The sequence below is a fragment of the Dendrobates tinctorius genome, unplaced genomic scaffold (genome assembly GCF_039654945.1).
Source record: "Dendrobates tinctorius isolate UK_male_01 unplaced genomic scaffold, ASM3965494v1 ptg000019l, whole genome shotgun sequence".
NCBI lineage: Eukaryota > Metazoa > Chordata > Amphibia > Anura > Dendrobatidae > Dendrobates > Dendrobates tinctorius.
In genome coordinates, this window is record NW_027361687.1 from 49043597 (window position 1) to 49115685 (window position 72089).

Here is a 72089-nt window from a genome sequence, read left to right on the forward strand (position 1 = left end):
ACAGTGACTCCACCTGCAAAATAGTGAGTGCAGCTCTGGATTATAATACAGGATGTAACTCAGGATCAGTACAGGATCAGTAATGTAATGTATGTACACAGTGACTGCACCAGCAGAATAGTGAGTGCAGCTCTGGAGTATAATACACGATGTAACTCTGGATCAGTAACGTAATGTATTTACACAGTGACTGCACCTGCAGAATAGTGAGTGCAGCTCTGGAGTATAATACAGGATGTAACTCAGGATCAGTAATGTAATGTATGTACAGTCATGGCCAAAAGTTGAGAATGACACAAATATTAATTTTTACAAAGTCTACTGCTTCATTTTTTTCTAATGGCAATTTGCATATACTCCAGAATGTTATAAAGAGTGATCAGGTTAACAGCAATTACTTGCAAAGTCAATATTTGCCTAGAAAATTAACTTTATCCCCCAAAACACATTTCAACATCATTGCAGCCCTGCCTTAAAAGGACCAGCTAACATCGTTTCAGTGATTGCTCCATTAACACAGGTGTGGGTCTTGATGAGGACAGGGCTGGAGATCAATCTGTCATGATTAAGTAAGAATGACACCACTGGACACTTTAACCCCTTAACGACCGCCGATACGCCTTTTAACGGCGGTAATTAAGGGTACTTAAACCACAGCGCCGTTAATTCACGGCGCTGTGATTTAAGTGAATAGCGCCCCCCAGTGTCGGATTTTCTCCGGGGTCTCGGCTGCCAGGGGTAGCCGAGACCCCAGAGAACATGGATCGGTCGGTTTTTACCGACCCCCGCTTTTGCGATCGCCGTTATTAACCCTATAACGGCGACCGCAAAAAAAACAAAAAGCCGCGATTTTACATTTAATTTCTCTTTCCTCTGATGTGATCGCACATCAGAGGATAGAGAAATAGGGTCACCGATCCCCCCGGTCCCCTCCCGGTACCTCTCCCTTGTCCTCCATCCCCTCCTGGTGGTCCCGCGCCCGCCGGCGTCATCCGATGGGCGCCGCCATCTTGAAAATGGCGGGCGCATGCGCAGTGCGCCCGCCGGGAATCTGCTGGCTCCGGCTGGCAGATTCCATTCATTATTTTGATCACTATGATAAACGATCATAGTGATCAAAATAATAAAAATAGTACATAACCCCCCCTTTTATCACCCCCTTATTCTGGCACACATAATGAAATAAAAAAAATATTTTTTTTTCAGTTTTCCATAAGGGTTAGGGTTAGGCTAGGGGTAGGGTTAGGCTAGGGTTAGGGTTAGGCTAGGGTTAGGCTAGGGTTAGGTTAGGGTTAGGCTAGGGTTAGGGTTAGGCTAGGGTTAGGATTAGGCTAGGGTTAGGATTAGGCTAGGGTTGGGCTAGGGTTAAGGGTTGGGCTAGGGTTAAGGGTTGGGCTAGGGTTAAGGGTTGGGCTAGGGTTAAGGGTTGGGCTAGGGTTAAGGGTTGGGCTAGGGTTAAGGGTTAGGGTTGGGCTAGGGTTAGGGCGAACTAGGATTAGGGTTAGGATTAGGGATTAGGGTTGGGATTAGGGTTAGGGGTGTGTTGGGGTTAGGGTTGGAGCAAGAATTGAGGGGTTTCCACTATTTACCAACTTTGGGGGTCTAAAAATTGGGGTCTAAAAAATCACTTTTGTGGAAATAAAAAAGACTTTATTTTCACGGCTCTGCGTTTATAAACTTCTGTGACGCGCTTGGGGGTTCAAAGTGCTCACCACACATCTAGATAAGTTCCTTAGGGGGTCTAATTTCCAAAATGGGGTCACTTGTGGGGGGTTTCCACTGTTTAGGCCCATCAGGGGCTCTGCAAACGCAACATGATGCCCGCAGACCATTCCATCAAAGTCTGCATTCCAAAATGGCACTCCTTCCCTTCCGAGCTCTCCCATGCGCCCAAACAGTGGTTCCCCCCCACATATGGGGTATCAGTGTACTCAGGACAAATTGCATAACAACTGTGGGGGTATGATTTCTCCTGTTACCCTTGTAAAAATAAAAATTTGGGCGCGAAAAGATCATTTTTGTGGAAAAAAAATGGATTTCTTATTTTCACGGCTCTGCGTTTATAAACTTCTGTGAAGCACTTGAAGGTTCAAAGTGCTCACCACACATCTAGATAAGTTCCTTCATGGGTCTAGTTTCCAAAATGGAGTCACTTGTTGGGAGTTTCCACTGTTTAGGCCCATCAGGGGCTCTGCAAACGCAACATGATGCCCGCAGACCATTCCATCAAAGTCTGCATTCCAAAATGGCACTCCTTCCCTTCCGAGCTCTCCCATGCGCCCAAACAGTGGTTCCTCCCCACATATGGGGTATCAGCGTACTCAGGACAAATCGCATAATAACTGTGGGGGTATGATTTCTCCTGTTACCCTTGTAAAAATAAAAATTTGGGGGTGAAAAGATCATTTTTGTGGAAAAAAAAATGGATTTCTTATTTTCACGGCTCTACGTTATAAACTTCTGTGAAGCACTTGAAGGTTGAAAGTGCTCACCACACATCTAGATAAGTTCCTTAATGGGTCTAGTTTCCAAAATGGGGTCACTTGTTGGAGTTTTCCACTGTTTAGGCACATTAAGGGCTCTCCGAACGAAACATGGCATCCGATCTTAATTCCAGCCAATTCTGAGTTGAAAAAGTCAAACGGTGCTCCATCCCTTGCGAGCTCTGCCGTGTGCTGAAAAAGGGGTTTACCCCCACATATGGGGTATCGGCGTATTCAGGAGAAATTGTACAACAAATTTTGTGGTTGATTTTCTCTTTTAACACTTGTGAAAATAAAAAAAATTGGTTCTGAAGTAATTTTTTTCCAAAAAAAAGTTAAATGTTAATTTTTTCCATCCACATTGCTTTCGTTCCTGTGAAGCACTTAAAGGGTTAATAAACTTCTTGAATGTGGTTTTGAGCACCTTGAGGGGTCTAGTTTTTAGAATGGTGCCACTTTTGGGTATTTTCTGTCATGTACACCCCTCAAAATGACTTTAAATATGATGTGGTCCCTAAAAAAAATGGCTTTGTAAATTTTGTTGTAAAAATGAGAAATCGCTGGTCAACTTTTAACCCTTATAACTTCCTAACAAAAAAAAATTTTGCATCCAAAATTGTGCTGATGTAAAGTAGACATGTGGGAAATGTTATTTATTAAGAAATTTATGTGACACATCTCTCTGATTTAAGGGCATAAAAATTTAAAGTTTTAAAATTGCAAAATTTTAAATTTTTTTGCCATATTTCTGTTTTTTTCATAAATAAACACAAGACTTATCGAAGAAATTTTACCACTAACATGAAGTACAATATGTCACGAAAAAACAATCTCAGAATCAGCAGGATCCATTAAAGCGTTCCAGAGTTATAACCTCATAAAGGGACAGTGGTCAGAATTGTAAAAATTGGCCTGGTCATTAAGCTGCAAACTGGCTCTGTCGCTAAGGGGTTAAAAGGAGGCTGGTGCTTGGCATCATTGTTTCTCTTCTGTTCTTCTGTTAACCATGGTTATCTCTAAAGAAACACGTGCAGTCATCATTGCACTGCACAAAAATGGCCTAACAGGGAAGAGTATCGCAGCTAGAAAGATTGCACCTCAGTCAACAATCTATCGCATCATCAAGAACTTCAAGGAGAGAGGTTCCCTTGTTGCCAAAAAGGCTCCAGGGCGCCCAAGAAAGACCAGCAAGCGCCAGGACCGTCTCTTAAAAGTGTTTCAGCTGCGGGATTGGGCTCCCAGCAGTGCAGAGCTTGCTCAGGATTGGCAGCAGGCAGGTGTGAATGCATCTGCACGCACTGTGAGGCGGAGACTCTTGGAGCAAGACCTGGTCTCAAGGAAGGCAGCAAAGAAGCCACTTCTCTCCAGAAAAAACATCACGGACAGACTGATATTCTGCAAGAGGTACAGGGAGTGGACTGCTGAGGACTGGGGTAAAGTCATTTTCTCAGATGAATCCCCTTTTCGATTGTTTGGGACATCTGGAAAACGGCTTATTTGGAGAAGACCAGGGGAGCGCTACCACCAGTCTTGTCTCATGCCAACTGTCAAACATCCTGAAACCATTCATGTGTGGGGTGGCTTCTCAGCCAAGGGAATGGGCTCTCTCTCAGTCTTGCCTAAAAACACAGCCATGAATAAAGAATGGTACCAGAATGTCCTCCAAGAGCAACTTCTCCCAACCGTCCAAGAGCAGTTTGGTGATCAACAATGCCTTTTTCAACATGATGGAGCACCTTGCCATAAAGCAAAGGTGATAACTAAATGGCTCAGGGAACAAAACAGAGATTTTGGGACCATGGCCTGGAAACTCCCCAGATCTTAATCCCATTGAGAACTTGTGGTCAATCATCAAGAGACGGGTGGACAAACAAAAACCTTCAAATTCAGACAAAATAAAAGCATTGATTTTGCAAGAATGGACTGCTATCAGTCAGGATTTGATCCAGAAGTTGATTGAGAGCATGCCAGGGAGAATTGCTGAGGTCCTGAAGAAGAAGGGTCAACACTGCAAATATTGACTTGCTGCATTAACTCATTCTAACTGTCAATATAACCTTTTGTTACTCATAATATGATTGCAATTATATTTATGTATGTGATAAAAAATCTGACAAACATAAAAACCAAAGGGCAGCAGATCATGTGAAAATATAATATTTGTGTCATTCTCAAAACTTTTGGCCATGACTGTACACAGTGACTGCACCAGCAGAATAGTGAGTGCAGCTCTGGAAGTATAATACAGGATGTAACTCCGGATCAGTGCAGGATCAGTAATGTATGTACACAGTGACTGCACCAGCAGAATAGTGAGTGCAGCTCTGGGGTATAATACAGGATGTAACTCAGGATCAGTAATGTAATGTATGTACACAGTGACTGCACCAGCAGAATAGTGAGTGCAGCTCTGGGTTATAATACAGGATGTAACTCAGGATCAGTAATGTAATATATGTACACAGTAACTGCACCAGCAGAATAGTGAGTGCAGCTCTGGGGTATAATACAGGATGTAACTCACGATCAGTAATGTATGCGTTAGGAATCTGGTTTCTGACACGTCTATACAGAAACCCAGATTCTCACATGCTGCAGTCTCTTGCCCATCTGCTGCAGCAGAAGGGATTGCTGAGGAGATTGTCTCACAACAACTGTCTCCAGAGGCTAAGTTCTTTATTCCATCTATTGGGCATGCTCACGGGACGAGCTCCTTTTGGACTTCGGGAATCAGGTGCTCAGGTCCCACTTCGGATCCTATTGGCTCTTCCTGGATTCCTGGAGATTTCCGGAAGGTCCCGTGCGCTATAAAAAGTGCGCATGGCCGTTCCGCCATGCGCTAGTGCAGCATTTTATGCTGTGTGTGTATGGTGATGTATGCATGGACTGGTGACTGACTTATTATGAAACCCCTTCCCTCGGTTATTACGAATGGTGACAGTGTGTTGGTCTTAGTCAGTTACAGCGCCAGCGTGCCATTTGCATCCCTGCCTCAGCAGCCTAGCATCCATATTGCGCTTGCCTGACAGCAGCGTTTTCTTAGCAGTTGCGTTCCTGCCGCGCTGCTGTAGCAGCACAGTGTACGTTCGCAGTTGCGACGTCTCTGCCACAGACGTATACGGTAGGTCTAGACGGAGTTGGTGCCGTCAGCTCACGCCTCTCCTGTGACCAGTTACCGCGTCTGTGTAGCTGAGCCTCTGTGAGTTAAACAGACTCAGCACTTTTGCATTTCTGTTTATCCTTGGCAGCTCTGTGAGCTAAACTGAGCTTGCCTAGTGCACCAGGGTGACGTTAACCCCGTGCACTTTACCGCCTTATATTCTGCCATCTCCTAGCAGCGGTCTTACCATCTGCCGCACGGTGGACCCCGGGTGGCGAAGGGACTTTATTCATAATTTTTATTTAGTGCCATCCGCCACTCCTAACAGTATGTACACAGTGACTGCACCAGCAGAATAGTGAGTGCAGCTCTGGGGCATAATACAGGATGTAACTCAGGATCAGTACAAGATCAGTAATGTAATGTATGTACACAGTGACTGCACCAGCAGAATAGTGAGTGCAGCTCTGGGGTATAATACAGGATGTAAATCAGGATCAGTACAGGATCAGTAATGTATGTACACAGTGACTGCACCAGCAGAATAGTGAGTGCAGCTCTGGAGTATAATACAGGATGTAACTCAGGATCAGTAATGTAATGTATGTACACAGTGACTGCACCAGCAGAATAACGAGGGCAGCTCTGGAGTATAATACAGGATGTAACTCAGGATCAGTAATGTAATGTATGTACACAGTGACTGCACCAACAGAATAGTGAGTGCAGCTCTGGGGCATAATACAGGATGTAACTCAGGATCAGTAATGTATGTACACAGTGACTGCACCAGCAGAATAGTGAGTGCAGCTCTGGGGCATAATACAGGATGTAACTCAGGATCAGTAATGTATGTACACAGTGACTGCACCAGCAGAATAGTGAGTGCAGCTCTGGGGCATAATACAGGATGTAACTCAGGATCAGTAATGTATGTACACAGTGACTGCACCAGCAGAATAGTGAGTGCAGCTCTGGGGTATAATACAGGATGTAACTCTGGATCAGTACAGGATCAGTAATGTAATGTACGTATACAAAGACTGCACCAGCAGAATAGTGAGTGCAGTTCTGTGGTATAATATAGGATGTAACTCAGAATCAGTAATGTATGTACACAGTGACTGCACCAGCAGAATAGTGAGTGCAGCTCTGGGGTATAATACAGGATGTAACTCAGGATCAGTAATGTAATGTATGTACACAATGACTGCACCAGCAGAATAGTGAGTGCAGCTCTGGAAGTATAATACAGGATGTAACTCTGGATCAGTACAGGATCAGTAATGTAATGTACGTATACAATGACTGCACCAGCAGAATAGTGAGTGCAGCTCTGGAAGTATAATACAGGATGTAACGCAAGATCAGTACAGGATCAGTAATGTAATGTATGCACACAGTGACTGCACCAGCAGAATAGTGAGTGCAGCTCTGGGGTATAATACAGGATGTAACTCTGGATCAGTAATGTAATGTATGTACACAGTGACTGCACCAGCAGAATAGTGAGTGCAGCTCTGGGGCATAATACAGGATGTAACTCAGGATCAGTAATGTATGTACACAGTGACTGCACCAGCAGAATAGTGAGTGCAGCTCTGGAAGTATAATACAGGATGTAACTCAGGATCAGTAATGTAATGTATGTACACAGTGACTGCACCAGCAGAATAGTGAGTGCAGCTCTGGGTTATAATACAGGATGTAACTCAGGATCAGTAATGTAATATATGTACACAGTAACTGCACCAGCAGAATAGTGAGTGCAGCTCTGGGGTATAATACAGGATGTAACTCACGATCAGTAATGTATGCGTTAGGAATCTGGTTTCTGACACGTCTATACAGAAACCCAGATTCTCACATGCTGCAGTCTCTTGCCCATCTGCTGCAGCAGAAGGGATTGCTGAGGAGATTGTCTCACAACAACTGTCTCCAGAGGCTAAGTTCTTTATTCCATCTATTGGGCATGCTCACGGGACGAGCTCCTTTTGGACTTCGGGAATCAGGTGCTCAGGTCCCACTTCGGATCCTATTGGCTCTTCCTGGATTCCTGGAGATTTCCGGAAGGTCCCGTGCGCTATAAAAAGTGCGCATGGCCGTTCCGCCATGCGCTAGTGCAGCATTTTATGCTGTGTGTGTATGGTGATGTATGCATGGACTGGTGACTGACTTATTATGAAACCCCTTCCCTCGGTTATTACGAATGGTGACAGTGTGTTGGTCTTAGTCAGTTACAGCGCCAGCGTGCCATTTGCATCCCTGCCTCAGCAGCCTAGCATCCATATTGCGCTTGCCTGACAGCAGCGTTTTCTTAGCAGTTGCGTTCCTGCCGCGCTGCTGTAGCAGCACAGTGTACGTTCGCAGTTGCGACGTCTCTGCCACAGACGTATACGGTAGGTCTAGACGGAGTTGGTGCCGTCAGCTCACGCCTCTCCTGTGACCAGTTACCGCGTCTGTGTAGCTGAGCCTCTGTGAGTTAAACAGACTCAGCACTTTTGCATTTCTGTTTATCCTTGGCAGCTCTGTGAGCTAAACTGAGCTTGCCTAGTGCACCAGGGTGACGTTAACCCCGTGCACTTTACCGCCTTATATTCTGCCATCTCCTAGCAGCGGTCTTACCATCTGCCGCACGGTGGACCCCGGGTGGCGAAGGGACTTTATTCATAATTTTTATTTAGTGCCATCCGCCACTCCTAACAGTATGTACACAGTGACTGCACCAGCAGAATAGTGAGTGCAGCTCTGGGGCATAATACAGGATGTAACTCAGGATCAGTACAAGATCAGTAATGTAATGTATGTACACAGTGACTGCACCAGCAGAATAGTGAGTGCAGCTCTGGGGTATAATACAGGATGTAAATCAGGATCAGTACAGGATCAGTAATGTATGTACACAGTGACTGCACCAGCAGAATAGTGAGTGCAGCTCTGGAGTATAATACAGGATGTAACTCAGGATCAGTAATGTAATGTATGTACACAGTGACTGCACCAGCAGAATAACGAGGGCAGCTCTGGAGTATAATACAGGATGTAACTCAGGATCAGTAATGTAATGTATGTACACAGTGACTGCACCAACAGAATAGTGAGTGCAGCTCTGGGGCATAATACAGGATGTAACTCAGGATCAGTAATGTATGTACACAGTGACTGCACCAGCAGAATAGTGAGTGCAGCTCTGGGGCATAATACAGGATGTAACTCAGGATCAGTAATGTATGTACACAGTGACTGCACCAGCAGAATAGTGAGTGCAGCTCTGGGGCATAATACAGGATGTAACTCAGGATCAGTAATGTATGTACACAGTGACTGCACCAGCAGAATAGTGAGTGCAGCTCTGGGGTATAATACAGGATGTAACTCTGGATCAGTACAGGATCAGTAATGTAATGTACGTATACAAAGACTGCACCAGCAGAATAGTGAGTGCAGTTCTGTGGTATAATATAGGATGTAACTCAGAATCAGTAATGTATGTACACAGTGACTGCACCAGCAGAATAGTGAGTGCAGCTCTGGGGTATAATACAGGATGTAACTCAGGATCAGTAATGTAATGTATGTACACAATGACTGCACCAGCAGAATAGTGAGTGCAGCTCTGGAAGTATAATACAGGATGTAACTCTGGATCAGTACAGGATCAGTAATGTAATGTACGTATACAATGACTGCACCAGCAGAATAGTGAGTGCAGCTCTGGAAGTATAATACAGGATGTAACGCAAGATCAGTACAGGATCAGTAATGTAATGTATGCACACAGTGACTGCACCAGCAGAATAGTGAGTGCAGCTCTGGGGTATAATACAGGATGTAACTCTGGATCAGTAATGTAATGTATGTACACAGTGACTGCACCAGCAGAATAGTGAGTGCAGCTCTGGGGCATAATACAGGATGTAACTCAGGATCAGTAATGTATGTACACAGTGACTGCACCAGCAGAATAGTGAGTGCAGCTCTGGAAGTATAATACAGGATGTAACTCAGGATCAGTAATGTAATGTATGTACACAGTGACTGCACCAGCAAAATAGTGAGTGCAGCTCTGGGGTATAATACAGGATGTAACTCAGGACCAGTTCAGGATAAATAATGCATGAATGCAGTGACTCCACCAGCAGTACAATGGATAATTACTTTGTGAATATTACCTTTAAGAATAATATAGTTAAACACCTACATATATGGACCAAGAAGGCTTACGTTTATAAACATAGATTGGTCTTTAATTGGTTCAGAAATATATATATATATAACAGTATTGGATGCTGAGAGCAGAGCCGCAAAAAAACCTCAGGTCCCACCCCAGTCACTAGGAATAGACTACTAAGAACAGCTTGAAAGTTGTATTCCCTTTTGCATTATTGGTTCAATTACAATGAAGCTTGGTGAAGGTTACTGTACTCTACAGAAGATCTCAACAAACCACAGGATTAAAAGAACCAAGATTAGAAATAAACAATCCACTTAACTTTGGTCACAAATATAACAAAAACATTGTAGCAGGTGGTGTGGAATGTTAAGGCATGGCGGTGCACTCTCAAAGAAGACATTAAAAACTTTTTAATTCCTAGACAATCAAAAATTAAATACTTATCGACGTTCCCTAAAAATGGATGGGGGGGTTGGGTATATGGAACCGACCATGTTTGGAGCTTGATATTAAGGACTAGAGGATAATATCCCAAAAAAGGGAGAAAGAGAAGACCTAAGAGATGAGTGGATGATCTGCTTGGTAATCTGTTCAGATGTTTCCAAGTTTTGTTCGGTCAGAGGATTTGCCTTGGCATGCCATAGCCAGTCATTCCAGACTGGGAGGCTCCTTTGTTGGTGCCCATCTGTAGACCAATGACGCTTTGCCCTTCTTTTAATTTGTCTTTGGAAAATTCACGTTTGTTTTCCATGGATTTCCTAAAAGAATGTAAAGAATTTATTAGACAGGGAAAAAAGTATTGGTCCTGCTATATGACAAAATAATGTCCCCGGATTTACTTAAAAATGTTGAGAATGCTTGTGAATACATTAATTTATTATGGTGTCTATAGACCTTAGATAGCTGTTGGCCAATTGCTCGCTCCTACGGCCATCTCTCCCACCTCCCCTATCACATGAACAATCCACTTAACTAACAGCTATCTTCCCCTACTCCCTCATACCCATGATGACTTAGCCAACATCCATCTCTCCCGACATCCCAATACTTAGGACTCATCTCAGCCAACAACTTTTTCTCCCAATTCCCCCATAAGCATGGAAGCTCAACTTAGCCAAGTGTTTGTGTGTTCTCTATGAGGAGTGTGGAACAAGCTGTTAGATTTCTCTAGCAGTCGCCTTTGTAGCTGAAGGAAAGAAGTGTTGGGAGTTCAGAGGAGAGTCTGCAGGATCACATTGACATCAGATGGACTTTAATGTCAAGAAGGGGACTTTATATTGTGTTATATCAAGAGCACCATTGAGATCTTCTGCAATATTATGCCTCATGTGTAGAGCGAAAAATATGGTTCTTTTCTAGTTTTGTTTTCCCAGTAAAGATCATTTGGTATTGAAATGGATTGGAAACTGCTTTTTCTTGTAGAATCAATATAAAGTAATGGATGCCTGTGATTGAGCCTGATGAATAGCCACCACTACGCCAAGTTCCTGTCTATGAACTAGTGTACAAAAATGTAAACTCTGCTCGATTTTGACTTAAAATACTAACTTAGGGAACCAGTTGGGATCTCCACGGAACTGGCCGTCACTCTTTGTAACCGCCACACCACCCAAGTTCATCAGGGTCCGTTGCACACTGGCCATGTCCTTGCCTATGTTAAAAAGAGTAACAAAAGCATTATTTCAAGGGATTTATTTTAAATATAGGCTGATCTTGCCTCCATTATTTTCTGCCACGTCAGCAAATCAGTTGAGTCTTTTTAGCATAAAGCTCATGGTGCAAGCAGTTCAAAGAAGTACATCAATAAGCTACTCCTTAAGCACAAGATGATATAAGATAAGATGGTTTTAACTATTGGGGTGACATTTGGTATCCATACCTTCCCATAAGTCAACTGTCTGGAACAAGTCAGTAGCTGCAATGCCATATCGCTCACAGGCCTTCAGGAACTGAGACACTTGCTCCATCTGTTTGAAGGCCATTGCAGATGTTTGGATTTTGGCCACAGAACCCGGGGCAAGGGAATTAATCAGGTGGGAAAGTACCTAAAATAATGAGAAAAAATATATGTGCAGGTTTGGTCAAAGACATTTTGTGATATATCGTCTGACCCATCATTCACAAGATTTCATATCGTGTATACAGGGATTGTAGACTCTAGTCCTTATCATAGACAGTTCTGGAAGAAAATCTTAAAATCTTTACAGGAGTTTAAGCCTAGGTTACATCTCTGAAGATTTCATATTAAACAATTAATGCAAGTGCAGCAGCAAAATCCACTCACAGTGCCGTCCTTCAGCCACTTCTGAAAACCAGACTTTCCCTCTTCTTCCGGGCTCCCACATTCGGCAGGGCACTGGGTGGTTATCCATTGCACCAAGATGTTCTCCAACTCTGGGTCATACTTCTGATCAATCTTCATCTGTACTTCCCTGCTCAGTCCATATGAAGGTCCTTTGTTTGCCATTTTAGTGGTTGGTGGTTTGGGTTTCTGTAAGAAAGAAACAATAAGCTACATAAGGGACATGGAGAACAACCCATACACTTATATTTATGAATTTGACTTAATGGACCACAAATGGGACAAGTTGGACTTGAAACCAGAATCAAAATGGAAAAAGGTTCCTGCCTAGCATGAACTTTGTGCCTGAGGTTGTAGGAGAGAAATAAAAAGCACTTCTGTTGGTGTCATAGAAAAAGGGCTCCATACCATGTGTTGACATTTGGCTGTTGATCAGTGGTGATGTCAGGTGTTAAACCCCACTGACCTGATATTTATGTGATCTCGGCTAATGAGCTGCTGCCAGACTCCTCTGTCAGTGGCTTATCTCCCTGATAACCAAAGGGGGCGTCCATTGAAAATCCGACAAGCCGGACCTTTCTATTCTCCAACATCATCTGTTGGGAGGGCTCAGTACACATTAGACTGTTAACTGACTCTGCTGATATCTGCCGATTTTAGCAACCTCAATCTAATGTGTACGGGAAGCCATCATAAGAAAATGACTTTGTCTTTTTTTTTTTTCCATATCACTCTGAATTTAAAAAATATAAATATTACAGGCTTCACACTGGCCACTGAGGCTTTTTAGGCTCCAACTTCTTGTTGTTTCTGGAAATCCTCATGTGGCACAAAACCCTGATTTAAGCAATAGGTATTTTTTCCATGAGACATTCACTTTAAGACTTTTGGTTCAGAATAACTGATAAGATTCTTAGCACAAGCCACATGTCCCAAAACTATAACTACTTTCTGAGAACCTTGATAAACTTTCATACCGAGACTTGCAATTCATAAAACTTTAGGAGATTTTAGCTAAGCCATAGTCAACTGAACTCTTCACCTTACAAAGCACCCGGAAATTCTCAGCCCACAGGAAACTCCCTCACCATGTCCTGTTTGTGTTACACGGAAGCCATAACAGTAAGCTGATATATATGCCGGGTCTGATGAATATGATGTTAAACATTATATTTCATTTTTCCATAAAAATTCACCCATTTTTTGTTCCTTGGTTCTTCTCATTGTGAATCAAATTCCCAATCTTTCATTTTTTAATATCACATTGCTTGTAGAGAAAGCCTTTCACGGGTTTTCACCACGAATTATGGGTGGATCTAACCCCTACAGCGACCCTTCTCCAGGGATCCCATTGCATCTGCATCCTCATACACCCTTACTTACAATCAAAACAATAGGTAGGAGCGCTGTCAAATGCCTGTATTGGTCTCACACATCTAGAAATTACAGTGGCTGTACATTATCCTATGTAAGAGAGGTCACGAACCTAATATATTCAAGGCCAAATGATTGGATTTTATTCTGGTTATTTAGGATTATTATGGCTGAGAGGTCAGTTTCCATTGGCAGAAGCTCTATAACAAAATATAAAGTTCTCTGGATAACCCCGCTGACTGAGCACTCCTTTATTACTGTAATTACTGATAATAAGCCAGAGCCCTGTATAAATACGCAGGCTGCAGCAATCACATAATTTGGGGGATATGTTCCAAGTTTACTGCAGAGAGATGAAAATGTAGCTATCGCCGGCGCGCCACAGAGTCAAAACTGTTTTTCCCTAGATAAGAAAACTGCATATCTATCCACTACAAGACTGGAAACCTTTGAGGTACACTGTGCCCTAGCTTTACCACTGTCAGTAGTCTCATGTACAAGGGGTGTGAGCCAGAAAATCTCATGTAAGCGAAATTATCTCCTATAGAAGCGTTAACTGCAGTGTACAAGTCTTCCACAGAGATCCACTTCCTTTGGTTGATCCATCTTAGACTATTGTGTTTAGCCACCGAAAGGGCAGTTGACTGAGAGCCATTTCTCCAAATTTCCCCATCCGATTGATCAAGCAAGCAAAGATTTTAAATGGGGGGGGGGGAGAGTGTAGCAAGAGTCTGCCCGATATCTATGACAGCCGAAAGCAAAATGATTAGTAATTTGTAAATCAATATGCCAGAGTCCTCTCTACCCCAACATTGGATGGTCAGCGCGTTCTTCACAATTTCGATGTGTAACAGCAGTGGGTGATCTTCCTGAAAACAAAGATTGGGCAACTAAAATATTAAATTCCAATCCTTATTTTCCCCCCATTAAATGGACAGTGTTATGATAGCTGTCAGCCAAACTATCTCTTCCAAATCCCCCATATATAGGAGGGCTCAGCCTGGCCAAGAGAACTGGTGCTAGAGTAGTCAGGCCTCATCGACATACTAAACACAAGTGCAATGGGTATGGAAAGTATTCAGACCCCTGTAAATTTTTCACTATTTGTTTCAATGCAGCCATTTGGTAAATTCAAAAAAGTTCATTTTTTTCTCATTAATGTACACTCTGCACCCATCTGGACTGAAAAAAAAACAAATGTAGAAATTTTTTCAAATTTATTAAAGAAAAACTGAAATATCACATGGTCATAAATATTCGGAAGTCACATGCTGTCCATTTCCTTGGGAACCTCCTTGAGTTCTACTCCTTCATTGGAGTCCAGCTGTGTTTAATTAAACTGATAGGACTTGATTTGTAAAAGGCACACACCTATCTATATAAGACCTCACAGCTCACAGTGCATGTCAGACCAAATGAGAATCATGAGGTCAAAGGAACTGGCCAAGGAGCTCAGAGAGAATTGTGGCAAGGTACCGATCTGGCCAAGGTTACAAAAGAATTTCGGCAGTATTCAAGGTTCCTAAGAGGACAGTGGCCTCCATAATCCTTAAATGAAAGAAGTTTGGGACCACCAGAAGTCTTCCTAGACCTGGCTGTCCAGCCAAACTGAGCAATCATGGATAAAGAGCTTTGGTGAGAGAGGTAAAGAAGAACCCCAAGATCACTGTGGCTGAGCTCCACAGATGGAGTAGCGAGATAGGAGAAAGTGCCACAAAGTCAACTATCACTGCAGCCCTCCACCAGTCGGAAGCCTCTCCTCAGTGCAAGACATATGAAAGCCCGCATAGAGTTTGCTAAAAAAAAAAAACACATGAAGGACTCCCAGACTATGAGAAATAAGATTCTCTGGTCTGATGAGACGAAGATAGAACTTTGTGGTGATAAATTCTAAGTGGTATGTGTTGAGAAAACCAGGCACTGCTCATCACCTGCCCAATACAATCCCAACAGTGAAACATGGTGGTGGCAGCATTAAGCTATCGGTGTGTTTTTCAGCTGCAGAGACAGGATGACTGTTTGCAATTGAAGAAAACATGAATGTGACCAAGTACAGAGATATCCTGGATGAAAACCTCTCCCAGAGTGTTCTGGACCTCAGATTTGACTGAAGGTTCACCTTCCAAGAAGACAGTGACCCTAATCTCACAGCTAAAATAACCACTCTGTGACCATTCTTGACTGGCATCTCTGGAGAGACCTGAAAATGGCTGTCCACCAACGTTCACCATCCAACCTGACGGAACTGGAGAGGATCTGCAAGGAAAGAATGGCAGGGGATACCCGAATCCAGGTGTGAAAAACTTGCATCATTCCCAAGAAGACTCATGGCCGTAATAGCTCAAAAGGGTGCTTCTACTCAATACTGAGCAAAGGGTCTGAATACTTAAGACCATGTGATATTTCAGTTTTTCTTTTTTAATAAATTTGCAAAAACTTCTACATTTCTGTTTTTTTCAGTCAAGATGGGGTGCAGAGTGTACATTAATGAGAAAAATTGAACTTTTTTGAACACAATTAGGTATGTGTATAAAATCACTAACATTTTCAGAAAAATAGCTGGAAAGTGAACTTGTTGCATGTGAATGTGCCCCTATAAGGTTTGAGCGTCTGCAGGAACAGTCGCATGCAGTCTTTCCCATGCAGAATCCTTCACTCGCTCACATTCCAGCTCCTCTTGCTGCAGCAAAGCAAACAGTGTACAGTGTAGTGTAGGAACCAAGGTTCTTCCACAACTCCACAGTACTTTTCCACCACTTGTTTGGAATCCTGCCAAGATGCTGTCATGGGGAAGAGAGCCAGGCAGTTGCTAAGAGACAAAACCGCAGCCTGTCCACGCTTGCCCCAAAACTATGGCGATGATGCAATGGCAACAAGATTTATTAAACATAATCAAGCTCTTTACAGAAGAACACACAACAGAGCAGTATGTGATACATTGTCCTAAAAGTAACGGAGCAATGAAAAAAAGTAACAGTAAGCAACAATTGGTAATTATTCACTGCAGTGCTGACTGCCATATATATGTAGCAGCACTCCTGTGTAAACCAAAACAGTTTCAGTAAAGTTAATGATTAGCATTTTACACATTATCTGGATAAGGAATCCACATACAGAGTTCAGTTTTTTTTACATAAATTACAATAATTAAAAACTATGTACTGATCCTAAGTTACATCCTGTATTATACCCCAGAGCTGCTCTCACTATTCTGCTGGTGCAGTCACTGTGTACATACATTACTGATCCTGTACTGATCCTGAGTTACATCCTGTATTATACCCCAGAGCTGCTCTCACTATTCTGCTGGTGCAGTCACTGTGTACATACATTACTGGTCCTGAGTTACATCCTGTATTATACCCCAGAGCTGCGCTCATTATTCTGCTGGTGCAGTCACTGTGTACATACATTACATTACTGATCCTGAGTTACATCCTGTATTATACTCCAGAGCTGCACTCACTATTCTGCTGGTGTAGTCACTGTGTACATACATTACATTACTGATCCTGAGTTACATCCTGTATTATACCCCAGAGCTGCTCTCACTATTCTGCTGGTGCAGTCACTGTGTACATACATTACTGATCCTGTACTGATCCTGAGTTACATCCTGTATTATACCCCAGAGCTGCACTCACTATTCTGCTGGTGCAGTCACTGTGTACATACATTACTGATCCTGAGTTACATCCTGTATTATACCCCAGAGCTGCTCTCACTATTCTGCTGGTGCAGTCACTGTGTACATACATTATTGATCCTATAATGATCCTGAGTTACATCTTGTATTATACCCCAGAGCTGCACTCACTATTCTGCTGGTGCAGTCACTGTGTACATACATTACTGATCCTGTACTGATCCTGAGTTACATCCTGTATTATACCCCAGAGCTGCTCTCACTATTCTGCTGGTGCAGTCACTGTGTACATACATTACTGGTCCTGAGTTACATCCTGTATTATACCCCAGAGCTGCGCTCATTATTCTGCTGGTGCAGTCACTGTGTACATACATTACATTACTGATCCTGAGTTACATCCTGTATTATACTCCAGAGCTGCACTCACTATTCTGCTGGTGTAGTCACTGTGTACATACATTACATTACTGATCCTGAGTTACATCCTGTATTATACCCCAGAGCTGCTCTCACTATTCTGCTGGTGCAGTCACTGTGTACATACATTACTGATCCTGAGTTACATCCTGTATTATACCCCAGAGCTGCTCTCACTATTCTGCTGGTGCAGTCACTGTGTACATACATTATTGATCCTATAATGATCCTGAGTTACATCTTGTATTATACCCCAGAGCTGCACTCACTATTCTGCTGGTGCAGTCACTGTGTACATACATTACTGATCCTGTACTGATCCTGAGTTACATCCTGTATTATACCCCAGAGCTGCACTCACTATTCTACTGGTGTAGTCACTGTGTACATACATTATATTACTGATCCTGTACTGATCCTGAGTTACATCCTGTATTATACTCCAGAGCTGTACTCACTATTCTGCTGGTGCAGTCACTGTGTACATACATTACTGATCCTGAGTTACATCCTGTATTATACTCCAGAGCTGCACTCACTATTCTGCTGGTGCAGTCACTGTGTACATACATTACTGATCCTGAGTTACATCCTGTATTATACTTCAGAGCTGCACTCAGTATTCTGCTGGTGCAGTCACTGTGTACATACATTACTGATCCTGTACTGATCCTGAGTTACATCCTGTATTATACTCCAGAGCTGTACTCACTATTCTGCTGGTGCAGTCACTGTGTACATACATTACATTACTGATCCTGTACTGATCCTGAGTTACATCCTGTATTATACACCTCTGTTTCCTTTTCTCTCTCTCCTATGGAAGCTTAGATTACAGTTCTACGTCTCTCTCCTCCCCTTCCCGTGCCAGCTGGCTCAGGTCACTGAGGCAGCTGCAGCACTCCTTCCTCCATCCCTCTTCTAGGGATCTCTCCTCTCTCAGACCAGTCCTGTCTCTCCTGACTGACTGTCTTCCTCGCCCGACCTCCTGTCAGACTGACCTGTAATTCTACACTTTCCCCCTCTTTTATATCTAACTCCACCCACCTCCCAACACATCCAGTGTTCCAAGCAGGGAACCACCAGGGGTGCTCCCAGAGAATCTGGGGGCAAGCAAGGACCCAATGCGTGGTGTGCTGAACTACCCTGTTGTGTGGGATGCAGGTGTGGAGTGTGGTCAGGAGTTCCTACCTTACCTGGATGGTGGGGCACTACACCTTAGGAGAAGGTGCAGTACCTCTGTGGCGACTGAGCCTCAGGGGCGCCATACTACATGCCTGGTTCCCACCGTGAAGCATGGAGGAGGAGGTGTGATGGTGTGGGGGTGCTTTGCTGGTGACACTGTTGGGGATTTATTTAAAATTGAAGGCATACTGAACCAACATGGCTACCACAGCATCTTGCAGCGGCATGCTATTCCATCCGGTTTGCGTTTAGTTGGACCATCATTTATTTTTCAACAGGACAATGGCCTCAAACACACCTCCAGGCTGTGTAAGGGCTATTTGACCAAGAAGGAGTGTGATGGGGTGCTACGCCAGATGACCTGGCCTCCACAGTCACCAGACCTGAACCCAATCGAGATGGTTTGGGGTGAGCTGGACCGCAGAGTGAAGGCAAAAGGGCCAACAAGTGCTAAGCATCTCTGGGAACTCCTGGAAGACCATTTCCGGTGACTACCTCTTGAAGCTCATCAAGAGAATGTCAAGAGAGTGCAAAGCAGTAATCAAAGCAAAAGGTGGCTACTTTGAAGAACCTAGAATATAAGACATATTTTAAGTCGTCTCACACTTTTTTGTTAATTATATAATTCCACATGTGTTAATTCATAGTTTTGATGCCTTCAGAGTGAATCTACCGTTTTCATAGTCATGAAAATAAAGAAAACTCTTTGAATGAGATGTGTCCAATCTTTTGGTCTGTACTGTACATCTGATGAGTTTACAGTACCTGGTGTAAAGTAAATGGTCCCAAAATGCAGATCACTATAGTAAGCAACTATGCAGACACTGAAAACAGGATATGCTAGGAATGCTGGCAGTTCAATGTATTTTCAAAGTAATTACATTTTTATGTAGATAATTCCATAAGTAAGCTATAGTATAGTGTTCACTGGTTGATATAGGTTTTAAAAGTTATTTTCAACCCCTTTTGAGAGCATCTGTTAGCGTGACATCCAACAAGGTGATATGTACAGCGCCATACAGGCAGTGGAGGACTTGGAATCCATTGATTTTCAAGCCATGATGTATTAAAGTGATGAATACGGATATGATGAGAACCTGCGAGATTGTTTCATTCCTATCTGGGCAAACAATCACTTTGCCCAAAGATTAGAACCTACCAAATCAGAGCCTCCACCCTGGTGTCCCCGCACCTATAGCCCTGCTGGGTGTGAATGTGATCATGGAGTCTGTGAATGTCAAACACCGCCATGCCCTGAAGGCACACAGTGAGCCAGTGCCAGACCCACCCGTCCCATAAATTAGCGATGACCAGTCATCTGATTGATAACAGGAATTCATACGTGCCTATGAAGATTTTCATTTGGGTAGTGAAACTTTACAGAGCAAGGTGAAGAGTTAACACGCTGAAGAAGTGGGGAAACAGAGGCCTGTAGTAAGAGGATGTGAAACGTGGACTGCGGGCCAACGTGTTATAAGAAGCAGATCCCAGCTCTTGGTATCATCATCGAGACAGCGATATACAATCAAAGCTGTGGCTTGCGTGAGCCGAGACTCCTCCAACCTGGAGGTCAGCCTCAGCTCATCATTTACCTTTACAGATGACTTACGTAGAACGTGATTTCCTGATTTCCTTTGGACTATTTTCACACGTTTAGTTTTTGCTGCTTTTTTATTGCAGTTTTTATGCTGCGTTTTACAGTACCAGCAAAGTCTATGAGCTTTCAGAAATCTCATGCACACACATTGGTTTTATTTTCCTGACTGATTTGGAAAACTGCAGCATGTCACTTCTTTCAGCATATTTGCAGGCTTTTTTCACCCACCCGAAACAATGGGTAAGTGAAAAAACGCAGATATCAGTTTTTGCTGCGTTTTTGGTGCAAAAACCTAAGGGAGTTAAATCAGGCTTTTTGCAAGCCGCTTCTTTACAACCAAGAGAGCAGGTTTTGCCTGCGGAAAAAGATGCAGCAAATACGCAACGTGTGAACATAGCCTTAAAGCTGCAACTAGACAATCAGATTTCTGGTCATATACAAGCACTGATCAGCTATATACAAGACTATCAATGCTCTTTTAAAGGGAATTTGTCACCCTTTTTTTTGACTATCAGCTGCCGGCATTGACATCAGGGGCTTATCTACAGCATTCTGAAATCCTGTAGATAAGCCCCCAATGTAACCTGAAAGATAAGAAAAACATGTTAAATTATACTCACCTGGGGGGCGGTCCGGTGGGTGTCGTGGTCCGGTCCGGCTCCTCCCATCTTCATACGATGCCGTCCTCTTCTTCCCTTCCTGTAGTGGCTCCTGCGCAGGCGCATTGCTCTGCCCTGTTGAGGGCAGAGCAGAGTCCTGCAGTGCGCAGGCGTGGAGATACGTCAGAGAGGTCCGGCACCTGCACACTGCAGTATTCTGCTCTGCCCTCAACAGGGCAGAGCAGTGCGCCTGCGCCAGAGCTACTACAGGAAGGGAAGAAGAGGACGGCATTGTATGAAGATGGGAGGTACCGGACCGGACCGTGACATCCATCAGACCGGATCGCCCCCTCCGGTGAGTATAATCTAACGTGTTTTTCTTACCTTTCAGGTTACATCGGGGGCTTATCTACAGCAATACAGAATGCTGCAGATAAGCCCCTGATGTCAATGCCAACAGCTGATAAGAACTTTTTTCTTTTTTTTGACTATGAACACATGTTCACCAAAATTGGCCTTTAGGAGGTAGACATTGATGCAGATTTGGATTCACTTAGGCTAGTTTCACACTAGCGTTACCAGGCGCAGCGCACGGCCGCCGCTAAGCTCCGCCCCTGGCCGCACCCCCTCCGGTCAGCTCCTCCTCTGATCGCATGACGCTGCATGCGATCAGCGTACCCTATATTTAGCATTGGGTACGCTGGTCGTGCACTGGCACACTTGCCAACGCATCTGCCCTTTTAGCGCTGCGCCGACGTGCGCCAAACACACTGTATTGCATTTGTGCGCTCGGTGCAGCGCCAAAAGTGTGCCACCGCACGACCAGCGTACCCAATGCTAAATATAGGGTACGCTGATCGCATGCAGCGTCATAGGAGGAGCTGACCGAAGGGGGCTCTGCCGGAGGCAGAGCTTAGCGGCGGCCGTGCGCTGCGCCCGGTAACGCTAGTGTGAAACTAGCCTAAGTGCCACTATGACCAAGCGACAAGGTCATGAAAACAATGTGAAGAGTTGTCAGGAGGACATCATAGTTGAGTTGATCATATGGCAAAGGATGGTATTTTACCTCCAATACATTCCTGCTGACCCAGCATGACATAATATTAAACTTAGAATATGTGGCATTAATGGATAGATCTGGACACAATCATCTTGTTTATCAGGAAATTTCATTTTGGGCGAACTTCAATTTTCACATTTGTTATAGATTTAATATCAGATTAAACTATTTAGCATGAAATTACTAAACAGATGGTGCATGCTCTACTGTCCAGCCAGTTTTCTCCCTAAAATTAAAAGAAAATTCCAGAATTGCTGTCAAATAAAGCTTTACAACTAATGTGGCTGCCATCTTTAGGATGGTGACCGCTTTTATAGCAATACATCCAGGCTCTGTATCGCTGCATGGGCAAGATAGGGAGCTTCATTTTGTGGTCTGATTAGGTATTCATAATGAAAACTGCTGACAGGTCACTGATCCCTCACTGACCTGCACCCTAGTCTACATAATATATGTATAATGTTCATTTAAAAAAAAAAAAAAAAATCACGCACTGCAGATTGATCGCATGTGTAATGTGCAGTTAATTATTTTTTATGGTATACATTAAAATCATAAAAAAATTTTAAAAAAAACTTAGTTAAAATAGCCGCTACTGTGCAGGCGCCATCTATATATATATTATCAGTGACCTGTCAGAAGCCATACAGATGAATATATAAGCAGAGCACCACGTGAAGACCACCCACAGCCCCACTCTGGGGCACGAGCATATCATTAACTCAAAACTGAAAATAAAGATTGAACAAACAACACGGATTTCATCACCAGGTATCACTGTAATCAGTATAACAGCGCCGACCTGACACTGTCTGTAGGTTACTGTGCACAATCCTGCCGACAGGTTCCCTTTAATGCTAAACTCCATCAGACGCCTTGTAGAGACCATGCCTTGATAGGTTGGAGCTGTTTTGGTGTAATGTGTGGTTCCTACACAAGGAGATGGTTTTAAATTTGTGTGGCTGATCTTTGTATATTTACAGAGATATTTTCTGACTTCAGAGGAAAATGTCAGATGAATTTTGGGAAGAAAAAAAAAAAAAAAAAAAAAACGCATTGCCTTCTCCTTGACCCTATAGACCAAGGATGTCAAACTAAAATACACACAGGGCCAAGATTAAAAGCTTGGATAATGTCACTTGTCAACCTTGATATTTATTAAAGAAGTGTCTACAAATGAGGAAGTTTTTCCTTATCAAATATAATTAACTTTTTTCATATGGAAACTTAATGGGATTGTCCCACGAAGAAATTACATTTGAATTAATAGATCTTAGAATGTTAAAATAATATGTTATGTAAGAGCAGTAAAAAGCATATCGTCTAAAGGCCTAATTTAAATAAGGATAAAAACCTTAAATAATACAGATAAAGTATGATGCCAACAAAAGTGCCCCCAAACACAGTATGATAATCCCACAGTGAATTTCTCCACAGTACCCTACACAAACACACAGTATGATGACCCTCCTTTACCCCCTCAATTCTCCCTACAAAGAATGGTGACCCCCATCACAATGTGATTCTCCAACTGTAATCCCCAGACGGCGCTCCATACAGCACAGTGGGCCTCACACGGCATTCCATACAGCGCAGTGGGCCCGACACGGCGCTCCATACAGCGCAGTGGGCCCCACACGGCGCTCCATACAGCGCAGTGGGCCCCACACGGCGCTCCATACAGCGCAGTGGGCCCCACACGGCATTCCATACAGCGCAGTGGGCCCCACACGGCATTCCATACAGCGCAGTGGGCCCCACACGGCGCTCCATACAGCACAGTGGGCCCCACACGGCATTCCATACAGCGCAGTGGGCCCGACACGGCGCTCCATACAGCGCAGTGGGCCCCACACGGCGCTCCATACAGCGCAGTGGGCCCCACACGGCGCTCCATACAGCGCAGTGGGCCCCACACGGCGCTCCATACAGCGCAGTGGGCCCCACACGGCGCTCCATACAGCGCAGTGGGCCCCACACGGCATTCCATACAGCGCAGTGGGCCCCACACGGCGCTCCATACAGCGCAGTGGGCCCCACACGGCGCTCCATACAGTGTAATAGGCCCCCCACCAAAAAAAAAACCCCTGTCCGTTCCCGTGCTGCGCTGGTCTCTTCATGCTGTCTTCAGATCATCTGCACTTCTTAGTACAGTGGGTGCGTTGTAACGATGTCACCGCGCCCGCTGCGCTGAGCTGTCAGATGCAGAGGGAGGAATGATGGGAGAGGGAACATCAGCTGACGCTTTTTCCTCCATTAGTGCTTTCAAGTGTATCAGCATCTAGGATAGTTGAAAGTGCGAAGCCTGGCGTCACAGGCCAAACATATTCGGGAAATTCTCCCAGCGTCGCAGGTCAGATATACTCACCCAGTGGGCCAGAGTTTGACAAACGTGCCATAGACAGATATTTCATTCCTTATTGAAGTAGAGTAAGACACACCGGGAGAATTCTCGGCAATTCTCTCTCAGTGTCTTGGGTATAGAACAGATACTTAAGCTGTCTGGGTCTTGGCAGAGCCAAGCCTCAGGAAGTCTGGGAATTTTCAAAATAGGGGGATATGGTTACCAAGTTTATGAATTATGAGTTGTACGAGTGCCAGGACAGCAGGAGGGATGGAGGGCATCGAAGTGAGTGAATGCACATGACTAAGATATGAAGGATAGTGATAAAAAAATATCCAATCCATGTCTCAATTCTGATGCAGACAGAAGAACTGACCGACACATCCAAACCAGTGTGTACAGGTGCAAGCTAGGATGAGGTCAATAAAAGTAAGAAAAAATAGCTGCATTTTGAAATGCAAAACATTGATTCTAGAAAATTGGAACTACATTACTGCCATAGAAAATAGGTGAATGCTATAATATGTACATACAGTAGTGTAGAAAACTGGGGAGCAAATACACGTGCAATAGGGTCAAAACGGTGATAAACCAATGGGGTGCCAACTCACCAGAAAGTAGCAACATGGACAACAACTTACATCAGCTGCAGCAGAGCACGGGTTTGTGGACTGAGGAAGAGATTCAACAAATGGAGGAAATACGTGTCAAACCTGCACTGCTTAAAGATCCAGGATGTCGGCTTAATTAATTTACCCATTTGTGCGCTAAGTTATCTTCATTATTTCTATAGTAATTCTTCCTGTAGCAATATTGCAGTTCCATCTTTGTATATTTCATATGTACATATTATAGCGTTCACCTATTTTCTATGGCTGTAATGCAGTTCCAATTTTCTAGATTCAATGTTTTGCATGTCAGAGTGCAGCTATTTTTTCTTAGTTCAGTTATGATGCAGTTAGTGGCTTTAGGCTGTGTGCACACGCTGCGGATTAGGTGCGGATTCATCCGCGCGGATTTTGTACAATCCGCAGGTGAAACCGCAGGTCAAAAGACCTGCGGTTTTACCTGCGGATTGCTCTGCGGTTTTGCCCTGCGGTTTTTCATCTCCTCAATGGAGGAGATGGCAAACCGCAGGAGAATCCGCATAAAGAATTCACATGTCAATTCTTTCTGCGGATTGAAAACCGCAGATAATCCGCACGGAAAATTCCGCACCGTCTGCACTGCGGTTTTTGATTCCCATAGGGAATCATTGTACTGTACACCGCAGCAGAAACTGCTGCGGGTCCGCAGCGGCCAAAACCGCTGCGGAACCGCAGCAAAATCCGCAGCGTGTGCACACAGCCTTACATTGAAGCTCAGCTTGTTACATTTTTTTCTGTTAGGACAAAATAAAAAAAAATTTGTGCAGGTGTAAGAAGGTGGCGGAGAACCCCATTGCTTCCCCTCTCTCCTATGTGCTGTGTTTGCAATGTGTAATGTCTGTAATTGTATTAATGTGTTATTAATGCTGTTTCTGTATCCCATGTTCCTATATGGTGTATGCTAGTGTTAGGGATAGCAGGAGTTAACCTGGTCGGTGAGGTTAACAGCCCCAAGAAGGAGCAGGAAGAAGTCTCTATGGTATTTTCTCCAATCACCTCGTTCATCCTACTAAAATAAACGTTATTACTCCTGTGACGCTGGTTGTGATTGCCTGGACTGCAGTGATTGGTAAAAAGAGGTAACTCATGAGGGGAGCTGTGTCCATCCTGTCTATTTCTGTACAAGGTCCCAGGGTGAATACTGACTGTGGCTTAGTTGCCTGGGACTACCACCCCGGGCCACCTTGTTACACAAGTAGAAATATTCAAATGAAACTTGATTTGAGCCCAAAACATAATTTTTGTTAAAGGGACTGTTAATGGAGCATTTTTATATAGGATTACGTCATTGAGGTATGGTGGACAAAACCAAAGGTGAGGGAGAATATTCATGCAATAGACCATGTACCTCATGTCTCATTGTTGTCAATGGTTGAAGCCGTTTAAGACTGGGTTCATACTGCGGTATGACAGTCCGTTTAACAGGCTGGGTAACACCGCAGTATAACGCGGTGGAACGCAGTCCGTTAACGCTGCCATAGCCTCCCATTACCTAGCGCATCGCAACGTATGCTGTAAAGCGGCACACGTTCGCGATGTGCCATTAAGTACCGACAGAGCCTCGGAGCCTCAGACGCTGCAGGCCACGTCCATCACAGCTAGCGCTGATGATTCATCAGCGCTAGCGGTCATAGCTTGTCAGCGCTAGCGTTATGCTATAGTGGTAACGCAGCCCGTCAACGCTATGGGTTGATAGGGCTGGTTAACACTATGTGAACCCAGCCTTAGGGAATCAGCAGAACACAGCGTTAAATAGCTGGTCCAGCCCACTAAATATTTTTTTAAAAACTCAGAATGGTGTAAAGTAATAACAAGTCACACTAACTTTCCCAATTGTCTCTCACTCCTGCTTCTTAGGTCCTTAGACAGTCTATGGATTATGATTCCTGCTCTAACAGAACAGATGTGACCACTGCTGCCAATCAGTAAACACACCAACCCTGCAGCAGTCACATGTCTGACGACGCGCAGCATGACATTAGGAGACTCGTAATGCTTTGTGACTGGAGAGGTTGGGAGCGAAAAACATCCGTAAGTAGGAACAGTGAATCCCACAACTGGTCTGGTCGTCACCATAACAGCAAACAAACAGCACATAAACAAATACCACAACACCCACAGATAAAAAAAAGTAACATTGCAAACTTGTGTCTGTAACAGTGGCAAATTGTGCTCTGGACCTCATCAGACCGCAAAAATAAAACACACATAAGGGTGACTGACCAGACAGCGCCAAAACCAGTTTCTAGTCATGCGTTTTAACCTTAGAAAGAAGAAATCTGCACATTGTCCGAAATACTCTTTAGTTACTCGGCCCATCATTCGGTAGTAGGTTATTACCGGTGACTGCACACTCAGCCGTGGTTGGTGTCTGGTAGCAGCCGGTGTTTTGAGGCCCCTTATCCGGATGGATCCCATATGATGGAACGGTATCTGCTCCAGATGTGACGTCTCTGGGAATGAATGGGCTCTACACAATATTTCCCCAAGGAGACATCCATTCACTATTAATATAGACAGAGGCATTAAAGTAGACTGGCTGAGAATCTGTGGTGATACACGCAGCATACCCTGACCCAAGAGCAGGGCTGTGGATTCAGAGTCATTAGAAATACACATACTCGCGCTTCAATATAAAAACGATAAATGTGTATGCTGGTGATGCTTGGCGTTACCAACCACTTTACTAAGTAGATTTGGTAGTACTAATTATTGTTCATGAGCCATTTAGTCTGAGCTCAATCCGGAGTAAGGCCACGATTAGCAGGTTCGGATTACTTTTATCTACTGTGTATGGTGTCCTTAGGTTAAGCCTCAATCACACAGGCCATTAATGACCGTTCAGAAGAGTATTTCTTCCCCAAATATTGGTCAGTGTAATCATTCCACTAATCAGCCATCAAAACTCTTGTTTGTCTGCCGATTGGCACTTTTACGTGGTCCACGTTGTCGGCAGCCCAGGATTTGCTTTGTACAATATGCATTAACGAGCATAATAGCTTGTGTCAGCCATTGTAAAAAGTGGCCTACTCCAGTGTGGATCGATAGGTGAAAAAACAGAGGACTCGGAAGTGTTGCTGGATCAGGCTTCTCGACGTGGCTTGTTCGTTAGCAGGACGCTACTAGTAAGCAACCAGTCAAGTAACAGTGGAGACGTCAATCCTGACTGAAGTAATCTGTCTCATCACATGCTGGAAATCTACAAAACTCTGGACAACTAAGCAAACACTTTTCTTCACTTATTTTACTCCATTTTTTTTTTTTTTATCAGGTCTTGTACTCCACTCACATCCAAAGTGGCATGAAGCTTTCATTTTGCTGCATTGTGGAAGCCCAGAAGACAATCACCTAGTTAGAAATGAACTATCTCTGGCATTACGGAGTGGAGAAAATTATTCAAAACCACTACAGCTTGATATAATTTGTGAGTGTTACAGGAGCGACGGTGATCTGGTCTTGTTACATCATGTAAACTGTGTACGACATGGGGACTTAGCGCTGGAATGTGCTGCGGATCCCACAGATGAAGGCCTGGCACCGAAAGGGCACCCACAAGGATTCCTTTTTTGGGAGAATCTGGCATACAGTGTTTTTTGCACATAAATGGTATTATTCTAACAAGCACTATGGGCTGATAGGTGACAGCGAGATTATCGCATAACAATACGTAACTTTACAGTGCACAGCCTAATGTGCAAGTGTGGCGGGTGGGAGACTCAGGGACCACTGTACACCCGCCATCCCCAGTGTCCCACAAACTGCAGGCCCCTTCGTTACTCACCACAAAATATGCATGATGGATACCGTTACAGCTCTGGGCTTTATACAGAACCAAGCTCTTGCTTTTCTAGTGATTAGCCTGTACATTTCAGTCTTCAGTTCTGGCATTGTAATTGTGAACCAGGGAGATCAGTTTTAGGTCTGCACCAGAGTACATCACACTCTCATTGTGACCCTCATGTATGCTTGACATTGGTGTATAGGAATATGCCTGTGTAGTCTGTACATTAATATAGACATCCATGTTGTATCCGACTGCTCACAGTTTCAGACTCTGCAGTAATTTATTATTTGGAATAGGGAATGAAGCTTCCATAATATCTCCACATTTCTTATAATCTCCCTCACTGCCCTGGGAACCCCTCGGATGTGCAGCCCTTTACAGATCCTAATCCTCCTACATATCTAGCGTCTCACTGGCGTGGGGCCCATCGGCTCCTCTCACCGACGCCATCAGCAGGATGATACTCCGATTTGAGAAATTCTTGTGTCCAAATTTGGGAGCATTTCCATTGCATTTGGAGAAATTCCAGATGCCGCTTCCTATGCAGTTTTGTCATATTGTGGGAATTGATGGAGGTGGTGGAGGGGCTCGATGATATTGTCAGAAAGGAATACTCACCTTTACATGACCGCCATCAAATATGAATGTTCTATATTTAGTAAGTCTATAAACATTAAAGAGACTAGATTCTATTAAAACTGACAACCAATGTAACCCTCATGACAACTCCTACAGAAGATGTTAATGAAAGTGCACTGTAAGGGTATGTGCCCATGATCAGGAACTGCTGCGGGTTTCACCTGCGTATTTATGCAGCGTCAAACCCGCGCGGCCAGCTGTGGCAGCATAGTGGATGGGATTTCTAGAAATCCCATGTCTACTATGCTTGCTTAGTCGCCTGCGGATCATCCGCGGACACTGACATGATGCGCGTCTTTCAAGACTGCAGTATGTCAATTTCTGTGCAGAGACGCTAATCTCCGCAACAGAAATTACGTAAATAAAATACTGAACGTGGTAAATCTGCATGGTTCAGTGAACTCATGCCGATTTACCAGCGTTCAATAGAAGGCAGCGCTTTGGTTGTAGCGAACATATGCTTTGTCCAAGATTTTCCAAAAAAATGCACACTGGATTGCTCTCAGCTGAATGATGGTTCAAATAATTGTTCACTCGGCAGCTATCTTGTCCAACTCCTCCATACACAGGACAGGAGGAACACTCCTGTGTTCACAAAGAGAGGGGCACTGCCAGACATCTCTGGCAGCGGCTTAACTCCTAGATAGACAGATGTAGTCCGAAATCGGACATGCTGTATCCAGATCTCCTCCAGCAATCATTTGTCAGGGTCTCCCGTACACATTTGACTGTAAGTTGAACTTCAATATCTGCAGGTTAGGGCAGTGCTAATCTAATGTTGTGGGGGGGCTTTGAAGAGAATCTGTCAGCAGATTTTTTTTCTATGTAATCTGAAGGCAGCAGGAGAGTGGCTGAAACAGAGTTCAGGGATTTGTCACTTGTCAAAGTGTGTACTAACTTAAGGATTTATCACTAAGATTAACATTACTGACTAGTCCAGCAACTAAGCACCTCACTGTCTATGGACTTTGTACACAGAGAGCCTGGTGTTAGGTTTCTCAGCTCTGCTTGATTCTAAAGGTACTGTCACACTTAGCGATGTACCAGCGATATGACGCGGTCAGGATCGCTGGTACATCGCTAAGTGGTCGCTAGTGAGCTGCCACACAGGCAGATCTCACCAGCGACATCGCTGGGGACGGGGGTCGCTACTTACCTGTCACACCAGGCGATCCTGCGTCCTCCCGCCCGGCTCCACGCTCGTCTCTCCACAGGAAGCGCCGCAGAAAGCCGACGACGAGAAACAGTCCTGGACGTTCTCGCGCGATCAGCGATAACCAGCGGGGGAGCCGGTCGGAGGTAAGTATCAGACACAGCGATATCGCTAGCAATATCGCTATAACGTCACCAGTTATAGCGATATCGCTTAGTGTGACAGGCCCTTAAAGCTAAAAACTCTGATTGTGTGAGAACATCTCCAGCCAGTAAACTAAGTGATACATCATCAGATTCAGGATCTATTTGACTACATTATGCTGCTCTCTGATGAGGTACCAAAGACCTGCTGACAGAGTACCTTTAAGGCTCCAGTATGGAGCTCCTAAGAGTATTGTGCTCAGGCATGAGAAGGTAGATGCATTAGGAAGGGTCTAGTACATTAAAATCACTGGTAAATCCTCCTACCAGAATAACAGACATGTTTAGTAATGGAAATTACCTTCAAATTATCTCCTGTCAGTTTATATCATGTTGCAATTGTCTGCCATGTCCTCCTTGCCACCAGGACAAGATCCAGCATGGAATTTTTATAGTCTCCAGGCTATCTCCATTGTATGCAGATGGATACTCTAAGCAGCTAGTGGGATAAGTGGTAAAGAACCATCCAAAAGGACCCACAGAAAAAAGCCCATCACAAAGGAAAAATAATCAGCATAGAATTGACAAATTATCAATTGGTAAATCACCAGATTTTACTCTTAGGCTTGGGTCACACTTGCAAGTGTGATGCGAGAAACTCGCGCGAGTCGCTCACATCAATACCCGGCACTCGGGACCGGAGTGTGCGGATGCATGTATTTCTATGCAGCTGCACACTCCGCTTCCGAGTGCTGGCGACAGTGCCGGGTACTGATGCAAGAGATTCACGCAAGTTTCTTGCATCACACTCGCAAGTGTGACCCCGGCCTTACACTTAAGGCCCTGTAGGGGTTTTGCTCACTTGGGTGGAAAATAGCAGGCTTGTTCCTTTAAAAGTTCATGGGGGTTTATTGCTTCATAAACCCCAGAAGCACAAACAGAAAAAAACAGCCTTTAGACCAGGCAAAACAACACCACCAAATGTCCATAATAGGGCTTTGCTCCCCCTCAGGCCTGTGAGCACACAGGTTGGGATAGTGTCCAGTTCTCAGGCTCGGTCTGGAACCAAAACACAGGAGGCCTTCTTCCTTCCAACACACAGACCATGTGCCAAACAACAGACTCCATTATATAGGCTGTAACCACACCCAGATGTGAGGTATGTGGGTAGCCAGACCCACCCATCTCTCATAGCTACCCGCAATCTGGTCACAGCTGCATTAAATGAACAAAATGAACCTCTCAGTGCTTACGTGTATTACAGAAGATACTCCGGGTTACATCAAAGAGAGCAGCCATCTCTTGACACATTCCGCCCATCGACTACGCGGCCATTAGCCTCCCTACAGCCCTCATACACATTATATGGCTGTTGGCGAAATGCTGCTTCAGCTGATCGTTTTGGCCAACAGCCATCTCAGTTGACCCATACACCAAAACACTTGTTTGGCTAAGCGTTCCTGTGTTTATGAAAAAGCCAGCAGCTTATCTCTGGTAGGACAGCACCGTAGATAGCACTGCAGCCTTGCAGCGCTGGAGTCCTGGGTTCAAATCCCACTAAGGACAACATCAGCAAGGAGTTTGTATGTTCTTCCCGTGTTTGCGTGGGTTTCCTCCGGGTACTCCGGTTTCCTCCCACATTCCAAAGACATACTGTTAGGGAATTTAGATTGTGAGCCCCATCCGGGACAGTGATGATAATGTGTGTAAAGCACTGCGGAATATGTTAGCACTATATAAAGATTATTATAGACAATACGATTGACAGTGCAAAAATCAGATATGACTGATCAACATTTTCCCTGACTATCTGTCTGCCGGTGCCCTCACACACATTAGGCTATCGGCTAATGTTTTTGGGAGCCTTTATGGTATATTTAGAAGGCGACATATATACAGTATTTAATGGATGTTAGTAAACCTTTTGCCATCGTGAATTACATCATGACGAAGAGGATCCCATTTCTGACTTTTGGTGACCATAAACTAAGTGAATGCCTCACCATTTGGCTGACCGTTGTCCAGCCGCTTTTTGGCCACCTTTTGGCCTTTTTCTCACTTATGTAGCGCCATTCATTTCTTAATTGCTTTGCATACATCATGACTGTTTTCCTTTAGCGCTCACAATCTAAATTCCCTATCAGTATGTTATTGGAGCAATGATGAACCTGGAGGGAAGCCACACAAACACAGGAAGAGCATACAACATCTGCAAGGATTTTGTACTTGATGGGATTGGAACTCAGGACCCCAACGCTGCAAAGCTACAGTCCTAAGCACCAAGGCACCGTACCTCATCTTATATACTATTGTAGACCTTTCTAGCTTAAATTGTATGGCAGACAATTACCAATGTTCTCCACCTGAAATCCATTGTGTGAACATAATAGAAAAGCGTTCTGACAAGCTCAACAAACAGTCCGCCCTCGCCCTACAGCATGCCCGGTACGGAACAATTAACACAATAGCTCGAGCCAGTGATATTTTCATTACATGATGAGCAAGGGTGTGAGAGACATATGAGGTCACCCCACCGATCACAACATGTCTCATCTTATCGACGTGTAGCGCAGCCAACAAGAGAGTGGTGACAGCTATGATCCCTGGTAATCTCCCAACACTTCACCTTGCTAACGATTTTTTTTATGTGATCACTATGGTCCAGCTGTAATAGAGAGAAAGATAATTATCCCTGTTGGTTTCCATGATCTCAGGAAGTTTTCCATCCAGAAGAAGAGTCCCAAAGCACAAACATAGATCAACATGCTTTACAAAGTATTGTGTGTGTGTGTGTGTGTGTGTGTGTGTCACAAAATTATAATATCAAAAAGTTAATTTCTTTCAATTCTTCAATGCAAATTGAAACTCATTATATGGAGTCATTAAAAACAGAGTGATCTATTTCAAGTGTTTATGCACTGCTGAGGTGTTATGGAAGCCCATGTTGCTTTGATAGCAGCCTTCAGCTCATCTGCATTGTTGGGTCTACTGTCTCATCTTCCTCAGCTGTGGTTACCCCTGTTGCTTGTGCACCTTTTTCTACCACACTTTTTCCTTCCACTCAACTTTCCATTAATATGCTTGTATACAGCACTCTGAACAGCCAGCTTCTTTAGCAATGACCTGTTGTGGCTTACCCTCCTTGTGGAGTGTGTCAATGACTGCCTTCTGGACATCTGTCAAGTCACCAGTCTTTGCCATGATTGTGAAGCCTACTGAAAGACTAAGGAACCTTTTTAAATGCTTAAGAAGCCTTTGCAGGTGTTTTTTCTTCATTCTAATTTACTGAGATAATGACTTTTGAGTTTTCATTGGCTGTAAGCTATAATCAGCAACATTAACAGCAATAAAACACACGAAATAGATCACCGTTTGTAATGACTATATAATATGAGTTTCACTTTTTGTATTGAAGAACTTAAAAATTTACTTTTTGATGATATTCTAATTTTGTAAGAGGCACCTGTATAATCTTCTCACATTACAAAAACCAATTGTGTCCAATGGACTCTGATAATCACAGAGTCATAGAATCATAGAGTTGGAAGGGACCTCCTGGGCCATCTGGTCCAACCCCCTGCTCAAAGTAGGATTCGAGTCCATTGGACACAATTGGTTTCCGTAATTATAATAATTATAATGGGGTCCTTTGAGTTTCCATCAAGTTTCTGTCCAAAATTTGGCTGGGTGCTACACTGTCTTGCCCGACATTTTTGACAGTACCTCCAACACACATATGAATACAACTGTATGTGCTTGACAAAACTAGGCTTTGGCAATTCTGTCCTCCCACGACTGGGAGTGCTGTCAGTCTTTTTAGAAAAATAGTTAAAATTTTAAATGTTAAATAGCCCCAAATCAAGTGACTTATTTTGCTTATTGGTGGTTAAACAAAATACTATGGTGGCCGGGAATCGCGTGGCAAAACCCACGTGGTTTACGGTTTCTCGACAAGTACCTAGTAAGCAGATGGCTTAGGCCTGTTTAACATTTCCGTTATTTTGACGGGAGGCAAATCCGCCAGAGCAGTTAAAAATGGATCCGCCTCCGTCATGGGCTAAACGGATGCTACAGGATCCGTGTTGTGTACGGATCCGCTGGAGGGGAAATTTAACGGAGCCGCGGCCTGGAAGAGAGAGAGAGAGAGAATTTTTTTTTTTCTTTGCACGGCTGTTCCGGAACGCTACTCAGGAGTTAAGAGCCCTGCTCCAGCGAATCTGCCGGGCATGCGCAATATAAATTGGCGGACCGTCGCTCGTAAAAAATGTTGCAGAGTCCGTCTCATCCGCCCAGGAGACGCTAAAAGTTTGACGGATCCGCCGCTAATGTAAGTCTATGGGAGGAAAAAACGGATCCGCCCCTTTTTTGGCGGATCCGTTTTTTTTCGAAAATTGGCTGATTTTGACTAACGTCAAAAAACGGAAGTGTGAAACAGGCCTTATACGTACACTGCCCGAGAGTTGGTGGGGGGAACTTGTATGGAGTGGCTCAAATCTGCCTCAAATTTTATAGTAGCCTAGTAAGAATTGTTACCTCAGCCAAGAGTTAATAACAGCCTCTTTTATTACCCTGTATAAAATAAATGACAGTATTTATGAGTCCATTAAACTTAAGAATATGCTGATAAAAGATTGTAACAGTGGCAGATGTAGAGACCATGGCTTGCGTCCCTCGAAGTCACGGCATTTATTAGCCAGGATCAAGCAATACCCCAGACTGCCGTTCCCATCCACACACACCCACCCACGTACATAAGTAGACTTCCAGCGCCACATGGTAATAATGGTTTTCGCCTGTGGGCATTCTAGCGACTATGAAAGGGGTTCAGTGATCTAGATGCGCCAAGGCTGTCAGAAGTTTTATCCTCCCATCATTGTGATGAAGGGACAATAATCATCGGGAAAAGCATTTGCAATGTAAGGCCTCGATGTCTACAGACGCTGCACACAGTATGACAGGTCCAGACATACACGGGAGGCCCAGTCTAACTATTCACCTGTCACCCAGACTAAAAATGACTCCGTCTGTATCTCACATGGTGGGTTTAGATACACTAGCCCAGAAGACAGCATCACACAGACTTAAATACATTCAATTAATAGACAGTGTTACACATGATACTTAGCTACAGCCCCCAATAGACAGTGGATCAGCAGACAGTATCTCGATAAACTTGGCTCCAGCTACCTAGCAGTCAGTATAACACTTGATAGGGTTAGACACGGCGTCTCAGTATAATATCTGGTGACATTTTCTCCTTAATTTTTGCCTTTTCTGAGCTGGAGGCGCCTCACTACTGTACAGACAATCCCAGTACAGAGCTGGCAGCTGTAGTGCCAAGTCGACGTTTTTCCATCCGTACCTCAGCCTTGGACTGAGCCGGTGCCCAGAGAATCCAGGGCATCCTACTTTCCTCAGACAGAAGAGGGAGAGGCCTTCCAGAAAGGCTCCCTCTTTTATCATCATGTATTTGTGGTAACATTTTCTCTGCCATCAGCGACGTAGACAGCCTGAAAGGGTCTTTATTCCGGCCGTGATGGTAAACAGGCCGCGATCTGGAGGCCTCGGCCCTGAATGCGTCTATTGTTCATTCCTCACACAGGTTATTTATGGAGATTTGTTTTATACAGAACAATAAGACTCCTGATAAATTATTGCTTCTTAGAAGCGATCTAGAGATAGTCACCCTCACCCACAGACACACGGCCATATCATTCCCAGCCAAGAGCCATCACAGTATGAGGAGGTGATTTTTAGTTGCGTGTTCAGGGGGGACATCCCAAGCCTAGGCCTCATTGACCCCTTAAACTAGCTTTACATCTGACATTATTACATAGTTGAATCCCATTTAATGTGGTGTGACATAGCCGCCCAGGTATCATACCCACAAGATTCCTATTTTGTTTCTCTCACTGAGAGCACTTTATATATAGCCGCCCAGTACTGGACAATAGTCATGATGTTGAAACACTCCGTGTTCAAATTAAAAACCCTGATGTATTTCAGACCCAAAAGAATTACAGAAAGAGAAAAAAAAGGGGGGACTTTCCTGTAATGTACACCCGACATTACCTAAGCTGTAATGAAACGTTACATTGCGCTGTTTTTATATTTCACTGTAGATTTATTAAGGGGAAAATGAGACATCACAGGATTGCTGTCTCTTTAACTGGAGACGCATATGATTTCCAGACCGTAGTCCGGTCACAATCGGGCATCATTATCTTGCTATAAACATACGTGAGGCAGTTTCTTGGATCGTGCTCTCTTATGTTATCCCAGCGGGGTCTCCAAATTATATTTCAATAAGCAAATTTCATTTGGTTTATTTTTCATAACTGCTGGAGGGTGAATTATGAGCCTGTCTTTATAGTTTTGCTATATATATTGCATATGGGCTGCGCACTATGTAGCCGCCCAGAAGTCTGTCTTTGTAGCATGACACGTTATCATCATGATATGCGGCAACACAATGCTGTATAATGAAAACCTGCCTATAGCTTGCTTTATTAAAACTAAGAAAATGCCATAGTATCATCTTAATGACAGTCGCCAAAAGCATGTAAAGGCTGTGTTCATCTTTCACATATTTTAACCTATGTTAGTGGTTTCCACTAGTTTATAAAATTGCACTAAGGTTAAGTCTGTAATCTTAATTACATTTTAGACACCCTGATATTCAGTTTGCAGCCAGCTCCAAAGTTGAGATTTCCCCTCCCAGTAATATAGTTTGGATGGTAGGTTTGTGTGTTTCCCAGTAATACATGTTCAATGAGCTCTGTGTTTCCCTCCTACTAAGATGCTGAATGTGAGCTATATTTGTATATGTCTTCAGTAGCGTACGTGAGCACAGCTTTTTTGCTGAACTCATCACCTATCAACGCGTTTTTTCCTACTTATCTACAGACTCATATTCCTGAGATTGATTGCAAATACCAGTTTGGTGACGTTGCAGCGATGTCGAAACGACATCATTGCATGTGACATGTAGCAACGATCAGTTGGCTGATCGTTAATCGTTACACCGCGGTATAACGCTGTCCATTAACGCCGCCATTGAGCCCCATTGTCGGGCACATCGCGACGCATGCCGTAAAGCGGCACGCGTTCGCGATGTGCCGTCATTCGCTGACGGAGCCTCGGACGCGGCCTGCAGCATCTGAGGCTCCGTTACCGCTAGCACAGATGATTCATCTGCGCTAGTGGGTATAGCATAACGCGATCACGTTATGCTATACCGTTAGCAGCCCGTCAGCGCTATGCGTTGAACGGGCTGCTAAAACGTGATGTGAACCCAGCCCAAGTCTCTCACTATGTTTCTAGCTGGCTCTTCAAGCTATGTTTTCTCTGAAACACAGGAGCTTTTTATAGTAAAAACAAATATTTAACTGCCTTTGGCTTGATCTTGGGTCATGGCAACTTGATGGATGAATGATCTGTAGGAAGATCGAACTTGTACAAGACTAGATAGACTAGACTTCTCCACGGTTTTATTGATTGTAACAAGTCTCAGGTTGTGGGTCTCTCTCTTCACCTTTTTCCTTCTATTCATCTCATCTCCAATGCTTGCTCTGTTCGATACCTGGATGCAATTTGCCCTTTGTTTGAGCAGCCTAAGTTGAGGTTCCCTTCAATGGGCCAGTATATGAGCATGTTCTACTTGTATATAGCCAACCAGTGCTCACTAATGGGCTGGGAACAGCCTAACTACATTGATTCCAAGTCTACCCCTTTCTAATACACAATTCAGCTTTAAATTTTTCTTATTTAGGGAATTTCTGGTACAGAGGAGCCCATGAAAAAAAAAGAAAGAAAAACCACGACAAATTATTTACTTTTTCAATTTCAAAAAAAAAAAAAGTATATGTAAAAAGCAACAAAAAATATGTCTAAAGCCTGTTACTTTTGGGGAAAAAAAAAAAAAAAAAAAATTAACCGCCAGACTACCACAAACCAAAAAAAAAAAAAAGGGCTGGTAAAAATGCCAACCAAAACAGTGTAAAAATGATGCAACACTCATACTCAAGCTATGGCAAAAATATGAAAAAATATCAAATGGTCCACCATCTGAGCCTAAACATTGTTTTATTGATATGGTTTAATTTTTTTTTTTTAAGTTAGTAGAGACTCAAGATAGAAGGGAATGTTAAAGAAAATCAACCCCGAGCCTGCCACACCCTATACACACTGGATTGTACGACTCTCCTATTGTAATTTCCTACCGTGGGTAAATGTCACTGCTATCGAAACACAGGAAATAAATGATCATCCAGGGACAAGTCTGGAAAATGTGCAGAGAGGTTTTCCTTGTGTGAGGATATGTCTATTTTATTAGGAAATTAAATTTAAACCATGGGCCCGGAAACTACTGTAGAAAATCTTGTATGCAGATAAGTCGACCACAGAACAACCTCGAATTTCCATAGCATTGATAGAGGACCAGATAACACTGACATACAGCCCCTAGGCTGATAGACTGGTCAGCATGAGAATCCAGCCCTGAAGAGCAAAGAGTAAATTGTAGAAGGAAAACAGAATGCCTGCGGTGATTTTGCAAGTTGTCTAGGCATGCCTGTCCTTCCTAGCTGACTGATAACCTCATTTATTACAGGCAAGAGTGAAGGTGCGCCTACACCTTAAGGCCCTTTTACATTTAGTGATGCACCAGCGATCCGACCAGCGATCCGACCCGGTCAGGATCGCTGGTGCATCGCTAAATGATCGCTAGTGAGCTTTCATACAGAAAGATCTCACAGCGATGCAGCAGCGACGCAGCGCACGATACTCACCTTTCACACACAGCGATCCTGCGTCCTCCCGCCCGCGTCCAGCGTCGCTCGCCGTCACAGCAGGAAGTCTCAGCAGGAAGCGCCCGACGAGAAATGGAGCCGGACATTTTCACGCGATCAGCGATGGACAGCGGGGGAGCCGGTCGGAGGTAAGTATCACACATAGCGATATCGCTAGCAATATCGCTATAACGTCACAAAACCAGTGACGTTTTAGCGATATTGCTAGCGATATCGCTTAGTGTAAAACCCCCTTTATATATCAGACACCTATCTCTCCCAACTCCACCATACACTCAACATGTAAACGACCACAGAGTAATCCACTGCCAGACTTCTCTTGCAACGGCCTGTCTTCGCAGAGAATAAAAGGATCTGGAGTTGAAATTCAACAAGCCCAAAGTTTCCCTTCCCAAGCAACATCGGTCATAGGAGATTCTGGTGGCCATCATATACATTAGATGGTTGACCAGCACCAACAAAGTCCATAGCTTTGGCCGACTTTAATCTGTATAACTTAGCTAATCAGACAGCCATTTTTCCCAACTCTTAATATATACATGTATGCTCTGCTTTTCTAAGTATGCATGTGTACACAACAGGAGGCAGGGTCACCTCTAATGGAAGCTTATCACATCAGGGGGTCACCTCTACTGGAAGCTTATAATATCAGGAACCAAAAGATTGCTTCTCTTCCCCAAGATTTGCAGACGAGGAAGAGTTACAAGGCCCCCATAAACCTTAATATGGCCAGGTAAAGAGGGTCCAGACTGGCATTTATGGTGCTCTTAGTCTTAGGATCCGAGCCCCATTCCAATAGCATCATGGGGTTTGATCCACTTATTGTCCATTACAAAGAGTAAAAGGTCAACTAATTACAAAGAGTTTCTATCACGATGAAGAACGTCTGTCGGCCATATTTATGGTTCATAATTGTTGGAGGTATGTATGATAAGAATGTATGAGCAACCTTACAAACCGCACCTACCAATGATTGAAGGAACCATTGAATTTTGTTTGTACTTCGATCTTACAAATAATCCATTGACTAACATAGATTATTTTCTTGCCTCCTACATCTTGATCTTTATTTTTTTCTTACTGGCTAAGCATCCTGAGCAGCAGAACAACTGCCCTGGTCTATTAGGAATCCCTATAGCATCACGGAGATGGCTCTCCCGACAAGGCATAGACATAGCGCAAGCCATCTGTCATCCAAAAATCACATTATCTCATGACCGCATCTCCATGGATGTCAAATTACAGCTGATGAAGCTCGGATTAGAAGGCTATGCTCTACTACTTTATTTCAGACTTTGCTACCTCCATCTTAATCATTCCTTGGCCTTAATGTATAAAGTCAGACATCCTGTCCAGTATCAAAGAGGAAGGAGCTCTGGTTAACTGCTCTACACTCAACATTCCGAAAATACCTCCTCCAACCCAAAACTATGTCCATGCTCTCACAAGCCGTACCATACGGATAGTCCAGAGCATATTTCAGCCTCCTTTAGAGAAATCTCATTTAACTAGACAGGTATGTATCCAAAATCCCCTATACAGAAATATATAATATCTGTTGATCGCAAGCTCTTGGGGAGCAGCACTAGCATACAATACCCAAGCCATGACTAAACTACAGAGACGTTTACTACAGTGCAAAGAGATAAGAGACAGGACTTTGATCTGTCTCAGCACATTGGATATAGGTATACTCAAGCACTATGCAAGGCCAGGCATGAGGGTTTAAAGGTGCATCTACTACAGGCATAACAATAATAATTTTATTTCTATAGCGCCAACATATTCCACAGCACTTTACATGCTGAAACTTATAGTCCTACAGCTTAAAAAAAAAGCTGTACAGAGAGTATGGAAGACGAAGCAACAGCTTACCTTATTGTAGGGCAGACAGCAGGAAACGACTGGAATGAGCTTCTGTCTCTAGATCTCTACTTTCTCAGCCCTGCCCCAGAAAAAAAAAAACAGCAAGTATGATGTCAGCCCTAATCAAGAAAAAAGGGTGTGTAGAGGGCGTAATCTCATCAGGGCAAAAATTCCTACTTTTCAATGTAGCAACGGCTCCGCTTCATTCATAGATGAGAAGATTTAGGACTTATTCCTTTTCAGAATTCTTCATTAGAACACATTGAAATGGATAAACAAAATAAAAGCTGGAAGTTCTGACTTGGGAGCAATTAAAATATGTATTATTTTACCAATTTTTTAAGTAAAGAAAGACGAGTAGCAAAATGGAAGGAATCTAGTGACATGATATTAACATCAGTCATCACACAAACATTTCTAGGTGGTATAGCATAGACGTGTTATTTATTTTACTCATTTATATAGCGCCATTAATTCCACAGCGCTTCAGGCTATGTGCCCACGCTAGCGTTTTTAAACGCTCAGGAAAAGGATACCCTTTCCCAGAAAACGCGCGGAAAAAGACGCGCGATTTCTGGGATCATTGGGGAAGGCTAAAAACGCTCAGCTATGCGGAAAATAATGAGCATGCTGCGTTTTTAGCCGCTAAGCAATTCCTGAGCGGTTAAAAACGCATGCATTGGCACAAAAAGCCAAAAACACATGCAAATGAATTAGAAGCATCTTGTAAGCGTTTCTGCAGCATCTGAGCCGGCACAAACGCTGCGGAAACGCTTACAAAAACGCAACGTGGGCACACAGCCTAACAGAGATGATTGGTACTGTCACCGATGGGGCTCACAATCTAAATATAAAAATAATTATCGTAATGTCCCTTTCACAATGTCTCAAGGTGGAGCACAGATTTCATATTATCCTAACTCATAAAGGGGCTCTCTTAAGCCACATATAGATAGGAATATAACCATTATAAAACGGCCCCCATGTGCAATAATACAATTACTATAATACTGCCTCCATTGTACAAGAATATAACTACTATAATACTGCCCCCTATGTACAAGAATATAACTACTATAATACTGCCCCTATGTACAAGAATATAACTACTATAATACTGCCCCTATGTACAAGAATATAACTACTATAATACTGCTCCTATCTACAAGAATATAACTACTATAATACTGCTCCTATGTACAAGAATATAACTATAATACTGCTCTTATCTACAAGAATATAACTACTATAATACTGCTCCTATGTACAAGAATATAACTACTATAATACTGCCTCCTATGTACAAGAATATAACTACTATAATACTGTCCCCTATGTACAAGAATATAACTACTATAATACTGCCCCCTATGTACAAGAATATAACTACTATAATACTGCTCCTATGTACAAGAATATAACTACTATAATACTGCCTCTATGTACAAGAATATAACTACTAGAGTACTGCTCCTATGTACAAGAATATAACTACTATAATACTGCTGCTATGTACAAGAATATAACTACTATAATACTGCTCCTATGTACAAGAATATAACTACTATAATACTGCCTCCTATGTACAAGAATATAACTACTATAATACTGCCCCCTATGTACAAGAATATAACTACTATAACACTGCCCCCTATGTACAAGAATATAACTACTATAATACTGCTCCTATGTACAAGAATATAACTACTATAATACTGCCTCTATGTACAAGAATATAACTACTAGAATACTGCTCCTATGTACAAGAATATAACTACTAGAATACTGCTGCTATGTACAAGAATATAACTACTAGAATACTGCTCCTATGTACAAGAATATAACTACTATAATACTGCTCCTATGTACAAGAATATAACTACTATAATACTGCCTCCTATGTACAAGAATATAACTACTATAATACTGCCCCCTATGTACAAGAATATAACTACTATAATACTGCCCCCTATGTACAAGAATATAACTACTATAATACTGCCCCTATTTGCAAGAATATAACTACTATAATACTGCAAAAAAAAAAAGATAGAAGCCAGCGCCGCTTAAGGATAGAATGCATAGCATGAAGTGCATATGCACATAATATCTAACTGTATTCAAAATGAGATATTTGGCAAAAAAATTGATCAATTCAATTGAGCCACCCCGCCGCGCCAAGGCAATCTCATGTGGGGGTCCTACTCTACGTTTTTAATAAACACTGTGCCATATGGCCTCCTAAATACATTAAAAGCAAGACCACATTAAGTGCAATCCGTACCTGAGCATATCTTGATCACTCCCATGAAGCCAGATAAAGCAAGAGCAGATGAAGGCCAACCAGGTCTGAATGTAGACATGTCAGGTTTAGGATACCGTTACACCTAGCGATGCACCGGCGATATGACGCGGTCAGGATCGCTGGTGCATCGCTAGGTGGTCGCTAGTGAGCTGCCACACAGGCAGATCTCTCCAGCAACATCGCTGGGGACGGGGATCGCTACTTACTAGAGTTGAGCGACTTTTGCTTTTTTAGGGTCGAGTTTCGTTTCGTGAAACCCGACTTTTCCAAAAGTCGGGTCGAGCAAGATCGGCCGATTATAGGGAAAAGTCGGGGTCGTCCCGAAACACGAAACCCAATGTAAGTCAATGGGGAATAAAAGTCGGCAGTGAGAGGAGGACAGGAAACACACCTACAGTGCCCATTTGAATGCCAAAAGCATCAATTCTTCTTACTTAAGCTTGTCAACCTTAATTAACTTCATAATACAAGTTACGCACTGAAAAATGGGGGTTATTTGGCTAAAGTTGTGGGGGGTAGGGCTGGCTCCAGGTTTTCATGTGCCCTGGGCGAAAGAGCGCTCCTTTAACACATACCACAACTCATCATGCTCCGATACGGCAGAGAAATAGCGGTATAGTACAATGAAAATTACTTCACTTTTTACATCTCATGACGAGGCCCATCTATTTCTCCATACAGAATCATTGGTCCCATATAATATTTGAAACAGTATATGATGAGCTCCACATAATGCTACAGTATATGTTGGTCCCCATGGATGAAGCTCCACTGTCTTATGGGCCCAAATAATACTCCAAACATAATGGGCCCCATTTCTAATGCTCTAGTGTATAATGGGCCCTGTAAATGCTGCTCCAGTGTCTGATGTCCACCTTTAGAATGTTCCAGTGTATGGTGGGCCCCATCTATCATTCTCCAGAGTATAGTGCTCCCCAAAAATTGCTGTCCCAACATTGAAAACAATCAAATAAGTCTCCTCGCTAGGGAAACCCTGTACTAGTCTGGACTCCTCGTCGTCCCCATCTTCCATCTCACTGCACAGTATTTCAACCTTGCAAGTGCTGCGATCCTGAGCAAGCAGGGGCGGCCCACTCGTTGGCGACGGCACTGGCACAGGGCCCCTGATAGTACGGTGGTGTGTCTGATGGCGGGTGGGCCGAACCTGCACTTTCATCTGCAGCTTCCTCTTTGTCACCATGTAAGATGGAACTGTATATGGGAAGGGTAACCTGAGTTTCATCAGGGTCAGATTCAGGCCGTGTAGCGTGCGAGGGGAATGTAGTGGTCTGGGTCAATGTACCAGCAGATTCATCGAGCAGTGGCTGGGCATCAGTGCACTTATGTCGCCCCCAGGAGTACGGTCGCCACAGTGGCATTACCTTCCTCCTAGGGAGTGTGATGTCATGCTTGGGAGCAACGAAGGATCTCTCTAGCAGGTTAACTGATTGGGCGGCGTTATTCCCACGAGTCATGACCCTCCAAACAGCGTTCATGAAGGCAAAGTTTTTGTTTTACGTGGGCAGTATGGTTGCAAAGCTGAACCTTAAAGGAATGTCCAAAAGGGCACCACCAGGAGTGGAGCCTACGGTTAAATTCGACTCCACCTGGGAAACCTCAACCATGCCAGCTACAGAAAAGATGCACACATTGCAAGCTTAATTCCGTTAACGAACGAGACTCCGTCATGCCCCGCGGTCCGAGTCCGGCTTACTAGAGGGACACGTGAGGCTCTGGCACATGAGATTGGCCAATAACTGGTGTGTCATGCCCTTACATGTCCGTGGCTGCATGTGCGCTACACTGAAAAGGCCAGCGTTTGTCGCTTACAGGTGCAGATAACCCGCTGAACAACGTTAGTGATGGGGATCACTGATTACAATTATTACCCGCGAACGATGATTTCCCAGTAAGTGCAGGTCAACCGCAGTTCCGGAATTAGGCCTAACCGTCATTCCTGAAAAAATGAAAAACTTACGTGTGCAAACCACAGGTGCTGTAGCTTGCTTAACAGCTCGCCAGCCGTTCTCACGCCCAGTATGGCTTGCACGTGATTGCACAAAGGTGAGAAAGGGTACCGTATCCCCGGATAACATGTATGGATAGCGTACACATTCAAAATATATGTCTATACATCAGGAGGCAGGCTCAGACGGTGTTAGGCCCAGTATGGCTTGCACGTGATTGCACAAAGGTGAGAAAGGGTACCGTATCCCCGGATAACATGTATGGATAGCGTACACATTCAAAATATATGTCTATACATCAGGAGGCAGGCTCAGACGGTGTTAGGCCCAGTATGGTTTGCACGTGATTGCACAAAGGTGAGAAAGGGTACCGTATCCCCGGATAACATGTATGGATAGCGTACACATTCAAAATATATGTCTATACATCAGGAGGCAGGCTCAGATGGTGTCAGGCACAGTATGGATTTGACGGCCCAGACTACACAGCGGAGGAGCAGGGAGAGGTAAAGATTGCAAATGCTGGGGCCCTGACCAAGCAAGGGGGGCCCACTCGTGGGCGTCGGTACTGGCACTGGGCCCCTCATAGTACGGCGGTGTGTCTGACGGCGGGTGTGCACCACCACCGTCAGAGACACTTGATTGCACTATGAGGGACCCTGTGCCAGTGCCCGCGCCCAAGAGTCGGCCTACCCACCTGTCCAGGGCAACGGCACTCGCACGGTGTCGTGCGCTAGGTGGTGACCCCGGCCATGGGGGGGGAGGCAGCACAGTTAGGGAGTTTTAGAAAGTGGCATATGTTGATGTTGGACATTCAGCTGATGCAAAAGGCGAAATAGGTCAAGTCCCAGGAAGAGGTGGACCAAAGCAAGCCATTTTTCTGTCACCCTATGTGTCATCAGGGGAAGGTGGGACAAAATCCTTGGAAACCCATGCATGGTTCATTTTAATGACGGTTAGATCATCCACATTTTGGGTTGACAGACGGGTCCTTTTTTCTGTCAGGATTGATCCAGCTGCACTGAAGACTCTTTCCGATAGCACACTTGCAGCTGGGCAAGCGAGCTCCTGTAAGGCATATTGTGCCAATTCAGGCCAGGTGTCCAGTTTAGCGGCCCAATAGTCAAAGGGGAATGACCTGTGTGGGAGAACATTGATATGGGAGGAAAAGTAGTTTGTAACCATAGTTGACAACTGCTGTCTCCTGTCACTTTCCATCGATGCAGTATTACCAGTTGTGTGAGCGGTACTTGAAAAATCAGTCCACAACATTGTCATGAAACCCCTGTCTCCAACGCCACTTCTGCTGTGTGCACCATGAACACCTCTGCCAAGCTGCCCCCGGCCCGTACGGCTCGTGTGAGAACCATCACCGCTGCTGTGTGCTGGGAATGCCTCAAGCAACCGATTTACCAGAGTTGCTTGTTTATTAGCCAATATTAGGTCAAGGTTCTCCTGTGGCATGATGTTTTGTAATTTGCCTTTATAGCGTGGATCCAGGATGCTGGCCAACCAGTAGTCGTCATCGTTCATCATTTTGGCAATGCGGGGGTCCCTTTTTAGGATCTGCAAGGCATAATCTGACATGTGGGCCAATGTTCCCGGTGTCAATGATGCACTGCGAGTGCTGGTTGGAGGAGCACTTTCTGGCAAATCCACATCCCTCCAGTCACGCACAAACCCTGTACCAGACCTTGCTACGCCAACATTTTCACTTGCCCCATGAGATGCATCCTCCTCCCCTAAGTAATCATCCCCATCATCATCCTCCTCCTCCTCTTCTTCCTCCACCTCGTCCAGGAGAGGTCCCTGAGCAGACAATGGCTGAATGTCATCAAGGATTCCCTCCTCCTCTTCCTCCTCATCAACATTGGCTGCAGACACCTGCTCCTTAAGGTGCGTCAAAGTTTGCATGAGCAGACGCATAAGTGGGATGCTCATGCTTAGGATGGCGTCGTCTGCGCTTACAAGCCGTGTGCATTCCTCAAAACACTGAAGGACTTTACAGAGGTCTTTCAGCTTCGACCACTGCACACCTGTCAACTCCATGTCTGCTCTCAAAGTGCCTGGCCGTGTATCCTCCCACAAATGCATTATGGCCTGCCTCTGCTCGCACAGCCGCTCCACCATGTGCAGGGTGGAGTTCCACCTTGTTGCAATGTCGATAATGAGGCGGTGGTTGGGAAGGTGGAGCAATCGCTGCAGCTTCTGCATACGAACGGAGTGTACAGGCGACCGGCGGATGTGCGCGCACAGTCTTCGCACCTTCTGGAGCAGGGCTGTTAACTCCGTATAATTTTTGAGGAAGCACTGCACCACCAGGTTCAAGGTGTGAGCCAAGCAAGGTATGTGGCTGAGTTTTGAAAGGGCTATGGCTGCCACAAAATTACGGCCGTTATCACTAACTACCTTGCCTGCCTCAAGATGTACACTGCCCAGCCATGACTCAGTTTGTCGCTTCAAGTACTCGGCCAGCACCTCGGCGGTGTGTCTGTCGCCCAAACACATCATCTGCAACACAGCCTGCTGATGCTTTCCACTAGCTGCTCGATAGGGGGACACCTCGTGTGCAACAGTGGCAGCTGCAGATGGAGTGCTCGTACGACTGCGCTCTGAGGACGAGCTTTCGCTTCTGGAGGAGGAGGAGGAGGGTCGAACGCCTACAGCCAACTGTTTCCTATACCGTGGGCTAGGCAGCACTGTCCCACCACCGCTGTCCCCTGTGGACCCTGCATCCACCACATTACCCAGTGCGCAGTGATGGACACGTAACGGCCCTGGCCATGCCGACTGGACCATGCATCAGTTGTGAGGTGCACCTTTCCACTCACTGACTGCTTGAGTGCATGGACAATGCGGTCTTTTACATGATGGTGGAGGGCTGGGATGGCTTTGCGAGAGAAGAAGTGGCGACTGGGTAGGTCATAGCGTGGTACTGCATAGGCCATGAGTTCGCGGAAAGCTGCGCTTTCCACCAACCGATAGGGCATCATCTCAAACGAGATTAGTTTGGCAATGTGGGCGTTCAAACCCAGTGTACGCGGATGAGAGACTGAGTACTTTCTTGACCTACTCATAGTGTCTGGGAGGGTGAGCTGGACTTGAGAGCTGCATATGGTGGAAGTAGCGGTGGACAGGGCGGACTGAGAGAGGGTTTATGATGGTGATGGAGTTGGTGTTCTTTCTGATGGCCTAGATTCAGTATTTCGTTGATATAACAGTGGGATTCCCTGACTGCTGTGGCCTTGCAACGACACCTCAACATTTGCTGCTGTGCTAACCGGTGGGCTTGCAGTGGGGGAAACAATGTAGCGTTGCTGACTACCTTCTTTGTGATCAGTTGCACATGTGGCACTTGAGGTTTGGTGTTGTGTCCACGCTTGCAAGTGCATGGTGGTTAAATGTCTAAGCATGCAACTGGTATTCAAATTTTTCAGATTTTTCCCTCGGCTAAAGGTCTTTGCGCACTTCTTACAGATAACCTTGGCCTGATCATGAGGATTTTGTTCAAAATAGTGCCACACTGCACTCTTCCTACTTTGGCAGACATTTTGCGGCCTAGCACGCTGTGATCTTTTGACCCTCTGGACAAGCTGTCCAGCAACTCTTTTGATTTTTGGAACCTGTCTTTGGAGTGCTCCGGGCCTGCCAGATAACAGCTGTTGCGATGTCGATGTCTGCTGTGGATGCTCCTCATCTGAGCTATTGGAAGCAGCACCCTCTTCCCCCAATGGATGCCAATCTGGGTCAACAACTGGGTCATCCATCACCTCCTCTTCAATGTCATGTGCACCTTCCTCTGTGTCACCGTGTATGGTGGTACAGTGGCGGGAAGGGGCACCTGAGTCTCATCAGGGTCAGAATCTGGCTCTGTACACTGCGAGGACAATGTAGTGCTCTGAGTGAATGTACCAGCAGAATCATCTATCAGCGGCTGTGCATCAGTGCACTCCATGTCAGATTCATCTTGGCCTGGGTAATTCACCATTTCACTTGATAATCCAGGCATGGTATGTGAAAACAGCTCCATGGAGTAATCAGTAGTATGGCCTGCGTCATCCTTCAATCTTGGTTGGGGTGAAGGACACAAGAAAAGGTGTGGTTCATGAACATGAGCCTCCAATGACGACTCAGTGCTTTTACTTTTTACAACTTCAGAAGAGGAGGCGATAGAGCTGGAGGCTGAGTCAGCAATGTAAGACAAAACTTTTTCCTGATGCTCTGGCTTTAAAAGCGGTTTGCCAACTCCTAGAAAACTAAGCCTTCGAAGCCTTATGGAGCCAGACGATGACGCAGGCTCAACACCTCCTGCATTCGGTCCTATTTTGCTCTTGCCACTACCATCAGATCCACCACCAACACCATCATTACCAGCTGCCAACCCCCGCCCTATTCCACGGCCTCTTCCACCAGCCTTCCTCATTTTTTGTAGAAATGTAGACAAAATCCAACAAACTATATAGTAATGTAAAACAAGGTACAAGGTGTCTATAAGACGGGAGATTTTGAATTTCTGCACACACTTGTGGACTCTGGACACTTATGGATTGTGTGAGGCCCACTGAATATCAGAGCGCTATGTCACAAGCTCGATGGCACAGGTGTGAAAAAAGTGACTACAGGATAAGGGAGATTTTGAATTTCTGCACACACTAGTGGACACTGGACACTTTTGGATTGTGTGAGGCCCACTGAATATCAGAGCGCTATGTCACAGGCTCGATGGCACAGGTGTGAAAAAAGTGACTGCAGGATAAGGGAGATTTTGAATTTCTGCACACACTAGTGGACACTGGACACTTTTGGATTGTGTGAGGCCCACTGAATATCAGAGCGCTATGTCACAGGCTCGATGGCACAGGTGTGAAAAAAGTGACTACAGGATCACAGAGATTTTGAATTTCTGCACACACTAGTGGACACTGGACACTTTTGGATTGTGTGAGGCCCACTGAATATCAGAGCGCTATGTCACAGGCTCGATGGCACAGGTGTGAAAAAAGTGACTACAGGATCACAGAGATTTTGAATTTCTGCACACACTAGTGGACACTGGACACTTTTGGATTGTGTAAGGCCCACTAAATATCAGAGCGCTATGTCACAGGCTCGATGGCACAGGTGTGAAAAAAGTGACTACAGGATCACAGAGATTTTGAATTTCTGCACACACTTGTGGACACTGGATACTTATGGATTGTGTGAGGCCCACTGAATATCAGAGCGCTATGTCACAGGCTCGATGGCACAGGTGTGAAAAAAGTGACTACAGGATAAGGGAGATTTTGAATTTCTGCACACACTAGTGGACACTGGACATTTTTGGATTGTGTGAGGCCCACTGAATATCAGAGCGCTATGTCACAGGCTCGATGGCACAGGTGTGAAAAAAGTGACTACAGGATCACAGAGATTTTGAATTTCTGCACACACTAGTGGACACTGGACACTTTTGGATTGTGTGAGGCCCACTGAATATCAGAGCGCTATGTCACAGGCTCGATGGCACAGGTGTGAAAAAAGTGACTACAGGATAAGGGAGATTTTGAATTTCTGCACACACTAGTGGACACTGGACACTTTTGGATTGTGTGAGGCCCACTGAATATCAGAGCGCTATGTCACAGGCAGAAATTGGCTAGTGTATCACAAACTACAAGGTGTATGTAGAATTGGGCAGAATAGGAATCTCCCTAGAGTGTAGGTCTGTAAGAACGGAACAAGTCCTCCACTTATCCTTCCACAGTGACACACAGATAGCTTCACTGTGGCCGTGATAACAGCCGTTACACGGTACTGAGAGGAGCGTGCACGTACACGGCTGTCCGGTGTACGTAAAATTGTCAAGCTCCGTGTTTTTTAAGTATACGGACTGACACACGCTGTCTCTCTATAGTTTTGAATGTGATCAAACAGCAAATATATTTAACTGTTTGAAAGCTAGACAAAACTAGTAGGTGCAGGTCTGTAAGAACGGAACATGTCCTCGACTTATTCTCACAGAGTGACACACAGATAGCTTCACTGTGGCTGTGATAACAGCCGTTACACGGTACTGTGTGAGGTGCGTACACCGCTGTATGGTGTGAAAAAATGCACGCTCAGTACCTCAGCAGGACAAAAAAAAAATTGGGATTGCTTTTAAAAAAGCAGTTTGCAGAGCAGTGGGTAAACAGCAATGCAGCTGTCAGGAAGCCTTAGAAGGCAGCCTAACAACCAACACCGCTGATCCACCACAATATAGCCTCCCCTTGCACTGCACACACAGTGACTGGTGTGTTGTACAGGCAAAATCGCTAGCAGCAGAAGCAGTTTTTTTTTCTTCTTCCCTGCTTAACGCTCTCCCTACAGAATCAGCAGCAGCATCCTCTCCCTATGCTAAGATCGGCAGAAGTAAGATGGCGGTCTGCGTGCACGCCCTTTTATAACCCCTGTGACGCCCACCAAAGCAAGCCAATCACTTGCATGCCCTTCTGAAAGATGGTGGTGACCCCTGCCTATGTCATCACGTTGCCCACAGTGTCCGTGGATCCTGATTGGCAGAAAAAGAGCGCAAAACAAACTTTTGAAAAGCGACTTTGGCGCGTAAGTCGCCGACCTCGTGCCCGACCTCATCCTAGGGTCGGGTTTCGTTTCATGAAACCCGACTTTGCCAAAAGTCGGCGACTTTTGAAATTTTTCGACCCGTTTCGCTCAACTCTACTACCTACCTGTCAGACGCGGCGATCCTGCGTCCTCCCGCCTGGCTCCACGCGTCGCTCGTCGGCGCAACAGGAAGCCCAGCAGGAAGTGGTCAACGAGGAATGGTCCAGGAGCTTCTCGCGCGATCAGCGATAACCAGCGGGGAGCAGGTCGGAGTCAAATTCAGGCCAAGGTCAGAGTCATAAACCAGGAGGACGGCAGAGGTACAGAATAGTTAGGCAGTAGCAGAGTCAGAATCAAGGCAGGATCAGAATCAAAGATAGCAAATAACAACTAGCACACTGGGGAAACCAAGACTATATCCAGCAGCTTGCAAGACCAGTCCCAAAGTATTTGAGGGATCAGGTCATCCCTCACAGGCTCCCGGACTGCTGATGTCATCAGGACCGCCCCCAGGACCAGGCCAGATGGCGATGCACCAACCCCTCCACGACCGACTGAGGAGCGGAGCCTGCGTCCATCAGATGCCTGCGCAGGAGCGCCTTCTCTGTTGCTGCCATCACTTGGGGCCGAACCACGGCGCCTCCCAGTGGCCGAGGCAGGAACAGCAGGCCCCGAGACCGACAGCGATGTGACGGTCCGGCGCCTCCTAGTGGCCAAGGCCGGGACAACAGGCCCCGAGTCCGACGGCGACATGACAGTCCGGCGCCTCCTAGCGGCTGAGGCTGGAACAGCAGGCCCCGAGTCTGATGGCGACGTGACAGTACCCCTCCCTCTAAGAGGGGCCTCAGGACCCTCAAAACCCGGTTTGTCAGGATGAAGGAGATGAAATCTCCTAATTAATGCCTTGGCATGGATGTTCCCCGAGGGAACCCAGGACCTCTCCTCCGGTCCATAGCCCCTCCAGTGTACAAGATACTGTACGGAGCCTCTCACAAGGCGGAAGTCAAGGATACCATGGACTTCATACTCCAAGGTTCCCCCGACCGAAACAGGAGGAGGGGACTGGACAGGGTGAATTGGGGAGCGATACAGCTTGAGGAGAGACTTATGGAACACGTTGGGCAACTTAAAAGACTGAGGAAGTTTTAAACAGAAGGCTACCGGGTTAACTACCTCAATAATTTCGTATGGGCCAATAAATCTGGGACCCAGTTTGGCAGACGGCACTTTAAGCTTGATGTTTTTGGTAGAGAGCCAAACCTTGTCTCCAACTCCCAGGTGCGGCCCCTTAGATCGCCGACTGTTCGCAGCTGAAGCCTGTTTAACCTGGACCTCTTTCAAGTTTGAGCTTACCTCAGACCAAATCGTCTTTAAGCGATGTATATTTTCCTCCACCCCAGGGAGCTCCGACATCCTGGCCGAGAACGAACCAAACCGTGGATGCAGTCCATGTTTGCAGAAAAAGGGGGGAGTCCTGGTATCGATTATTTAGGGCAAACTTAGCTATTGGCAGATGTTCCACCCAATCGGACTGATGTTCTGACACATAACAGCGGAGGTATTGCTCCAGTGCCTGGTTGGTACGTTCGGTTTGACCATTGGTCTCGAGGTGGTAGGCAGAGGAGAAGGACAGATCAATCCCAATGCGTTTGCAGAACGCTCTCCAGAATTTTGAGATGAACTGGGTACCTCTGTCGGACACAATATTCACCGGAGCACCGTGAAGGCGTAATACATGCACTATGAAGAGTTTACTTAAGGTTTCTGAGTTAGGTAGCCCAGACAGGAGGACAAAGTGACACTGTTTGCTGAACCTGTCCACCACCACCCAGATACACGTTTTCCCATCTGAGGGCGGCAGGTCCGTAATGAAGTCCACGGACTCTCAGGGGTGGGCAAGGACTGGAGCCAGCCGGCAGGGCGATTATGGGGGGACTTGGCGCGGGCACAGACTTCACACTCTAACACATAGTCTTTACAGTCCTTAACCACCGTCGGCCACCAAAAGTTCCTAGTTACCAATCTGGTGGTGTTATTGAGATCAGGATGGCCTGCCAGAACAGAGTCATGTGATTCTTTTAGAACTTGTAGGCGAAACGTAGCCGGGACAAACAATTTTTTGGGGGGCGTGGTGTCAGGAGCTTGTTCTGGGGAGCTATGGATCTCCTCCAGAAGGTCCAAAGACACTGCTGACACAACGATCCCATTGGCCAATATCGGGACTGGCTCACAGTCCTCGGTTTGTGAGGGGCAAAAACTGCGAGAGAGGGCATCGGCCCTCACATTTTTAGTACCAGGGCGAAAGGTGATTAAAAATTCAAACCTAGAGAAGAACAAGGCCCACCTTGCCTGTCTAGGATTTAGTCTTTTGGCTGACTCCAGGTAGGTCAGGTTCTTGTGATCAGTAATTACAGTGATCTTATGTTTGGCACCTTCGAGGAAGTGGCGCCATTCCTCGAAGGCCCATTTGATCGCCAATAATTCCCGATTACCTATATCATAGTTCTTCTCAGTGGCAGAGAACTTGCGGGAAAAAAAAGCACATGGGCGAAGCTGAGTGAGGGATGCTGTGCCTTGCGACAGCACTGCTCCCACTCCGACCTCAGAGGCATCCACTTCTACAATAAATTGGCGGTCCAGATCAGGCTGAACCAAAACCGGGTTGGCCACAAAGCACTCTTTTAGCGTGAAAAAAGCCTGAATTGCCTCAGGGTTCCAATTGGTCACGTCTGTCCCTTTTCAGGTCAAATCTGTGAGTGGTTTGGCAATTTCGGAGAAACCCCTGATGAACTTACGGTAGTAATTCGCAAACCCTAAAAATCGCTGCAGCGCTTTTAGCGACTTGGGTTGGACCCAAGCTTTAATAGGTTGGATCTTGGCAGGATCCATGCAGAAGCCTTTGCCTAAAACCATGTACCCTAAAAACTGTACCTCCTCAGCAAAAAAAAAAAAAACAACACATTTCTCCAGTTTAGCAAACAAGGAGTGTTCTCGCAGCCTCTGCAGTACAGAACAAACGTGTTGAGCATGTGTCACAGGGTCAGCAGAGTAAATCAAAATGTCATCTAAATACACGATGACATACACCCCACAAATATCTCTGAAAATATCATTTACAAAGTGCTGGAACACAGCAGGTGCGTTACTGAGTCCGAACGGCATTACAAGGTACTCAAAGTGGCCAATGGGTGTATTAAAGGCGGTTTTCCACTCATCCCCATCTCTTATACGGACAAGATTATATGCCCCCCGGAGGCCAAGTTTAGTAAACCAACGGGCTCCCATTAACTGATTAAAAAAATCAGGGATGAGTGGAAGCGGATACTGGTTCTTTATAGTGATTGCGTTCAATTCCCGGTAATCAATGCAGGGTCTGAGACCACCATCTTTCTTCTCTACAAAGAAGAACCCGGCTCCAACCGGTGAAATGGATGGTCTAATAAACCCTTTTTTTAAGCTATCTGCTATATACTCATTCATGGCCTGACGCTCTGGACCAGAGAGATTAAATATTCTCCCTTTTGGGAGACGGACATCCGGAATCAGGTCTATAGGGCAATCATACTCTCTGTGAGGGGGTAGCTTCGCAGATTCTACAATAGAAAAGACATCCTCAGTCTCTGAACGCAAATGGTATGAGGGGGTTTTTAACTTTAACTTGGTTTACTGCTAATGATATGCAGTTATCCTGACAGTGCGAACTCCAGCGTACAACATCACCCAGGTGCCAGTCGATGACTGGATTGTGCAGGCGTAGCCATGGCATTCCCAAAATGACTGCAGCAGATAAATTATCCTTCACAAAAAATGACATAAGCTCAGTATGCAACGCACCCACAGACATAGCAATTTTGTCAGTAACAAATTTAACCCACTCCTGAACAATGGATGTGCCATTAATAGCCGTAGTTTTAATAGGGACATTAAGCCTTAATAGCGGTACACCGAGTTTTTTAGCAGCCAGAGAATCAAAAAAATTTCCTTCAGATCCACAATCCACATAGGCTTTTAAACACTGAGATTTCTGACCAAATGAAAGAGAAATAGGTAATAAAACTTTAGCCGCATCTGCGGGCAGTACCTGAGCCCCTGGGCAACCATAGCCAGAGCTGCCCAGGGGCCGATGTCCCAGGAGTGTGGATCTCTGACGTTGAGCTGTCTCCCTGAAGTCTCCAGACTGCAGCATGCTTGTGCAGGAAAATGAGAGTGATCTTCCAGGCTGTATACTGCAACAGGTGTTCAGGCCAAAAATCAGCTCAGTCTGGAGAAGGAAGGGGAAAAAAAAAAAAAAAAGTTCAGGAAGACTGCTTTTGTGTATGTTGGACATATGCACAAGAAGCAGTTAATTTATGGCCGGATATAATGTGTCGTCCGCCTGCAAGTCTGGGCTGCAGTAAGACAACACCCCGAACAACCCCGATACCCTTTACCCCTATACAGGGATCTGGATTTACAGCAGAGCCCAGGAGGCGCTGTGGGAATATGAGCAGCGGGCCAGAGCAGGACGGTCGCCAGAGAGGGGTTAAAAAACGGGACCAAAAGCGTAGACAGGAAACCGAGTCTTAACCAGGCGGGCAGCAAAGGTACAAAAAATGGCAGGCAATGGCAGAGTCAAATTCAGGCCAAGGTCAGAGTCATAAACCAGGAGGATGGCAGAGGTACAGAATCGTTAGGCAGTAGCAGAGTCAGAAATCCAGGCAAAGGTCAGAATCAAAGATAGCAAATAACAACTAGCACACTAGGGAAACCAAGACTATATCCGACGGCTTGCAAGACCAGTCCCAAAGTATTCGAGGGATCAGGTCATCCCTCCCAGGCTCCCGGACTGCTGATGTCATCAGGACCGCCCCCAGGACCAGGCCAGATGGCGATGCACCAACCCCTCCACGACCGACTGAGGAGCGGAGCCTGCGTCCATCAGATGCCTGCGCAGGAGCGCCTTCTCTGTTGCTGCCATCACTCGGGGCCGAACCACGGCGCCTCCCAGTGGCCGAGGCAGGAACAGCAGGTCCCGAGACCGACGGCGATGTGACGGTCCGGCGCCTCCTAGTGGCCGAGGCCGGGACAACAGGCCCCGAATCCGACGGCGACATGACAGTACGGCGCCTCCTAGCGGCCGAGGCCGGAACAGCAGGTCCCGAGTCTGACGGCGACGTGACACTATAATACTGCCTCCTAAGTACAAAAGTATAACTACTATAATACTGCTCCTATGTACAAGAATATAACTGCTATAATACTGCCCCTATGTACAAGAATATAACTCCTATAATACTGTCCCTATGTACAAAAATATAATTACTATAATCCTGCCCCTATGTACAAGAATATAACTGCTATAATACTGCACCTAGTAGAAGAATATAACTACTATAATACTGTCCACTATATACAAGAATATAACTACTACAATACTGCACCTAGTACAAGAATATAGCTACTATAATACTGCCCCCTATGTAAAAGAATATAACTACTATAATACTGCTCCTATGTACAAGAATATATGTACTATAATACCACCCCTACATACAAGAATATAACTACTATAATACTGCCCCCTAAGTACAAGAGTATGACTGCTATAATACTGCTTCTATGTACAACAATATAGCTACTATAATACTGCACCCTATGTGCAAGAATATAACTACTATAATACTGCTCCTATGTACAAGAATATAACTACTATAATATTGCCTCTATGTACAATATAGCTACTAGAGGATGGGCCATTTATATGGACACACCTAAATAAAATGAGAATGATTGGTGATATCAACGTCCTGTTTGTGACACATTAGTATATGTGAGGGGGGAAACTTTTCAAGATGGATGGTGACCATGGCAGCCATTTTGAAGTTGGCCATTTTGGATCCAACTTTATTTTTTTCAGTGGGAAGAAGGTCATGTGACACATCAAACTTATTGAGACTTTCACAAGAAAAACAATGGTGTGCTTGATTTTAGCGTAACTTTATTCTTTCATGAGTTATATACAAGTTTATGACTACTTATAAAATGTGTTCAAAGTGCTGCCCATTGTGTTGGATTGTCAATTCAACCCTCTTCTCCCACTCTTGACATAAGAATATAACTACTATAATACTGCCAGTATATACAAGAATATAACTACTATAATACTGCCCCCTATGTACAAGAATATAACTACTATAATACTGCCAGTATATACAAGAATATAACTACTATAATACTGCCCCCTATGTACAAGAATATAACTACTATAATACTGCCCCTATGTACAAGAATATAACTACTAAAATACTCTCCCATGTACAAGAATATGACTACTGTAATACTGCTCCTATTTACAAGAATATAGCTACTATAATACTGCTACTATGTACAATAATAGAATTACTATAACACTGCCCCCTATGTACAAGAATATTGTCATGGTTTCATCCCTCAGTGTGTCTGAGATGTAGCGACTGAAAGCTCGGCTATTCAATCTGGTTTAGGGGTGTGCTGAAGCTGTCAGTTAATTATTCGAGTTAATTGCCATTCTTCTTAACCTAGCTGTGTCTCCCAGAACGCTTCCAGACAAGCATTCAGCTTGTAAGGTTTATGCTTTCCTGTGCCTTGAGTTCTGTATACTGCCCCTATGTACAAGAATATAACTACTATAATACTGCCCCATATACAGTCCAATCAGTGTACAGCATGGTATAGAGGAGAAGCTGAGCAAAAATAATATACTGTATTGGTTTGTTGGAAAAGATTCTGTATAAATTGTATTTGTTAATTGAAATCCCTGGCAATTGTATGTATGAGTCAAGTGAGTGGTCCTACTCAGTGATTGAGTAATCTCAGCAGCACAGTTTTACAGAAAAGACTGTCCACCAGGCTCATGTATAGACAAACAGTGGAGATTTCAAAGCATAAACTTCAAAGTTTACTGAAACTTTTCCACCCAAATTAAATATCAATTATATATTAATTTGATCATCTCTTTCCGCTTTATAACATCCTGCCTGCAGGTCAGACACCATTTTGAACATGACAGGATCACTTTAACACAGAAGTGTCAGGTCTGTTGTAAGAATCCATTTGTGGTGTGATCTGTATAGTAGTCACCTCACCACCCAGTTGAGAATTAGATGTCAGTAAATTGTAGCATTTGTACGTAAATGTCGAGCACACACTCAATGGACTGGAACTATCCGATTTTATTATATGAAATAGTTGAATTTATCAGTCTATTTGTAGGTTTATTTTTTCCCCTGGTTATTTATAGACAGAAATAGCTGCCGCACAGGAAACAGTGTGGTCTCATTTCCTACTGATTATATAACTTGTAATTCAATGTAAAATATAATGTAATTACTGCCTTACATGTAACATGTAAGGAATAGAGCTGGAAAATTCTCCCTCGTCCAGACCCTTGTTTTCCCCCCCCCAAGTCTCCCCACTTGAACCTCGTGGATATTCTCGAACGGAAGCATGAATGTAACCATCTCTGAAAAATCTTTAACAAGGCACACACTTTCCATGTACTTATAATACAGGACATTTAGGTCACCAATGCCATACTTGCCAACTTCAAACGACTCAGGAAAAATTAGGAGACCTGGACTCCAGAAGGAGATGTCATTGTTGTTGCCAAAACCACTTGGAAAACAGTTCTGGTGGAGTGTTGGTTTGAGATGCTCCATATTCAGAGACAGCTTTAGTGTATATCCCACTCATTAAGGGTGGGTAATATGATGGGGCATAGACATGGCTAAGAAAAAGAGGGCATGGTCATGAAACCTCCTGAATGTCTGTTCTTGAAAGTTGACAAATATACAAATATATTTTAGGCTAGATTCACACATCCATGTGTCACAGTCCAAGCATGGACAGCAATGCATGGACTGGTCATGAATATGAGGTTTCTGAGCTCGGGTCAGGAGACTTACGGCCAGTCCGTGATTAGACATGTTAATCTAGAACTTACAGTAGGCTTCAGATAGGAAGTGTGACTGTTGCCTAAGTTGATGCACCCTGTGATGGTGTGATATGTTATGTGGATGTCATTTTTTGTATATTCCTATTTTTAACAATTTCAGTTATTTTCATACTGTTTTTCTTATTACATTGTAAGTCTACAGCCTCACTGTATCTGTCTCTTGATGACCCCCTGTAGTGCATTAATCCCTAAGGCCCTTTGTTCTCTTCTGGGAGGCAACTTGTTTGACTACCCCTGGACAAGGAAGGGGGTGGGGGGAAGAACGGCAACACGACAAGTCAGTTCTGGTAGAGACAAGATGGTGTAAAGGCTGCATTTCAGAGAGAAGGACCCATTTTTATCCTCTGGTGCTAGAGTTGTGGAAACTCGTTTCCCTGGACATTTTATCCTGATACTGGACTGCATTCTTATTCTGGACTATCATATCCTTTGTGTGGTGGACTGAATATGGACCTTTTCGTATTTTTGCCTGAATAAAGGTCTTGGAATTGTTCACTCTTCGCTTGCTCTGTTGATTGTGTGATACCAGAGAAGGACCCTGTGACAACTGGTGGCAGCGGTGGGATCAACAGAGCGTCACCCAATGGAGAACCACCCACAGAATGAGTACAGAAATTGGACTGTATGCAGTTTACAGGAGAGAGCCAGAGACCTGGGCCTGAACTACCAGGGACTAACTAAAGAGGCCTTAATCGATCTACTGGTGGGCGCTAGCCCGGCCACCTCCTCCCAGATGTCTGAAGGACGAGCACTGGAGACAGGGATCCCCATCCAGAAAAGCCAGTGGTTGGTGTGGTATGAAGAAGAGATGGCGGTTCTGGGCCCCGGCGTCTCTCAGGAGTACAAGGAGGAGGCAGCCCGCCGGGCACAGCGGAGACAGGAAGCAATGGAGCTTGACAAAGGGAGTAACGCAATGTGGACCCCAACAATCCGGGAGCCTGTACGGATCAACCGGACAGAGTTTAAGCCATTTGATGAGGCTTCTGGAGATGTGGAGGGGTTCTTCAAAGACTTTGAGCAGCAGTGTGCTGTGATGGAGGTGCCCCACTCTAGCTGGATGCGTTTGTTAGTGGGGCTCCTGAACGGAAGCTTGGCGGAAGCTTACCGAACCATTGATGCACTGCGGAATCGGGATTATAACATTGTAAAGCGGACTATCCTGGATTACCATGCTATCACCCCAGACTCATGTAGGGCCAAGTTCCGAGACCTCCCATGCACCACGGGGGGATCGTTTAGGATGTATGCACATAAGATGTCCGAGGCATGTCGGAGATGGCTGGAAGCAGAAAACGCCTTTACTGTGGAAGATGTTATACAGGCGTTCCTTATAGAACAATTTCTTGCCAAGTGCCCTGCAGAGGTACGGGAATGGGTCCGGGAGCGCACGCCGTGTACCGTGGATAGAGCTGCAGCCCTGGCCGATGAAGCCCTTACTATCCGGTCGCAATGGAGGAGGCTTCTGGACAATGAACCACGGCCTGCTCCCGCGCCCCATCCCCCTCCTATTATATCTGCCCTTCCACCTAGTCGCAAGCCGATGACAATCACGCCTCACAATCCTAGGCCCCAACAGTTCCGAACACGACCTGGGGGTATGACAGAGAGGAGGTGTTATGGGTGTGGGAAACCTGGACATTTGCAGTCTGGCTGTCCCTCGAAGATTCGGAGGGAGCCCCACCTCGTCCAGTGCATCTTGTACATTCCACCACACCTGAGGAAGAGCTACCACCACCCCCACTAGAGTGGACCACCGACCACGGCACCATAGATACCCCTCCTGGAGTGTACGGACTCCGGCCTTGTCCTTAAGCTACTCAGAGCAACGGCAACGCCACCTGCAGAATGTCTTTATTGATAGATACAAAGTGTCAGGATTTAGAGACACGGGGCATTCTTGACTATCGCTGACCCCCGTGTGGTTCGACCCGAGGCAATTTACCAGGGTCCGGGAATTCCCATTGTCCTGGCGGGCGGTGCCCGCAAATATATACAGCGAGCTTCTGTGCGTTTGGATTATGGTTGTGGAGAAAAACTGTGTTGGATTGGAGTTATGGGAGGACTTCCTGCAGATATCCTCCTTGGGAACGACATTGGGGAGTTACAGTGCCAATTTGTGGGAGCAGTCACCCGACTACAGGCCCTTCAAGCACTACGTCATCTGGACCCCACCGGGGAGCAACCACCACGAACCGCATCAGAGTCGGTAAGCAATACTTTCGCTGCTACTACATTGGAAGAGTCTTGGGACAGAGAGGAGTTTTGGAGAGAAATAGAGGGTGACACTACCTTAGCAGCCCTTAGGCGAAAGGCAGAAACTGGGCACATGGAAGATAATGGGGATGGCTTCACTCGAGAAAACGGACTGTATTATCGTGTAACAAAGGGCAGTGACCAGGGCAACCCTGACGCAACGACCAGGCAACTCATTGTCCCTCAGAAGTACAGGGCACAGCTACTTCAACTGGCCCATGATATCCCCTTGGCTGGGCATCAAGGGAGAAAAAGGACTGAAAAGAGACTCACCCAAAGTTTTTACTGGCCGGGCGTCTCGCAGTCGGTAGCCCATTATTGCCGCACCTGTGATGTGTGCCAGCGAATGCGGCATCCAGGAGCTCGCCATAAGGTACCCCTGCAATCCCTGCCTATAATTGAGGAACCATTTCAACGTGTAGCCGTCGACATCATAGGTCCTCTGGCCCACCCCAGCAGGTCGGGGAAAAAATATATCCTGACCGTGGTGGACTATGCCACTAGGTATCCTGAAGCTGTGGCCCTGTCCAGTATTACAGCAGTAAAGGTAGCCGAGGCCCTTGTTACCATCTTTACCCGGGTAGGGTTTCCTAGTGAAATATTGTCGGATCAAGGCACTCAGTTCATGTCAGATCTGGTCCAGTCCCTATGGCATACCTGTGGTGTTCGAGCCATTCGCACCACTCCATACCACCCGCAGACCAACGGACTATGTGAACGCTTTAATGGAACCCTAAAAAATATGCTGAGGGCTTTTGTTGATGTTGAAAAAGACTGGGAAAAATACCTGCCACATCTCCTCTTCGCCTATCGGGAGGTTCCCCAAGAGTCCACAGGGTTCTCTCCCTTCGAACTACTGTTTAGCCGGAAGGTCCGTGGGCCTCTCACTCTTCTGAAAGAACATTTGGAGGGAGACATCTCAGATACCGGAATGCCAATCGTTCCCTATGTTCTAGAGCTCAGAGACCGTCTCGCCCAGCTAGCTACCTTCGCTAAAGAACATCAGCGAATGGCCCAGTCCAGACAAAAAACCTGGTATGACCGTAATGCCAGGAACCGGGAATTTATGGAAGGACAGCAAGTGCTCATGATTACTGCTTCCCCTGCCAACAAGCTTCAAGCAGTGTGGGAAGGCCCTTATCAGGTTGTCAAGAAAATTAATGACACTAACTATGTTATTGCCCTGGACTCTAGTGGTCGACGACAGAAAACCGTCCACATTAACATGCTGAAAGACTACCACAACCGATCTCTGCCTGTTCTAGCTGTCTGCCACCCCCCTAGTGATACCGCCGATGACGAGTATCTCCCAGATCTCCTCCAGGTTGCCCAAGCGGGAGGATCACTGGAACAAGTGCCCCTGGGCTCCCATTTATCGGATATACAAAAGGACGATATTGTCGCCGTACTAAGGCCGAGGGCTGCTGCTTTCTCCTCAAAGCCGGGGAAGACTACTCTCACCAGTCACCATGTGGAAACCCCCGGACAACGCCCCATCCAGCAGGCTGCCTACCGGGTTCCAGAGGCTGTTCAAGGCATGATAAAGAACAAACTGGAGGAGATGAAACAACTGGGAGTTATTCAGCCATCTCACAGTTCTTGGGCCTCTCCTGTCGTCCTGGTCCCCAAGAAGGATGGTACAACACGATTCTGCGTTGATTACAGACGACTAAATGATGCCACCAAGAGTGATGCTTATCCCATGCCCAGGATTGATGACCTATTGGATCGTCTGGCCAGTGCCCAATTTGTGACCACGTTAGACTTGAGCAAGGGGTACTGGCAGATACCCCTAACGGAGGACGCTCGGGAGCGCTCAGCCTTCATTACTCCATTTGGGCTTTGAGTTCCTGGGAATGCCCTTTGGGATGAAAACTGCCCCCGCTACTTTCCAGAGACTGGTGGATCTACTGTTACAACAATGTCAGGACTTTGCCTGTGCTTACTTAGACGACATCGCCATTTTTAGCACAACCAGGGAGGAACATCTTAAACACTTGTGCATAGTGCTGGACTGTATCCTTACGGCAGGACTGACCATTCGCCCTGATAAGTGCCAAATAGGGATGGCTGAGGTGCAGTACCTCGGGCATAGAGTAGGGGGTGGGACACTAAGGCCTGAGCCTGCCAAGGTGGAAGCCATTAGCAACTGGTGTAGACTCCAGACTAAAAAGCAAGTACTTGCGTTTTTAGGAACTGCTGGTTACTAGCGCAAATTTGTTTCCAATTTCAGCACCTTGGCCATGCCCCTAACCGACCTGACCCGCAAGAACATGCCTAGGAATGTGACGTGGACGACGGCATGCGAGGATGCCTTTTCAGCGTTAAAGACTGCTCTTGTCACTGCTCCTGTCTTGGCTGCCCCGGATTATAAACGCAGGTTCCTCGTGCAGACAGATGCATCCACCTTTGGGATTGGGGCAGTACTTAGCCAAGTGAACGCCGCCGGAGAAGAACATCCTGTTGCTTTTGCCAGTCGGAAACTACTGGATCGGGAAGTTGCCTATGCCACTATTGAAAAGGAGTGCCTTGCCATCGTATGGGCACTAAAAAAATTGCAGCCCTACTTGTATGGCAGAGACTTTACAATTGTTACAGACCACAACCCCCTCACATGGCTGAATCGCGTATCAGGGGACAATGGAAGATTGCTGCGGTGGAGCTTGTCCTTACAACCCTACAGCTTCTCCATCCAATACAAGCGAGGAAGCCAACACCAGAACGTCGATGGACTGTCTCGACAAGAAGAACCATAGGCTCCCCAGGCCGACCTACCCCTGCCACTGTACAAGGAATTATAAATAACTGAGCAATGTGGACTAAAGTGAGCAGACCAGAGGTCTGTGTAGACCTCATGGCGTGCTCACTTATTATGGGGGGGGAGAGAGGTTGTGATGGTGTGATATATTATATAGATGTCATTTTTTGTATATTCCTATTTTTAACAATTCCAGTTATTTTCATAGTGTTTTTCTTATTACATTGTAAGTCTACAGCCTCACTGTATCTGTCTCTTGATGACCCCCTGTAGTGCATTAATCCCTAAGGCCCTTTGTTCTCTTCTGGGAGGCAACTTGTTTGACTACCCCTGGACAAGGAAGGGAGTGGGGGGAAGAACGGCAGCTGGACAAGTCAGTTCCGGTAGAGACAAGATGGTGAAAAGGCTGCATTTCAGAGAGAAGGACCCATTTTTATCCTCTGGTGCTAGAGTTGTGGAAACTCGTTTCCCTGGACATTTTATCCTGATACTGGACTGCATTCTTATTCTGGACTATCTTATCCTTTGTGTGGTGGACTGAATATGGACCTTTTCGTATTTTTGCCTGAATAAAGGTCTTGGAATTGTTCACTCTTCGCTTGCTCTGTTGATACCAGAGAAGGACCCCGTGACACACCCAATTAATACAGTTTTGATTTTACATAGCCCCCAAGCTGTTGCTACCATTGTAGCCTCTACAGCTTCACCACAGTCTCCAGCTTAGTCGGTAATATGTGTTGTTACGATGAAGTGCAGACATAACACGCTTGCCATTAAGGTCTCTTTTCATGGTATCTGTCAGCAGTGTCTCGTAGTAAAAGTTTATTAACAGTTCTATGTGGAGAAGTCAACCAGGCATGTGAGGATACATCTGTCTTCATTACTAAAGAAAAAAATATTGCCTCTTCCTCCAGATCTAGAAAGCAACAGGAAGACAGAGAATGCATGGAGTTGACAGATAAAACAATACTTAGGATAATTTGTTATTTAGCTTTTCATACAATATTTTTCTTCTTTCCATTCTGTGCTATACAGTTGTGGCCAAAATTGACACCCCTGCAATTCTGTCAGATAATGCTCAGTTTCTTCCTGAAAATGATTGCAATCACAAATTCTTTGGTATTATTATCTTCATTTAATTTGTCTTAAATGAAAAAACACAAAAGAGAATGAAGCAAAAAGCAAAACATTGATCATTTCACACAAAACTCAAAAAATGGGCCAGACAAAAGTATTGGCACCCTCAGCATAATACTTGGTTGCACAACCTTTAGCCAAAATAACTGCAACCAACTGCTTCCGGTAACCATCAATGAGTTTCTTACAATGCTCTGCTGGAATTTTAGACCATTCTTCTTTGGCAAACTGCTCCAGGTCCCTGATATTTGAAGGGTGCCTTCTCCAAACTGCCATTTTTAGATGTCTCCACAGGTGTTCTATGGGATTCAGGTCTGGTCTCATTGCTGGCCACCTTAGAAGTCTCCAGTGCTTTCTCTCAAACCATTTTCTAGTGCTTTTTGAAGTGTGTTTTGGGTCATTGTCCTGCTTGAAGACCCATGACCTCTGAGGGAGACCCAGCTTTCTCACACTGAGCCCTACATTATGCTGCAAAATTTGTTGGTAGTCTTCAGACTTCATAATGCCATTCACACGGTCAAGCAGTCCAGTGCCAGAGGCAGCAAAGCAACCCCAAAACATCAGGGAACCTCTGCCATGTTTGACTGTAGGGACCGTGTTCTTTTCTTTGAATGCCTCTTTTTTTCTCCTGTAAACTCTATGTTGATGCCTTTGCCCAAAAAGCTCTACTTTTGTCTCATCTGACCAGAGAACATTCTTCCAAAACGTTTTAGGCTACACAAATTAGAGAAGCATCACATGATTTTTCGAACAGTGCCAATACTTTTGTCCACCCTCTTTTTTATGTTTGTTGTGGAATTATATCCAATTTGGCTTTAGGACAATTCTTTTTGTGTTTTTTCATTTAAGACAAATTAAATGAAGATAATAATAACAAATAATTTGTGTTTGCAATCATTTTCAGGAAGAAACTGAGTATTATCTGTCAGAATTGCAGGGGTGCCAATACTTTTGGCCACAACTGTATGGCCTTTCATCTGCACCATTTTCAAACGTTTCAAATAAATCTGACTACAACTAAATCTCCTTGGAGATCATCCTGCTTTTCTCATTTTTTTTTCTCAGTTTTTCATATCCTCAAGTATGAGTTTTTTCTACAAAAAACTAGCATAAACTGCTTGGTTTAACTGTTTCTTTTGAAAATCTAGCTTAAAAAAAGCCTTTTTGTAGCCCTGGTTTTAGGCCACTTTTAGAGGAACTTATTATGTGTAGAATCCTACTGATCCAAACCCATCCTGATATCCTATCACCACCTGTCCTTATTATGAATAAGGGTCATTGATATGAGCAATATTGATAACTCAGAGAGTTTGCTAACCTAGCTTGTAGCATCAAACCTGCTCCAGCTATATACCCTGCGCTATTACTGGCTGGGACTTTTTATGTATGTACATATTCAAAAGGTAAAATTGTGTCGCTTGGTTCTAGGGTCAAATTTTTAGATAGCAGCGTAAGACTACATAAGTACACCACTAAATTTTGTGTTGTCATTGACATACCTTTATGGAACAATAGTTGTGTGGACATTCAACTCTGACTGTGGAACTTATGGTTGGTACAAGGTACCAACAGAACTAACCATTACTATGAGGGTACCACCAATGAGCTGTGGCTACATACTGTTGGGCATGGTCACGTAATTGGTTTAGCACCCATCTCATGGACACAGTATTATAGGAATGTCAGGGTTGGCACTGAAGTAAACACCATGACCTGCAAACTGTGACTTGTCTAGCTTGGAGTGCCACCCTTGAGAATTCATTGCACAGATCTATCCATTTACGTAAGTTTATTGCCTTATAGTGGGCAATATTCTCAAACAATGGACTCAAGACTCACTTTATGACTAGCAGGTATATCTTCAGCTTGAAATAAAACTTCATTGTTCGTTCTGCTCCACGGGTGGAAATTATCTTGTAGTTTTAAGGAGTGCCAATCACTTTCTTCAGTGCAAAGCCAAGAAACAATGTTGTTCTATTACATCCCAAAGGCTTTGGCTCGGGAGATCCGGGGAAATAATTTGTTTTTCATTATAATCTGTACATTGTAAAATGCTTGGCCTGAATGTTCCCTCATCCATTAAACATGTGGGAAAATATCAGGGACATTTAGAAAGTTCCAGTGTGGCATCTTGGCATCGATCACTAGTGTTGCAGGTATGGAATATCAGCTATATAGGGTATACAGTATTGTCTGTTCATATGCTAAAGCATAGGTAAGCAGATATGACAGTGCGACTGTAAGGAAGAAGATTGGGCTGCGGGTACCTGCTTGCTGAGACCAGAACTGTTGAGGCTACCTTCACTGTTTCCGGGGAGTAAGAATAGGGGTCCGGACCAGCCCCATGACGCAGGAAGAGGGGGTGTGTTCAGCCAGAGAACCCAGCCGAAAGCTGAGGTAGAAAGCACGCGAAGCTGCAGAGAGGTCCCCACCATCTGAGTGCGAGCAGCAGGGCAGGCAGCACGCGCCGCACCCGAACCGCCGACGCTGAGACGGACTACAGCAGACAGACCCAGTGGCCTAGAGACAGTTTTGGCATGGGCAGGCGGCGTGCATCAGGCTGAGAGGAGTGCTCTGTTCCCAGAGCACCGGTGCTGCGCAGGCCTGCATCCGTCAACTCCCACCGCCAACCCCGAGGACTTGAGAGAGAGAAGTGCAGGGTGCCCAGTGACTACCAGAGAGCAACGTGCTGTGTCTTCCATGTCCGGGAGTACAGCGCATGTTCCACATAATAGAAACTGGGTACTGGACAGACGATTGCATCCTGATTTGCCAGTTGACATTTGCCGGTCTACGTTGGACCCAGACAGCACTGCGGCCTTAATTGACTGGGCCGCCTCAGCTTATGGACTAGGTGCTCAGCGAAAGGTACCGGAGACCGACCGCTGCGGCCAGAAGACAGATCCTCATTGCCTACAGGACCTTCCTGGATAAGCACCTCGCCAGCTGTTGTTGGCGCTATTGATTTCCCAGCATGAGTCACAGTCTGAGGAACTTCTGACAGATTAAGTGTTTCACAAGAACTGCTGTTACCTGATTCATTGTTCCTGATCTCTGCATATCCTTTGCTAATTGAACCGTTTATACCTTCATTTAACTGTTTACCGCCTTGCATGGAGTATTCCCCTGTTAAAGTAATTACAGTTAGGTCCATATATATTTGGACAGAGACAATATTTTTCTAATATTGGTTCTAGACATTACCACAATGAATTTTAAACAAAACAATTCAGATGCAGTTGAAGTACAGACTTTCAGCTTTCATTTGAGGGTATCTACATTAAAATTGGATGAAGGGTTTAGGAGTCTCAGCTCCTTAACATGTGCCACCCTGTTTTTAAAAGGACCAAAAGTAATTGGACAATTGATTCCAAGGCTATTTCATGGACAGGTGTGTGCAATCCCTTCGTTATATCATTCTTAATTAAGCAGATTAAAGGCCTGGAGTTGATTTGAGGTGTGGTGCTTGCATTTGGAAGGTTTTGCTGTGAAGGAAAAATGCGGTCAAAGGAGCTCTCCATGCAGGTGAAAGAAGCCATCCTTAAGTTGAAAAAAAAAAAAACCCATCAAAGAAATTGCTACATTAGGAGTGACAAAATCTACAGTTTGGTACATCCTGAGAAAGAAAGAAAGCACTGGTGAACTCATCAATGCAAAAAGACCTGGGCGCCCACGGAAGACAACAGTGGTGGATGATCGCAGAATAGAAACCCCTTCACAACAGCCAACCAAGTGAACAACACTCTCCAGGAGGTAGGCGTATCAATATCCAAATCTACCATAAAGAGAAGACTGCATGAAAGTAAATACAGAGGGTTCGCTGCACGGTGCAAGCCACTCATAAGCATCAAGAATAAAAAGGCTAGACTGGACTTTGCTAAAAAACATCTAAAAAAGCCAGCACAGTTCTGGAAGAACATTCTTTTGACAGAAGAAACCAATATCAACCTCTACCAGAATAATGGAAAGAGAAAAGCATGGCGAAGGCGTGGTACAGCTCATGATCCAAAGCATACCACATCATCTGTAAAACACGGTGAAGGCAGTGTGATGGCTTGGGCATGCATGGCTGCCAGTGGCACTGGGTCACTAGTGTTTATTGATGATGTGACACAGGACAGAAGCAGCCGAATGAATTCTGAGGTATTCAGAGCCATACTGTGTGCTCAGATCCAGCCAAATGCAGCCAAACTGATTGGTCGTCGTTTCATACTACAGATGGACAATGACCCAAAACAAAGGCAAAGCAACCCAGGAGTTTATTAAAGCAAAGAAGTGGAATATTCTTGAATGGCCAAGTCAGTCACCTGATCTCAACCCAATTGAGCATGCATTTCACTTGTTAAAGACTAAACTTCAGACAGAAAGGCCCACAAACAAACACAGCAACTGAAAACCACTGCAGTGAAGGCCTGGCAGAGCATCAAAAAGGAGGAAACACAGCGTCTAGTGATGTCCATGAGTTCAAGACTTCAGGCAGTCATTGCCAACAAAGGGTTTTCCACCAAGTACTAGAAATGAACATTTTATTTACAATTATTTAATCTGTCCAATTACTTTTGGTCCCTTTAAAAACAGGGTGGCACATGTTAAGGAGCTGAAACTCCTAAGCCCTTCATCCAATTTTAATGTGGATACCCTCAAATGAAAGCTGAAAGTCTGAACTTCAACTGCATCTGAATTGTTTTGTTTAAAATTCATTGTGGTAATGTCTAGAACCAAAATTAAAAAAATGTTGTCTCTGTCCAAATATATATGGACCTAACTGTAACTCTTGCTCTGCCTTCTGTCTGCCACTGCATCCCGCAACCTGTTTACAGAACAACTGCAAGATTACATGTATATTTTTTTATTCTAATCTGCAATTCTGCCTAGATCCTAGACGTCACTATAATCCTGGAACAGCTGGGTATCTGGGTATAAAGCCATGTTGGATTGAGGTGATGAAGTGCGGCAGAACTCAACAATTGTTTAAGAAAGCTAGATGACAGGCACTGCAGGAGAGGTTATGTCAGACATATTAGTGGTCCTATCAGATTTGTTTGAAATGGATGAATGACTTGGATGTCTCCCATCTGATGGCAGTGAAAGAATCACTTTTTTTTAACCTGGTCTTCATATTTTCAAGGGTTGAGAGGAATGTAGTAGTTGGTGTAGTTGGTGTTGAACCGATAAATAGCTATGATTCTATCCAATCAGCCCTGTATTTATTTATTTTACTCATTTATAAAGTGACTCGCCCCAGAGGCCATGGGGCACTCGGTGCCGGGCCCGTTGACTACAATGGGAGATGTCACAGTGGCAGTGACCCAGTCTGTGGCCTCAGGCGGTCAATGTAAAAGGGTAGAGTGATGGGGATAAAGTTGTTGAGATGATTCGTGACGCCACCTGTGGTTTCTGGTCAGTTTGACCAGCGTTGCAGGACTCCTTCTCTGGGACAGATGGTGTGGTGCAGCAATGATGTTGAAGCTCCCCACAGGTGGAGCTGTAGTCCGAGGGCAGAGTAGATGAGGTTGGCAAGTGGGGAGATGGTGTAAAGAAATAGATGTAGCAGAGCCGGGTGTAAGGCGCAAGAATAAGTGGAGGACACAAGGGCATGTAGTTCCAAGGCTTTACTCACAGTCTGGTGCACACAGATGCCCGCTTCTGTGCCGTGTACTCCAGGTCAGGGGCTCAGCCAACTCCCAGGCAAGGTAAAGTACACCTTTCCTGCACTCCTCCAACATGTGCCTTCTCTGAACGTCTCCACACTAGCGCCTAATCTGAAGTACTTGTAGTTGCGTATT

General features: G+C 44.9%; 1 protein-coding gene and 1 long non-coding RNA gene across 3 annotated transcripts; one reads left to right on the forward strand and one right to left on the reverse strand.

Moving 5' to 3' along the window:
• Positions 1–9808: 9808 nt before the first annotated feature.
• On the reverse strand, positions 9809–41484 carry LOC141082920 (transgelin-2-like). Its single transcript, XM_073566973.1, has 5 exons — positions 41336–41484; positions 12042–12248; positions 11637–11802; positions 11306–11408; positions 9809–10515 (listed from the first exon to the last, which is right to left on the reverse strand). Exons 2-5 carry the CDS (start codon positions 12222–12224, stop codon positions 10374–10376), a joined length of 594 nt encoding a protein of 197 aa, XP_073423074.1. The 5' UTR covers positions 12225–12248; positions 41336–41484; the 3' UTR covers positions 9809–10373.
• Positions 24205–28745, forward strand: LOC141082921 (uncharacterized). Of its 2 annotated transcripts, none has more exons than XR_012230611.1 (3): positions 24205–24293; positions 26789–26962; positions 28203–28745. It is a non-coding gene; the product is annotated as an uncharacterized lncRNA (long non-coding RNA). The 2 variants fall into 2 exon arrangements; XR_012230610.1 differs by lacking the exon at positions 24205–24293 and adding an exon at positions 25875–26010.
• Positions 41485–72089: the final 30605 nt, after the last annotated feature.

What these genes read in the sequence shown, in the direction of transcription:
- LOC141082920 (XM_073566973.1), bottom strand. Translation starts at nt 12,224, where the DNA reads ATGGCAAACAAAGGACCTTCATATGGACTGAGCAGGGAAGTACAGATG. An exon ending in AGTGGCTGAAGGACGGCACT is followed by an intron (nt 11,803 to 12,041) that starts GTGAGTGGATTT and finishes TCATTATTTTAG; the next exon opens with GTACTTTCCCACCTGATTAA. An exon ending in GACAGTTGACTTATGGGAAG is followed by an intron (nt 11,409 to 11,636) that starts GTATGGATACCA and finishes TTTTTAACATAG; the next exon opens with GCAAGGACATGGCCAGTGTG.